Below are 61246 nucleotides of genomic sequence, written 5' to 3' on the forward strand. Positions count from 1 at the left end.
CAATATTCAACTGTGACATCACAATATTCAACTGTGACATTACAATAGTCAACTGTGACATTACAATATTCAACTGTGACATTACAATATTCAACTGTGACATTACAATATTCAACTGTGACATCACAATATTCAACTGTGACATTACAATATTCAACTTTGACATCACAATATTCAACTGTGACATTACACGATTAATCTGTGACATTAAATTATTCAACTGTGACATTACAATAGTCGACTGTGACATTACAATATTCAACTGTGACATAACAATATTCAAATGTGACATTATAATAGTCAACTGTGACATTACAATATTCAACTGTGACATTACAATATTCAACTGTGACATTACACGATTAATCTGTGACAATTAATTATTCAACTGTGACATTACAATATTAAACTGTGACATTAAACCATTTATCTGTGGCATTAAACTATTTAACTGTGACATTATAATATTCAACAGTGACATTATAATATTAAACTGTGACATTAAGTTATTCAACTGTAACATTACAATATTTAACTGTGACATTACAATATTCAACTGTGACATTACAATATTCAACTGTGACATTACAATATTTATCTGCCTCATTACAATATTTAACTGTGACATTACAATATTCAACTGTGACATTACAATATTCAACAGTGACATTACAATATTCAACTGTGACATTACACGATTATTCTGTGACATTACAATATTCAACTGTGACATTATAATAGTCAACTGTGACATTACAATATTCAACTGTGACATTACAATATTCAACTGTGACATTACAGGATTAATCTGTGACATTAAATTATTCAACTGTGACATTACAATATTAAACTGTGACATTAAACCATTTATCTGTGACATTACAATATTCAAATGTGTCATTACAATATTTATCTGCCTCATTACAATATTTTACTTTGACATCACAATATTCAACAGTGACATTACACGATTAATCTGTGACATTAAATTATTCAACAGTGACATTACAATATTAAACTGTGACATTACAATATTCAACTGTGACATTACAATATTAATCTGTGACATTACAATATTAAACTGTGACATTACAATATTCAACTGCGACATTACACGATTAATCTGTGACATTAATTATTCAACAGTGACATTACAATATTCAACTGTGACATTACAATATTCAACTGTGACATTACAATATTCAACTGTGACATTACAATATTAATCTGTGACATTAAATTATTCAACAGTGACATTACAATATTAAACTGTGACATTAAATTATTCAACTGTGACAATACAATATTTAACTTTGACATTAAAATATTTAACTGTGACATTACATTACATTTAACTGTGAGATTATACTATGTAACCATGAATTTTAATTTTTATAACATAATATAACACAGTGAGAGTGTTAACGTAGGCAGGGCTATTGCTTACAGTATCAGGACAATTTCGGAGTTTCATGTTGAACTGTATGTGTATTGTCTTGTCTGTAAAGTTATTTCAATGAACTGTATAGTAACAATATTGTAACTATGATGCGTGAAGTGGCGTCGACGGCACTGACTCAATAGATCTGTTATTACAAAACAGACAAACAATAAATAAATTGCCAACCTATTTATAATTTTAATAACCTAATTTATATTCACAAAAGATGACATTTTTTGTTTTAATGACGTGCACACAGTTTAATCGGTGTGTTTGCAAGGTCACACAACTGACAAGTAAATAACTCATTTAATATTATTCATTTTCACTATAACAATATTTAGAAATGAGCGTAACATGTATGTATGACAGCCAGATGTCGCCTTTATCCCACGTTCCGTTAACTATACTGCGAGTTTATGAGAAGAAAGAAAAACTTAAAATAGAAAGTAGTATAAAAAAAGTGAGTTTTATGTTACTAACCAATATATTGAATTATTTACACAATGCTGCTGTGAGCAACGATACAGTTCCGAAGCATGTGTTTGAGAAGCCCCCCCCCCCCATAGATCTACATTCTTACAACGTTGTCGTTGATTACGCAGTAGATAACGACTAAATGCATTTTATGCTACGCAGTAATCAACTAAGATTGCACAAGATAAATTTAATGGGAGAGTTTGTGGGAGCTCATAGTGGCAATAATCAATGAAATCTACCGACGCATTATAGAACATGAGACCATTGGGAGGGATTCGGATGTTGTATCGATGATCATGGGGACGGTTCTCAAGAAACCCTGCTTTGGGGTGCCTATCAAGGCCAACTTAATTCAACACTCACTGACGCATTGCTTTCGAGTTACTTTTCCCATTTACAGTTCGTTGTCGTTTGAATCACGTGCGTCCCCTGATTACCCAGGGTCATGCATTGTTTGTTCGACTCAATTGTGCACGTCGGTTAATGTACACCAATGTAATAATGATTTGATCATGCATGCGTTAACCCGTATGACATATTCACATTTGAATCCGTGAACGTAATTTAGTCACCTATACAAGTACGTGTTCTGTGTAAATGTCCTCCAATTTAGCAATTGATTGCGCTAAATACCCCCATGTATATTTGACAAAACGCACAGCTATAGCGAGTTGTATGAAGTTTGTTCTGATTGAAAATGTTTGGGCAATTGGCTATCTGTGTGATCATTGAATATGTTGCGTTTTTATCTACTATAACAGAATAATCAAAACAGTTCACAGACATTGTTACATAACTGCAGAGTATATTTCTAAATAAAATGTAGGATTCGGTGTATCTTTGAAGGTAAACCATACATACATTTGTAAACTGAATCAAATTTCACCAACAAAATATTGTAAACTGTTTTATTTTTTATTATTATATTTTATTTGTTAAGCCCCTTTTTTCAAAATCTCAATAAATAAACGAACGCAATAACGCATATTATTATATGCGTTATTTTACGTGGTATTTTCGTCCTACCATATTAGGAATTGCGAATTCCAAATATGGAATGATTACGCGCGTAAGCGACTCCTAATAATAAAAACAAACATGACTGCCACAAGGGTTTGACCGGACTCCACACAAAGAAAGTTCGCTGATGCTGTTTTAAACTTTTTGGATTTCGGCATTCCAATGATGTATCCTTGGAAGGAAAACATGTATATTAATAAGGTTTTTACGAGGATAGCTCAAAGTCGACACTCCCACTGCACTGTCTTCGTGCATACTTTGAGGTATCCTCGTAATAACCTCATACTATTGTATATTGTATTTTAATGGTACCCTGGATTTATATGCAAAGATTAAATGATATCTTCATAAAATATATCGCAATAATTCTTAGCAATTGGCGATATGTATCATATTATCATATTTATTATTATATCATTACCATGATTTTCCTGACAAGTAAATAAGCCTGGTACAAAGATCTACTGTATATATTTTAAGAAGCCGTAACCATGGTATCGCCGATGGACAGTGCTGTGTGTATTGATGTGCTTGTAAACTTACGTACAAGTATGAAACTGGCAATTTATGAAAATTTTTCGAATTTGAGTGGGATATGATGACGTGTTCAGCATCCTTGCTCGGTGTTCCGCACACTGTAATCTACACAGTCAAACTGTCAGCACAGTACCTAATATTATCCGTCCGTAGACTAAATATATATCCTAATTTTAAGTATATTCTGAATTGATGAAATCGCATTATTTTGTTGTCCCAGCTCAGCTTAGCAAAGACATGCGCCCGCTGTAGCTCGGGTGTGCTGATGTTCAACACAATGCACTAGTAATATTGTGTGGATTTTACAGCCTACAGTAAATGGTGAATGAATAATCGTATAAGTAGAAAATACACAACGTGCGAATGTGTTAATATATAATACCAATATTGATTACATAGTCACCAGTATTTGTGATTTAAAATTACATTTTGTAAATACTTCGAATAAATTGAGCATTTCGATTAACATGCTGAGAATGTGATAATAGTGATGTGAATAATGCAATCAATTAATTGTAAGTGAGTGGGAAAAGAATATATATGATGTGTACGGAAATGGAAATGTATGCAACTCCTAACATGTTAAACCAACGAATTTATATCAAACATTAAGAAAGACGATACATGGAATGTATTACCATGTACTACATTGGCATTTCCACTAATGGCAGTACTAGACTATATTTTTTTGAAGAAATGACTTTTATTTTTACTCATGATCAGTATAACTCACGAACTGCATCTGATAGTATTCCGTCTAAATGGTGCCAGTATGTAAAATAGAACAATTTCTTTGAATTGCAAGAAGAACAGGAAATTACATGATTACTCCGGACGCTCAGGGCTTCAGCGCTGAAGATTATAAAAATCCAATAAGAAAAACTCGGTAGGCGAGTCAAACTGAATAAAGCACATTGGTAACGCGAGAACTAGTCTATAGGATGGTTTGTTCGAATATATCGCGCATTCCCCGCGGTGATGTTCGTTCTGGGAGTCATCGTTCTTTAACATGGGCGATGTTAATTAAATTCATAACTAGCATCTATTCATTTTGTCTGTGTACATTACACGTTTATCATGCCCATTTCATACATGCATCGATGTGATCACACTGGGCAGCCTTTTACACAATGCCTCATTCGCTTTGGTGCGAATGCTGTTATATCACTACGGGAAATAATCTGCACCACTACCATAACCATGACAACGCAACAACGTAATGAATATGCACAGCCGTCGTCAAGAATAACCCACGACTAACTACAACAGTACTATTCAAACACTCTGATTATATGGTTATTTATTTATTATTTAGTATAAACTCGTTAAAATCCGGCAGCAAATTAACGGTAACGTTGAAATGAAATAAACTTCTCAAAATGAAGTTGTTCGGCTCTTTCTACAAAGTGAATATTTATTGCATTTTCGGCAACAATCATTTTGCCATATTCTAATTACACACATGATTGTTTACCCCACACGACATCTGTTCAATGTGACAGATCTAAACGAGGAGACTTTGCAAGTCGTTAATAATTGGCAGCATTCACACAGATGTTGTATTTCTATCATCCGTAATGAATATATATACAAACGTAGAGGGCGCATATTAACACCAAGAAACATTCACGTGCTGGTGTCCTATTCTATCATTGGCAGTATTAAAGAATTCAGGATTGGCATCGGCATTTAAAGAAGTTCACTGAGCTATTTTTTTTTTCTTTCCGGTCAACTAACTGCCCTATACAATTAACGTCTTGCATTCAGCTTCTAAAATGTTCGTATTCCGTGGTATCCACAGCAACGCGTAATACTATGCAATAAGGAGTATATCTTGGAGATCAGTACAAAACAGGAACGCAGTAGAAATACGAATATAAATTCAATTTAAATTCCCCTATATCAGTTGGAAGAAGTCCGAACGAACGTTGTCGGAACATCGAACAGTAGGGCATGAAGTCCCATAGTCGTGGTAATTTGAGAGTTCATCCGATACGTGAGCTATGGGAGCAATGCACTGCAAATGTATTTGGGTTCAACTCGCTATGTTTCCCTTTTCATCACAACAACCAGAGAGCCATACAGCTTGGCTTGTTAAACCTGCCGTTGATTTGGTATTGCAGCACGAGAATAACAACACCAAACTCTCACAGCGATATCACCTGCGAATAGCTAAGGTGGCACCAATGTTCGATATACGTATTATGTTGTGTGTTTGCATACACCGGTATTTAACATGTACTCTTACACATTCCGTGACATTTTTCAACAGTTAGCTATGCTGTCAAAAGATAAATCTGTTCGCACGGACCAATTAGATTTCCGTGATGTTTATTACATGGTATGGAGATATAGAAACTATTACACTGCTTTATTACACTGAACTGCCATGATATGAGATAGGAGTATTATCGGTGTGTGATAATAATAAATTGTGTATTTATTGATCTCTGTAAAAACAGTTTCAAAACCGATAAAACACCCATGATATACACTATGGAAAAGATAACACCCAGCAAACATTGATTGACGTAACTGCCAGATGTTCGTTATTGACAATACCGTGCAATAATGCTATCATCTTTATGTTTCCATACAATGCTTTTATTCAATATAGTATATACTGTTGAAACAATTGATGCTCAAACGCAAAGTACTCGGATAATTACCATACAAAAGAAGAATTACAACACCTAGATTTATAATATTTCTATGTTTCATCATTTATATTTCTATGTTTCATCAGTTGTATCTACGCGTGTAGTAAACTCAGTGTATCCGCCGGCGAATTTCGCAGCTCACGATTACTACAGAGAAGCTAGAATGCGTCATTTAAGATCAGTATCCCCATGGGCCATGTGAACAAATTCTGCGGTTGGCGCATGAACAATTGCTCGACGCTTTCTTGTGTAGATGTTGTCATACCAACGCATATAATTTGAAAAATACATTACATTTCTAGACAATTTATATAATCGCGCAATGTTTCTGGGAAGGTTTTTGTATATTAGTTGAGTTCTTTGGTTGCCAAGTCTAGACATTCTTATCTTATATCTCATATCAAATCTGTTAACATGAAGCTATTGAATTGTAATAGCGCCAGTAAATTTACAACTAATAGGTAAAGGTGTTATCGTATATTATGTTATGTAGCAGCGTTAACATCTCTCACGCGAGCAGTACTTCAATCACGAAAAATGGCTTCTCTATTTAATGTCAATCGTGACAAAATAGCGTGATTCATTCTGCAATTCAAGAAGACAAACCGTTAAGTTTACGTTTAAACGGGAATATTGAGTTCTTGCAATTTACATCGAACGACGTTAGAATGATAATGAACAAAGTCCCAGACTTTGTAACACGGAGATCAGGCATGGCTATGCTGTATAGACGCACGTCTAGACCACATCACGCGCGTCATTTAAAAACTAAAGTTGTTTAACAATTCTTTACTTCACAATATATATATATAATAACCCGAATGAACCGTCATCGCGGGGGAATGATTCCCCGCTACATGACACGATTGTCTCTCAGCTCAGCAACAACGTACACGAGTCTGTTGATTCGGAACCAAACGATTGTTTCAATAATCAATCAACAAACTTTTAATGTAAACGTTTAAATTCAAATTCCGCGGTCATTTTTGTATAAATAAACTTTAAGCGTATGCAACACAAAATTGTTTTGTCGGTGTTTTTTTCATTGATGACTGAATTTTTATCATTTTATCTTGGCATTGTGTTTAGATTTATGACAAATACAATAATTGTGTTGTTTTTCCATTGTCTGGTGAATTATGTAAATTGCATGAATGTTGCTTCGTGGATGTACAAGTGTGTGGATATTCTGTTTCCAAAATATGGCTTGTAATTCAATGTTTATATGTTTAGAAGTTTAGTTCACTCTCAATACCACATTCACGTGTATTTTGATTTAAAAAAACATACTTTTACACCTGTACATCTTTTTTTGCAAAGCGAAGAATCTTTCTCCACCGACATACATGCTAGTAAAAACATGTTTTTTACTGCTACATGCATTACCTGGTTGGTTTAATGTCTGCAGATTTCGTAAAAAATCCTTCTCCCTATGGGAGTGGTTTGAAATGCACGAGTAAAGTAAGCGAGCGAATAGTAGAGCTTACTATTTCGGAATAGGTGATATTGAAGATCTGTATTTAGACGTGGAATGGTAGTTTTCAAAATGTAATTATACGTGTAAATAAGGAATATTTGGAAGCCAACTATTTGTCAACTGACGTTTAAGTACACTTTCACTATATTTGTTGGTAATATACCATGTAATAACTCAACGCTGATAATCATTACATCAGCTACAGATACTAAGGATTCCCTCACTCATCTGCCAGTTCACTGCTCCTTGTAAAACAAACAGATGCTCTGAGTTGTCCGAAAGTAATTGCATTATCCGTACCAGTGTATATGCGATGTTGTTCAGACTTAGTCCCAGAATAATTTGGCTTCAATAAATTACTAATGTTACAATAGTATGTACAAGGAAGAACCCCATTATCTAAATTGTGGATTCATTTACTGCGTTCACAGTAACACTCTTGGGATTATAAAGACGAAAGAAACAAAAAAAAAATACTCACGACAACATAACACTTAGAATGAACGAATTGCTATTCCATGTCCGTACTAGGGCACACGTGAATTCATTTTCTGTGATGTAAGATACGTGAGCACCGACGGGGTTATAATTATGTGAAGAACTCTGAGAAGTCGGAGCATTTCATCAGCATTTTAGAAAAAAAAATGTATATAAATATGATTGATGATAAATTACTACATTGCCAATACACAAATGGATAGCTACACGGCAATGTTTGATATATGACGATGTATATCAAAACAATTTCACCTTTTCTATTTTCATTATTTTGTGACGCCTTGTACATCAAATAGCACGCGCTGTATTGATGCATTGGGCGTCGTATGAGTCATTCTGTCGAACAGACTTAGCGGAAGGTCGTTATACACGCGCATAGATTTAGAAGGATTATTCAGGTATGTGAGTGACTATACCACCCTTTACAATTATCACCTAATCAATCATTAAAAAAGAGTAAGTTCTGGAACCCTTAATCCATTGTCAATGAAAACGCTTTTTCCCGCCTTTAGATGAGATTCTTGTTGAAAACCTGCTCAATGTCTGAATCTGTCTGTATCGTTTCGACTCCACGGGTTAGTCAAACTACGTTATTAGTCACATATTATTCCTGTAGATTGCTTTAATGCGAAAATAAAATACATCAACGCTGGGTCCATACGCAAACAACATACGTTCGTTTGACACCAATCACCCTCGTTAAATGACGAGTTACTAAGATCAGAGATCACGTTTATTAACTCCACATAATGAACAATACCGATTCGAAAAAGAAACGCTTAGAATAATATAAGCACGTGCTTCTCAATGCAGGTCAATACGGCTTTTCTAGCATGCTATTACCAATTTAAAAGCTCTCTTATTTGCGGTGTATTACGTGTTTAAATAGTTGCGATGGGAGTGTTGCCAGTTCACCGGGTATTGTAGGGAATCTTGAATGGGATCTAATTGTTATTTATGATATAAATGAAAAGTAGATGTAAATTATTTTTTTTCAGCTACGTTTGAGATGCTTTTAACTAAAAACGAGTTTTCAAAATAGACTCATGTGTGTATTCTGCGTAGCCGCAGGGATTACCCCGGGTAATATGACTATATGAATACAAAGCATCTTTTTAACGCGTCAGAGATTGTAACTGCCTCATACCGTGATATGAAATGAACTGGCACGGTTATATTGTGGGTTCATCGATGATCACATTATTGCCACATCAACATTATGTCTACAGACAGACAGACAGACAGACAGACAGACAGACAGACAGACAGACAGACAGACAGACAGACAGACAGACAGACAGACAGACTGACAGACAGACGTAGCAACACGTCATAGTATGTGCTAATTCTCTAGTTGCAGACATGTTACATTTATTCCACACACAGAGACCACACATATGAAAACTAGACCGTGTGATATTGTGTATATATCTTCATTTATTTCAATAATAATTATCCCCCAAAAACCATCCCCGATTCTGTACATGGACACAATGCTTGTGTTTCTTTGTGCGTTATGTGACAATCCTCTCGTTTTGCTGTAAGTGGTATGGTGGACACATCGATATAGACAATTGGGCAACCTATAAAATCAACTTTTGAAATATAGTGCGATGTTTATGTTCATAACGAGAAACATAACATTGTTGATGGGTATAACATATTCGTTTTTCACGCGAAACATCTCATATCAGAAAGGAAACTCCTTCTACTAATTTAAAACAAATAGACGTTTTATTTAATTTGAATTACAAAATAGGTCATGTCCATTTCACGCTCCAAACGCGCATGCTTAGCATAAATATTCACCTCGCATCGTTTTTTTATGTAAACAGAACACTGTAATCCGATTATTTGAAACAAATGATGCCCTCACACAGAATCAAAATCACAAACGTCACCCGACAAAAATTGAATAATTGATGTACGTTAGTCCATGAACAAATAGTAAATGTAAAATTAGTTTTCCTGCAGCGACAATCAATAAACAATAACTCCATAACAAATGCGAAGCGCTATAACAATTCAATCATTTATAAAAAAAAGGGGGGGGTAATTTATAATGTTAACATAAAACCGCATGTAAATTAACTAAAGCAGGAGAGTCGTCATCTGCGCACGCGCAGGAATTGAGTCCCAAGCAATGATAACAACACACACTAAACACACAAAGGCTCATGGGTAGACGCTTGTTTGTAAACAATGACACGCTATGGCCATCTGACGCATGCGCAGGTGACGACTCCCCCGCTTTTATCTTGCATTTTGTTTTGGCCACACCATGCAGTTATGAATTTCAGTCTTGTAATGTCATAGTTAAGATACAAAATATTGTAGTCATGACAATTTAGTATTTTGTGTCAATTGGATATCTGGTCATGATACGACGTCACATACACTGAGATTTAATGAATAAAGTACATTTTAAAACTCAGCATAAAACATCAGCTGCATATATTATAAAAGTGAGTGATTTTAGTTTTAGAGGCATCCTATGCTGTACCCACTCAAGCGTGAAATACATGGCGGTTAAAGTGAGAAAGCATGTTGCTATTGATTAAATAAATGTATTGTAAGCCTATATATCGGCGGTGTACATACAGAGACGCAGTTTTTTTTTCATTTTGGGAAAGAATTCCTGATGTACTACGTCTGATAGCATGCGTTGTCTTGACGATGTATGAAGGACGAATAGAATGAATTTAACCAACATCTGAATCATTGTATTTGGGTCTCGATAAATGGCTTTAAAGTTTGTTTTTTTTTATCTCCAAGCATCCAGAGTGACATTGTATGCCATCAAATATCATACACGTGCATAACAGACTTGTATTTGTGTTGTCATGCGTCTTATTGTAATAAGTACAAAAATATAATGATGATCTTAAAACATGATGGTGTAAATAAAATATTGGATAATGTGAATAATAATGGTATTCTATAGTATAATGCAATAAATGCATTTATTTAAATGGATTTGTAAACGACTATTAGTGGATACGTTTGAGTATAAATACATGCAGTCAATAGGCGACGCGTTGACAGATAAAGGATTACATCTTGAGAGGTGGCAGTAGACATGTATGTGTATGTCACACCGGTATCAGCGAATCTACAGTACAAGTGTAGCGTTCTTAAAGAAAAACTGCTGACCAATAAAAGATTCCCCATTTATAACAGCGTAACATGGTTCTAAAATGTCTATAGGCTATCACCACAATAATAAAAGAATCATTGAAGTTTCGAAACATAATTTAATCATACGAGAAAGATATTTACAGACGCATGCTTCGAGCATGTTTGTATCTTGTTAATTGCCATCTCATTTGGCTTGGAAACTTACTAAATCAAACGAAATGCTAAAAATAGTCATGGTATATTGTATAATAGTAATTATTCACACATAGAAAATAACCGTATTGAACACACTAAAATGATGTTATTACGAGATACCTCAAAGTAACCACGCGTAAGTACAGCAGGAGTGTCGACCGACACACAGCGGAGGTCGATGCGACAGCGTACTGTCTGAGTGCATACTTATACATACTTATTATTATACATCTTTTCCTTCCAAGGATACATAATGGGAATCCGAAATCCAAAATTTTTAGAACAGAATCAGCGAACTTTCTTTGTGTGGAGTCCGGTCAAACCCTGGTGGCAGCCATGTTTGTTTTTAATATTAGAGGACGCTTACGCGTGTAATCATTCCATATTTGGAATTCGTATTTCCAAATATGGTAGGATGAAAATACCCCGTAAAATACCGCAAAATTCCGGCGCGCTGCAACTTATATGGCGTTTCGGTGACAGATGTATAATAATATATATTATATCCGACAAGTGTACTTAAAACTGTCTGCACGTGTATTAGTCTGATGTATTGGCGGGACATAGTTTGCGTTCACAATTAGTTCAATTCTTTTGGCTGGTTATGTATTTGAAAAGCTCGTCCTAAATAAATAAATTCTAGTCACATGTCATCAAGTAGCTAGATATTGAGAATGCGAATTTGATTACTTTTATTATCTTAATTAAAGCACATACTACTTGTGAAGGAAATAAAATAAAAAGCGTAATAATATACCTAATAAAGTAATGCAAGTATTACATTTATTATTCTCTTCCCCACTTACGTTAGCACAAACAATAGGGTTATAGAAATCAAAGTGTCTATACAATTGCTTATCGGGATTGTGTCAGTGCTAAATGATTTGGAAATTTGTAAAGATGTTATTGAAAAAATTATAGCTTCGCTTCTCAGCAATAGTTTATCGGATACTAAGTTAATGAGCCCTACAACACGATGCGGCAATGTTTTCCAGGCTGTCAACATAACTTATTGATGAGTCTAATAAGATAGTCGTGACAGCTCATCGTGCATCGTTTTTAAACGCAATCCATGCTGATTTTGTAAACTTCAGACAATTTATCTTTTCTTATACTTGAATCTGTATTAGAAATTTGTAATAAGATCCTGCTTTATGAAGTCATCTAATATCGCAGAGTTACTCACGGGATGTCATCTATGTGTTCGTTTGGCAGCTGTTGTTTGAGGCATACGTGTTGACGAGGGAGGGGGAATCTCGTATAAAATTTGTCATTGGGTCCACCAAAATTTCAGGCCGCATGGAAGTTTATGGTTTGACTTGAGCGCTACTTGACATAATGGGTTAATATGGCGGTTGGTGTGTATACTGTGAAAGCTCAAACACTGTTAATATACATGTAGCAGTGAAATGTGTTGTTGTTTCCGAGAGAACACCTCGTCTCGAGTGAAGCTGCAAAATGCAGGCCTCCAGAATGAGTCATGCTACTATACCCCAAATCCGCGGTCGAACCGAAGTTTAATGAAACATCAAACACAAATCTCAAATACTGCCTGTAATGAGCAAAACAAACAAAATAAAACTCCCAGCCATAGGCATATATTACAGATGTTCACACTGTAACTGTGCAATCCACATGCATTACCAGACCCTGCTTCGAAGTATTGATAAGCAAGTTTCGGGAGTGATGGACGTTCGCACCTTGCATTTGTGGCATGATAGTACACACAGTGTGCAACCGCTTGTGAAGCAAATGTCACTAAATCAAAACATTAAGGTGACATTCCTGGTGACACAGGTAATGGTATCTAAACGCAAAGACCCTGAGGCGCAGGTCAGGTGTGCCAAATAGTGGCTACCTCTAAAACCATTTCTTTAGGTGCAATTTCTGGTTATACAGTTAATGGAACTAACATGGATGGCTTGCCTCAGTGCCAGCGGGTTGAGGGTGATTCCTTAACCTCCATCCAAAATGCAATAATTATGTCTGCGCAAGTCCAAACCATGCAGTTCACATGAGGAATACAGGTGGCAATGCTGAGAGACAGGTGGCCGATATACGATTCTCACTGTTATTCAAACTGGTGCGAATAATCATCTTAGCAGGCTGGTAAGAGCTCAGGCTCAGGCCAAAAAGAAGCGTACGCAATCATTAACGGTACCAGAATTATGCAATCCGCTAACCCACGGCTATGCCTCTCAAAAGAGTATGACCGAGGTGGAAGCAAGAGCTCGCCATATCACCCACAAGTAAATTGCATATTGTGAACATTTTAATGGGAGCATCACATGGTCATGATATTGCGGGAGCTATGAAAGAAATGAATCACCAATCCTGAAATTAGTAGTACATTATGTATATGTCATTGACCTATAAAATGTTGATTAGATGACGCCTGCAACGTTCTTAGAATCAATTGAGCAAGTCCAGTTAACGGTGTCAGGCTCATTTTGACAAATGTACAAAGCCCCAATATTCAACCACGGATGAGATGGTACTGTTGTTGCCTCCCACACCCCATGGAACCAATATGTTGACGAAGTACGAGGTACATAACTGTATTGACAATAATGCAAATATAGACATATATTCTGACAGTTCATCTATGCCACTGGGCACATACATGTGAACATCTACTGGCTTGATTAAACTTCTTGTGGCGATACTGTCCGAGAAGAAGAGGTTTTTCAAATATTGAATATTATTGAATGTTTTGTGTTAAGATTTGACTTGGCCTCGTAACAATTGTGATAAAACTATAAAAACTGACCTAGAAATTATAAATGTGAATAGGTGACAGAGAACTGGAAAGTAGAAAGCATGTACAGATGGATTGTGACAAGATTTTATACTGACATTATGTAGGAATAACATGGACACACCTTAACTGTATGGCGCTCTACAGAGTTACATAGCAACAAATATTGCACCCCTGTCAACAAGTGGTAACCAAATGATATCGGGAATAGTAAGTATCATAACGTACGAGTAAATGTTTTATTGTGTATTTACAATAACATCACATCTTGTTTAAAAACAACAAAACTAAGCATTCTCCTCTTTCAATTGAACAGGAATTTGCAAGAGTACGAAAATTACGATCGCATATGGCACTGTTTTATCAGAATAGTATGTTTCTACTTATATGGGCGCGTGTGTTTTAACAACAATGACATATTCGTGTCTATTCTACAGTTTGTAGGTATGATCGTTGTATCATTTCATGAGCTTGGTAGTCAGTGTTAAATGAGACATAAACATAGAAACCGGTTCTTGAAAATCAGGTTAAATTACTTGCTACTGACAAATAATTTCCCACTTCTGTTGTCACTGACCTCTCACCGCCCGAACTGTCAAGAACAACGTTTTAACTACAGGGTTTGCTGCTTTGAAGTTCGCAGTCATGGATTGGCTATTCTGGATGTCAACCACGTAGACGGTGTGTCATTCTTGAAATGAGATGACATGTGGTCCATATTTAAATATGATATTTAGATATAAACAATGAAAATGTTGATTTTCGATGTGAATGGGACGTTCGTATTTACACCTTCCCATTGCTCTACAGCCAAAGATTAATCCCGTATTCGACGACTCGTCAAATAGAAAAAAAATGCATGATCGGAACTATTTATTGCCTATCATTACGTACGTTAACAAATGTTAGTCCATAACTTAGTGTCCCCATACACCAAGAAATTCTAATTATCGCACATATACACATACAGCCATCGACGTGTGGATATACATGTATACTCGTTATTACGGTGATATATCACTAACAGGAACTCACTGGGCGTTAGTCGTTATTAATAATATATACGTGAAAATTAGTCTGCAGCAGAAACGCACCACTGATATCGTAAAACCGTTCAAAATTAGCAGTAAAAATCATGATGCTATGCTAGATCATATAACTGAATCAAACAATGTGTTTGGTTTAAGTATGTTTGAGAAAAAAAATAGCGAATCATAAATTAATAGTCTTGTATATTGGACACTAAACACAGTATACATTATAAGCGTTTGCAGCCAAGGCATGGCACGATATACGGGGAGTGTCTGTTATCAATCAACTCTGGCACCATCGAACCTGAACAGACAGAACAGATCGTGTGTGTCCTGTCGTAATGAAAGGCAATACGTCAACATGTCTCACCAAGCTTACCACGACACTTATATTCAGTGTTGCAAATGGCACTGTTAATGAAAACTCCCGATGAGTGTAGTGACTTTCTCTTCTACTTTAATCTTCATATTTAAATACACAACTATTTTTTTCAGAAAATTCAGTAAAAAATTATGGTGCTAAGTATGCTGATGACATTTCCTGTTTCACCAAAACACGTGTTCTGTTTGCACGTTTTACCCATGAAATAATGCTCTCTGGAAATGCATACTATGTAACGCAAGATTAACTATGATTAAAATTATTGAGTATGTTTTTGTGTCGATTTATTGTAATATAAAAGATAATGAACAACGAAAATTCCATTATGAATAAAATGCATTACACAATATAATATATTATACCACAAAAACGCATCATAATTAGTATATATGTAAGCCTACGTTGTTAAAACTGCGTCGTGAGTTTAAAAATACATCAACAACATAGTGTAGTAATCCCTGACATAAAAATTACACATTATGACTGTCCTATTAAAAGGTTTTATTATCTTCTTTCATAAGGCGAACATATTAAAATAGAGAGTACCATGCATATAGGGATACTTATTATTTTCAAAGTGAAAATACATTGTAGGTGGGTGGGTGGGTGTGTGCCATTAAATCCAGATATGCCTCATGAATAAAAGCTCGCCCGGATGGATGTAACACAATTATTATAATATTATATACATAATTAATTTTAATTACCTATTGTAACACTTAGTGGTGTATAACGTGGAGTATTCTTCACTCTCTGTGTCATAATGTGCTGTTTGATCTATATAGGCGTTTTTCTGGTTGATTGTGTGGTATTTTGCGTATGGCTTCAAAATGGTGGAGCACACCTCGCAGTCATATATATAATGTCTAGACTATAAGTCTCTGGATGTTTATTCGGTATCTAACTGACTGTGTTACTGTTTTACATGTTTCCTAGGTGTTGATGGAACTCAGACTACGGAACTACATGTGATACGCTCTGTATGTTCTTATATATTGGATTGATAATATAAGGTTATTGCGAGAATACCTCAAAGTATGCACGAAGACAGTACAGCTGGAGTATCTGCGCGTCGGTCGATGCGCGGCGTACTGTATGAGTGCATACCCTGAGGTATCATTCGTAATAACATTATTATTATACATCTTTTTCTTCCAACAATACACCATGGGAATGCTGAAATTCAAAAACAGAATCAGCAAACTTCTTTGTGTGGAGTCCGGTCGAACTCTGGCGACAGCCATGCTTGTTTAGAGGACGCTTACTCGCGTAATCATTCCATATTTGAAATTCGCATTCCCTAATATGGCAGGATGAAAATACCCCATAAAATAGCGCAAAATTACGGCACGCTGTAACTTACGGCGTTACGATGACAGATGTTACAGTATAATAATACCATATAATGCTAGTACTTTTTAATTGTTCCAAGTCATGGCTAGTGAATTACTCAAGCGAATATCATATACAAATTCAAAATAAAATCACAACTAGTGTAGCATTGAACGACTCTTTCAATGCGCCAGCAAACTGGGAATTCTCTCACCGCGATGAATGCAAGCACTTCTATACGTGTTGTTGTCTATATTATTTTGCATCGTTTCGTAGCAGGTGATATTGTGCGTCATGTAGACTGGCAAAGTCGGGACTTCTTTTTTGTTTTACAAAAAAAAAATAATTAATTGTTGCTTTAGTCCTTTTAGCGTGAGCGCGAAAAAATAACCTGACCGCTAAAGAAATCCCGACTGCACGCATCTGCGGACATTTGACTGATATTAATTATTCATGATGCACTGTTTATTCATGAGTGGGTGTGTGAAAGTAAACGTGGCGTTTTAAAGATTGATTCGATTCGATCGCAGAGATGGATACTTTTTTAAGCGCAACGGCGATACTTTCATCCATGTTTACTGAAAACAAGTCGATTTAAATGTCCAATGTATATAAGTAGTCTTTCAAAATCGTCGGGACCTCAGAAGTGAAAGGTCACGTACATTAACATAGATAAGTGATGACGTATACAGCTGCACTTTGATTCATTGTCAATGCTAGTCAACGTATATTTATTAGCAAAATCACCGGAGTGATTTCGCTCCGGTTTTCACTCCAACGCAGGGGGTCGCCTTCAGATGCGCCCAGTCGGGATTTCTTTCGCAGTCGCGCTAGTTTTTGCGATCACGTTAAAAAGGCTAAATTGACAATTAATTATATTTTGTTGTAAAACAAAAAAGAAGTCCCGACTTTGCCAGTCTATGCGTCATGCAATAACACTAATTGTTCTCTGTGTGTGTTCGTGTCACTTCGTCTAACCGTCTTACAGATCCGTGCATTGATGTTAACGATTGGTTTCAACACAACATTTAGAGCAACGTGTGAGTTACACGGTATATTTACTAAACATTAAAATGAAAAAAGAATAAGTAGTTATTCACTGGCAATGCAACTACACCACTTTCATTCACTAATGAGCGGTCACGATGCGTTCCAGCATTTGAACTACCGACAAAGACACGCAACGTGCTCATACACAAGTTGGTAAGTCATTATAAAGCAAAGGAGATCCAACACAAGTTTTAAAAACATGCCTGCCCTAGCTAACAACTAGCTACACGAGATGGGATAGAACTGAATATATATGCAATTATTTAATGCGGACATGGTGTTATCTGAGTGGACTGGGTTGATTTGAATACGACACTCAGCATGTCTGGCCTAGAAAATATATATAATTATACAATTCCCACTGCCGAGACCGATTTACAGACGTCGGGTGAGAATTATTGACGTATTACCACCAGGTAACTCAGGACCACAAATTATTTGCATTAGTTGGCGTACTGTTACTGATGGATGTGTTGCTACTGGTAGCATGGGAAATAAAAGATCCGATGAAGAGGATGGAGATTGGCATCCCAGTGGAGGTAATTCCGCCTGCATTTTTTTTTATAACTGCACGGCTAACCCGACATGTTTGACGCACTGAGAGAACTCTCCGGTGATAGAATTTCTCTTGTGTATGAATAACACCATTTCCAATGATGCGTGCCGCAAATTAATTCCACATCCCAAAGGAACTGGATGGATTGTACCGATTATTTATTTTGTTATGAGATAATAGACGTTTTCATATCATGTATTCCCTGGCATGATGAAAAATCAACATTACTTTATGAGAAGCAGCGCCAATTACTGATGATATACACTGCAATCGGGCAAGTGTACAAATTGTATTAATTACGCGTCAAGCTAGTTTATAGTATTGAGTGTCGTAAATATAGGATAACGTATCACGAATTTCATATACTGTTGATTCGATATTTCCGTTTAAATGCTAAAATGTAACACTGTGTTCAACTTTTTAGAGCGCAAATTCAATAAAATGCTTGCTCATTTGAATAACAGTTTGCCGTTCTTAAAGATCGATTACTAGTAGTTTGTCCTATTGAAATTAGAATACAGATATAGTTGATTTTGGAGCCATATTAACATATTGCAATTCAAACTGTTGCCTTTACATAATCCGTAAAACTCACTACTCTACATGTAGGTGAAGAAGTTGCGTTTGAAACAATTTGAAGTGACCTCTCTATGTTATCTTATTACTATAATTACAATTATAGAAATAAAAAGGTAACGTCGCCTATATTTACACTATGATATGTATACAACATGATTCATGTCTATCGTACGTAAAATTTAGAGTGCACACAATCATGGCGTTTCTCGACAAACCAATACAAATAAACCATATTCCATGAGATAATATGCACGTATATTGCAAGTGCCTATTATTATTATTATTATTATTATTATTATTATTATTATTATTATTATTATTATTATAGCTCATTAACAGCCAATCAGATTCGTGCATTTGGCGGTTGATATATTTGCATATTGACTTCTCAGTGGTCCAAGTAATATTCGGCTTCTGCGCTTGCGCAGACGTTACGATCTATCTAAGAAATGCTAATTCATCATTGAGGTCTGTCGGCGTTTTCTCGGCGAATAATCTGTAGTTTATGAACAGGTCGAACAACTATAACATTTCCGGCTCAACAGGGTGTCTTGTATCACTCGGGCCGAGTTATGTTCTATGTGAATATTTGTAATCGGGAGATAATCATCGAACAATATTGTACGTCTGTCGGTCTGACCGTAGTCGCCACACTGATTACTGAAATTGCGCACGGAATTCTAGAATTTGTTGACGTTTAGTGCTTCTATTTATTTTATCAAGGTAATTTTATTACTTGCTGTGTATCGTACATACATGTGGGTAAAATTAAATTGTTCCTTTAACCGGAAATATGTTGTTATATTGCGTTTTATTTAGTTCTGATTGGCCCCAAGTGTGGTGTGCTGTTTTTTGTTTGTGTGCGTCGTGTATGAATATCGCGGCTTCTGAAATGTCAGATAGTCGTCCGTAGCTTGTTGATACTTACAAAAATCCTAAATGTGACAGTAATTTCGGAAGGGATTGTGGAATATACATACACACGAACCATTGAAAGTGTGATGCAACAGCTATTTGTGAATAGGGAAATTCTTGTTGTTCTCATTGAAAACTTAGACAGAAAAGATCTTGCAATACAGCTTTTTACAATATGTTTGTTATATTCGATATAATAAAACAAATATTGACCCCAGCCTCGGTCGATATACAGATTTTTCGACCCGAAGAGAGCATTAATGACCGAAGCCCGGGTCAATATTTCTATACTATCGTCCCGTGTATTATATATTATATCCACGCAAGTCCACGATTCAGTTCATTTGTACTGAAAATACGCATAGCTTACTCACTATTTGTACATCGAAATCCCCCTAGAGTATAGTGTTAAACCTGGGTTCAAAATGTGTAGAAATTATTAAAGCAACACATCCTCTATGGGATAAAATATCTGACTATATATTCCATGCTTTCCCGCCGGATACTGTTCTCATATATATTTATTACTTTATCTGTGATTGGTTAATTTACCCTAACTTTCTACTAATACACGAAAAAGTCGTAATTAGTGTCTTTGATTTGATGATAGATGTGCACGTGTAATTTGGCCAGTTCTAGCGTGGAATCTGGAGTTGGCATACGGACGTAACTACGATTTTAATATTTTATGGCATAAACCGACAGTCAAATCTTACAGTTCAGCACACATTATTAATATTAGATTGTATCTGATGAAGGCAAATATTCACTTTGTAAATTAAGATGGATATTGTCGTGTCTATCAAGTATTTCTCGATTATTGCTTGAAAGTGACATTCTGATAATATTTGCAAGTCAGCGGCATAATATCTAGTCATGTGAGGAAGTGTGTGGAAGATTATCACAGATAAATATTGATGTTCAACTAATCTGAAATCCACTTCGGGAAATATATAATAAATAGAGCCAGTTCGAGAGTATTGCACGTTTAAATGTAAGTATTTTACAACAATGCCTCTGTGTGTCTGTTGTGTAGAACGTTGAACTGACCACAGGACGAAATCCGAAAGAAAACAAACGTTAAAATTAAAAGCATAATAAGCAGTTCAAATATAGTGTGTTGCTCGTGTTTCTTTGATATAGAGTAATACGCATGCGTATATTTAATGATGTAAGAATGGCGTACCGTACGTACTATTCGTGATTACACGTATTAAACAATGCTAATGATATATACATATATATCTTAACAACAACAGTCAACTTTCCGCGGGTTCATAATGGATTCGTAATTGATTCCACGCAAGATAGTGTGCGAGCCACAGGCATCCAATCTGTCGATCATGCCTGTTCATTACTGTTATTTCAAATAACTGCCGAAACGATTATATTGTGAGCCCTCGGTGCGTGTATACATAATGGTATTTGTTTTTAATTTCAGAAAGCCAATGAGATCGCTGGTCCGTTGATTAATCTTGACATGAAACTATCGTATCAATACGAACCCTCGCATATTAATGCGTTTGGAATGGAAACTAATGGAAGAACAAGATTTTCTGGCCATCTCATTCTGTAATCCCGATTACTACCAAACGACCAACCATAGCAGCCAAACTAGATTCCACTGTTTCGGAGAACATAACCATGACTGACACTAAACTGAGTGTTTTAGTATATGTTTTACACCCACTAACCCATAACAACGAATAAATTAAAACCATGTATATCTGTACGTCACTCTATCTTGAACTTGAAATTAGATTTGTTTTGTTGAATCCTTAACAATATAGCTCAGCAGCTGATTGCCTGACTGCAGATCGTTCTGAAAGCATATCATTCTGTTTTTCGTGGACCTTTATCGTCGTTGTCTTATGGTTACTTTCCCTGGCCGCTATATTAGTTAAGGTACAGAGTACATTGAACTACTCAGAACTATAAATACACAGTATACACAACCGGCACGCCGTCATATGTTTTAAACACGTTACGTAATATTGAAAAGACTTGGTAAACGTATTTTCCATATGTACTTTTCCTAATATTTTACAAATATACATTTATAATGGGTGTTGATTGTTATAGCCACTTATAAACGTAGTATAAAGTCAGTCGCGGCGGCACGGGGGCGAAAAAATGTTTTGGGGCGTCGCCCTTCAAGCTGAAACCCTTTGTGACAGCAAAATTTGCCCCTCAAAATGCAGGAAATGGCGTTTCAGAGTGTCTAGATTTTACATTTATTAAGAGGGAGCATGCCCCCGGATCCCCTACTAAGGTTGGGCCTTCGGCGCAAGGTTTGTAAGCAGACCGCATGCACAATTTCGTGTCGCCTGCACTGTAAGTGCATTTATACACGTATAAACAATAAGTCAAATTCAAACTTTCGAATACAAATGTATATTTAATTGCAAGGTAGAACGTTTAAGGTGCTGTATTAAATCTGTATACCGTTTGTTGGTATTTTGAAATACTTTCCACGTCTTAAATTTATATTAAAATTGATGTTGGTATATTATGAAAAAATAAACGATCGGAACAGTCAGGTATTTTTCGATATTGCATAATTCATCAGCGTAGGCGAGTGTATATACGTCTCCAGTGTATACTATTTTTTGTACCCTGGAGGTATTGCTTTGCTTAATTAACTCCTGAACCATACAAATACAAAACTTTCGCTATCTACATACTAGTAAATAGGCAAGGGTGGATCACATTACCCACAGATTCATGGGTATGTCATGATCCGTCATGACGATTCCTTTTCTAATGTTATTTCGTATTATAGTAACGATATACTGCTTGAGATTTGTACTCAATATAACAAGTTGTTAATATTAATCTGCTGTAAATGTAACGTCAAATCACGCAAGTTATTTGTGATTGTTTATTTTTCCAATAGCAAATTACATTCATAATAGCCGATTCTACTCAAAGCCAGTTTTTAACGTGTTCCCCCAGTATTTTGAGCCGGCAAGTAGAAATCTGGTGATTTTGCTGATGATGGCTTAGAAATAATTTACTTTCGCTGATCTGGTATGGTGAGGTATATACGTTGGGTATTGTTATCTTGGTTACATTGAAAAGTGAAGTGTCTAATGTATACATGCTGGTTAACACACCTCATCAATTAATGAAACTCAAATGATTAGTCGATAGACAGTAATTGATGATATAGATTTTTCGGTATTGTCAAAGTGTGCAAACTTTTAACAGCTGCATATCTACAAGATATGTAATACGGTCAAATACCATGGTTTCTAATACCAGCACGGATCATGCACAAGTTGCCTGCCACATCATTCTCTGATTTAAAATAAGCTACCCATCAGAGAATGATGTGACAGGCATTCAGATGTATTATTAGGTGCACAAAAGGAAGGTTTTCAACAAATTCAGGGCGTTACTTATGGTTTGTTGTTAAACGAAGATAATGAAGATCATCATCATGACCAGCAGAAAGATGAGCAAGAGGTTGAGACATTTGACAAAGATGAACATTTGAAATTCACGTCGTATTCCACGATTTTCTTATAAGCACTCGAGGAAAATTATATTGCCCGATACAGATGAACTCAGCTATAAACTTCCTTTGGGCATGTGATCCTATATTGATCATGCACGACCACTAATATTCAATGCATTATTCCGTTTAGTTTATATTACCATTACCATTTACAGTAACCGCTTTCCTTGACCTGAACATTAAAGACTGTCGCTGGAAATCGAAAGCACAACTGATGATTTTTGCAAAGAGCGTCATTATACATTTTCTGGGAAAAAATACTAACAGATCATATTGTTGTATTATACACTGAGAATTATGATTATTTCAAATGAAACAATTCATCTCCTTCAAACAAATTGCCCAGTTGATTTTATCATTGGTCATGCCGCCGTCTTCCATCTATACATATACCCCTGTGATACGTGTAACTATATATTGAAACTTATCAAATACCTCGGGATAGTATTTTTTCCGAGGTAAATCGACATACAATGGAAATTTATTGATCTAATAAAAAAATTAATATCGTAATTGTAGTCAATTTACTGTCAGCCGAAAAAGATTTCTCCTGAAATGGAAATTAAATTTAATTTACGATCGTGATTTTTCCCGTTTAGTTTTTTTTTCAATATCATACTATAATTGGATTTCATGTCACTGTGTGTAAGTGGATATTAAAATGCTGGTTTCACTTGATCACGAAGACAGACGCGTGCAAATATGAATCTCTATGGCAATATACTATATGTTATAGTAATATCGGTTATAAAGAGTACATTTCCGACTTTCCATGTCAATTACTTGTTATAACCATCATCTTTATAATAATATGTTTACTGCCTTGCCATTTCTCTTTCCCTTTTTTTTTGTTATCATGGCTTGGTTTTATAATAGACCATTGATACGTATTAGAAGTTCATGCTTATATGCGATGGCTTGTTGGCATCAAAATAAGAATATGACCTTTTGGAAAATGTAAACTGTTTTTGGACACATTTCGTTAGGATTCTTAAGTTTTTAGCTCCTCAGTACAAAATGGAACCCAAAATACCCGAGGGTTGCACTTTTCTTCATTACGCACTACTCCATAGCGCAAAATACAAATTTCCCTGATGATTTAACCCCTCTGTGTGATATTCACGTTTGAGACAGACTTGTTAACACAGACAACCCTGGTATATCGTTTATTTTAACAGCGATACATGATTAAAACATGTCTTCGGTCAATCAGAACAACGAATTCGAGCAATTGACACGTACCCAAATATAATGACATCGGTTGTATAATTCACGCTGATTTAACCATGAATTCTGTTTTGTTTAGTAAATTAGTTATAAGGTTAATTTCCTTATCTAAGACTCCTGATGTGTCAAGGTAAACGTTACAACAGTAGCTCCGTGCACTTAACACATAAACAGTTGATAATGACAAGGATGGCTTTTTAAATCTTACCGAATTGTTGCCAAATATAACGCGCTTATCCTCGACTCAATAATTATCTTCACTCATAGTGTGACGTCACATACTGCCGACATTTTATTTATTGTACGAGCTTAAAGAAAGTTGCTTGTACTTTTCATTGCTATATACAGTCCGACAACTACGCATTATGATTAGTATGGCCTTTGTTGTAGTGCTGCATTTAAAAAATCGTTTGAAATTGAACAAGTCACGAACGGCCAGAATCGGCACACAGCTACGCGTGAAATAGAAAACCATCGCGTCAACGTAGTTAGCATACGAGGCGCGCTCAATGATTATTTAAGCAGTAGTTATTTAACCACTACACCGATTCACAGTGGAAATATGCATGTTATTATTACATAACCCCAAGACATTTTCCTAAGTTTGACGTAAACAGACACTTTATTACCGACAGAGTCGCATCAAATCTTGCCTACAGCTCCGATCACGACTAAACTTCAGCGGTAATCACTCATGTCTGACGTCAACCTAAGATCGTGGGGATTATACTGCGGAAACCACTAAACTGAGTAATTCAGTCGTTCAGTCGTACCCACTGCGCAACTGTTAGTCCTGATAAATCGATTGTGTTTTACGCAATTAATAACTAGCTTTCATCAAACGTTTGAAACGCATAGACGTCTCATAAAAAGTTTCAGCCAAAGTTTTCATGAGAAATCATCTCGAGTTGTGGAGTATCGTTGATGTTAAACTCCCAAAGTATGTGTTTGAACTGAAGACGGTCAGGCATACAAGTGTTTGGGCACTACTTGTAACGCAAAATACACTAAATTCGCCTTGACGATAATTTGAAATTTTTTATAGTGAAGTCATATTTGCCTTACCATAATCCATTGATGGCTAATCGTACGTGGTGCCCTCAGTTCGTAAAATAGCGCACTCATGTGCCTATAAAATCGTCGGGTCCAGCGCTTCCTAACTCAAGTTCGCTACAGAGAAATGTTGTAGATTGTTGTAAGTGAGTATTACTAAGGACACTTTTAAATTATCTTTTTGTCTATTTGTGTCAGTCATGCTTTCCTTACAATAATCCAATGTTGAGCATTGAATTAAACTCAGACCATACCCATGTGGTGGGTGATCTGTCATAGTTTTTGCAAACAGTGGCCTCCTAAATTAGGCAATAGGAGTACATTCAATCTGTGAATGGGATGTAATGGGTTCGGAAAATATATATCAAAATGTTTTTACTAAAAACTAGAAACTGATATTTGACACTTTAACTAAAAGTAACACTGATAACCCCAAAAGACCTAATAGAAATCCTAAAAGAGCCAGTTTGTAAAATAAAAGGAACAAGATTCTCAACTGCGAAAATTTCGAATGGAAACTCTAATTCTTGAAAAAATAAAACGAAATCCGCGCCTGCGAGGTAGTCATCCAACTACATAGTTGCTTTCTCTCTCTCTCACACTTGCACTATGTTTTACCCACATGGATCAACTAAAGAATCATGGCCAGCGACTAGCAGTCTGTTCAAACCCTGATAAATAATGGCTAATGAAGACATTCGGCATCTACCACAATCCGGGGGCTAGATCATGATCAATCAACACTGCAGACTGGATTACCAGGAAGTTAGAAAATCCCCTGATGTAACGTGTTCGGGAATACTAACTGTACAGGGTTATGTCTTCACAGAGCAGAAACTCATTCTGATCATTGCTATGCACAATCTGTGGGAGCAATGATTGGAGTTGCATCACGTCTTACTCTTTGATTCTCCAAGAAATCGAGCTCAGATTAGATTAGATTAGATTAATGCTTCAATCTGGCAGCATCCCCTGTATGTTTATTAAAGTTTCACTTAGTGTCGTGCCCACTCCCCTCACCTTTCTGGTTCATGAAGTTGTTTTGTGTCATAGTCGGAGTTGATGAGTTCTATGCTCCCCACATTAGTTTGGTCAAGTCCGGCCATCACCTGAGGGATGCGCCAGGTCTATGCTATCAGTTTCTTCAATGGCAACCCACACTACCAGGCTTATAGTCATAACAAGAGAGCTGTTCGAGGTACTGGGCCTTGGGTGACATCATTCCCATAAAACTCATTGTTCTGCATTGTGTGATTGTATTGTTGAAAACCTGATTTAGTATGAAACCTAATTCAGAATCTTGATTGTCAACCAGTCACCACAACGTGACTGCCACTGGGCGTGGATCAATGGCTGCAAGGGTAAATTGACACACGCAGATAAGCGTTCTCGAGGTCTATGATTGAGGGCATCTCCATCAAGTCTCTTACGTCCTGCAGTATTTGGTCTACCCATACCACATATTTTGACAGAGTCGTTAACACTGGTGAAGATGGCAATAGAGCCTTGATCGGTTGGAGTGTTTTACTACTGAACATTCTCAGTTGCCATAGAAAGCAGTGAGGTTTGTTACCAAAGGAAGTTAGAGATTGGGAACCACCCATATTTATGATACCACCCATCCCCCAAAAAATCACATCTACCGACACTTCAAATGTGCTGAAATGGTGTTTGTGTTTGGGATCAGAATTCAACCACATCCTCCTAAATGTTGTTGTCACTAGTCATGCCCACATACCTTTGATGGCAGCCTGATCTAGTGCTGCGATTGCCGCTCCACAAGACTGTTTTGATTTACCATACTGAGTGTTTGACTACTGAATATTCTCAGTTGCCATAGAAAGCAGTGACTTCTGGTGGCAATCTGCTTCGGCAATTATCACATTTCTATGCTGTTTGTGACGTGGAATACATGGACCACCTTATATAACTCTCTTGTATCTTTCAGTATCTAAAGTGCTCGAGCTCGTTTTCTTAGACCTATTGAACGAAGATTTGTGCTTTTAAATACTAACAATAACCGCTCAAAATTGAGATTCCAGCCAAATGTACCATACCCTCTAGGCAATCATTTCAAGGCAAAAGAGAAATACGTTTCTGCCCTGGACAGGCGGGAAACTTTCTAGTCTCCGTCTAAATTCGGCATCTTTACTACTTTTGAACTTCAAAATGTTTGTTCATCCTTTTTGTGGTCGTAATACTTTCCACCAGGTACTCATCGAACTGGGCCCCTTAGCCGAACGATTTTATGTTTGTTAACAGATTTATCTTCTTCAGTATCGTGTGTGTTTTTGATACTAGTAACATTAAGATTCTGAGAGTGTTTTTCTAACAAATAATATTCTTCGGAAACGAGCATGAGTTAGAATGTTTGGTAAAGAGAACTCTTTAACTTTGTCATGGTAGTACACTATGGTGAAAAATCACAAATACTGTCATCGTTAGTTATCCGAGACAACGCCCGAGCTCTTGCATACCATCTATCCTTAGATAATTTTGATGTGAGTTCAACATCAAACTACTACAACTCATGTTGATTTGACATACGCCTTACTATCTGATTGATTGGGTTTCCTACTTTTCGTTTCAGGACAGCTAAAGTTTATAGTTACGTGACATCCATCCGATAAATCAAGCCTCATGCGACTGAACGGCTGAAAACTCAATTCATTGGTTTCTATAGTGTATAAAATAAAACAACTATTAGTTTGATTTCAGCTAATTACAAAAGTGTGTATTATAGGCGTAGTTTAGATTTTGCCATGGATACCATATAATGCAATTTGAAGTTTGAGTGTGTTGGTAAACATACTGTGGATTCGAGCATCAAGTCAACACATATAAGGCTTATACCCATCCAAGACTGAAGTAGGTGACATAATTTCCCGAGCCAATAGAACAGCAATAGACGTCGCTGGTTTGTGAATGTATGTATGTGAATATATATGAATGCGTGATGTCGCGTATGGTTCAAAGCTTGGAACGTACTTATAGTACGCCACTCAAACGTGATCTCCAATGAGTGTATATCCGTTTAAAGACAAAGCTGGTATCAGTTATGAGTTATGGTTAAATCTCCTGTCATATGTCGTATATTCGTTATGTCGCTATAAATATATACAATGACTTAATTTAACTAAATATATTTAGTCGTTATATGCAGTGTTAAACATTCCAATAACATACGACGACAGTATTCCCAAAAGAGCAAATGTTCATACATCATTGCAACTTCAATGGAATCTTTGTTGTATGTATATAGGGCTGTGTTTGACTAAATTGCGCCCTCTAATTTAAAGGTCAAAATTGGGTATCGTAAAAAAGAATTAGGGCAAAAGGCATTACAACACATACACGCCGTCAAATGTGATTTCTGCAATTATAGTATGATATATACTATAATTGTTGTGCACAACAATATAGTTATGATACTCACATGATAGTCAAACACATAGATAATTATCCTATATTATCTATTTTATGTACTATTCATTATATTGTCTCTCGAAATATTCATAATGGTCGAATCCGGTTGAATACATTATTTCTGTCAAGCAAAATGCATTTTAATAAGCCGCGGAAAATTGACAGTATGCCAAAGTGGAATCCCCCTACAATCTTCACAGGAGTAATGTGCGGCGTACAGCACCAATAACACCTTACAAAGGCTGTGTTTTTAATAAGAACCAGCGTGTTATGTAGCAGGTAACACACGTAGAGATGAATATGTTCATTCATGAAGTTCATCATTTTTTATCTCACTGATCTGAAGATGTCTTGTATTTCATTGTTGCGTCATTTGACGATCAATTATCTGTATGTCACTTATCTCTACATTTTTTTCACGTCATATTCTCAAACTGCAATTTTAATTTTGTTTGAATGAACAGTTGGGCATGTCATGGAGCATATAGTATTACATTGTTGGAGATGAGTTCTTAATAAATATTATGAATAGAAATCATCAGATTGGGACTACTTTGATGACAATTTTATGAAAACTGTAATAATATTGTCATCTTCTAGAAACGTGAGCAATGCAATAACAAAGTAACATATTAAATATTCAGTATCTCATAGCAACTGACTCGTAGCGATACTAATACGGGCACGAACCGTTGCGTCGTACTGTCTGACTAATACGTAGAAGACGTTTTGAAGATGGAGAATTGACTTACATATATTAAGAAATAATATCATAAATATTGTATGGGAATATTTTATAATTTACCTGATGTCTTATATCATTAATACAAATGTACAGTCAACTGGACTTACAATATATATCAAGGCCAAACTATGGGGGTTATAGTGGCAACTGAATAATTGATATGAGATATTCAGTCGAATTGATGAAGCCGGTGGAACAAAAAAATATTTTGAGCATGAACAAACTGGTTGTGTTATTTATACATATTTTATTATTGCACTTAACGCAAATATTGTCTCATGTTTCTCTTTTTGAATTTCAAATATAATACACGATTTCACTGTAAAATCTCATTTAATATAATCATTTAGTATCTATTGGGTAAATCCTGGATTGGTAACCATCATTGTTGTTCCATTTCTTAACGATGGATATAAGTCATGTACAACGTCATCCGATATATATAATTCTGGAAATATAATAAATTGGGTTTTAGAAATATTTTAGTTGTTAACAGTATGTTGGTTAACCTTGTTTTTTGTGACTCTGTGTTGTAAATAGGTAGGGTATTTAGAGAGAATTAATCTTACCAAAACTAACTAGTAACCATATGAATACGTCAATACGGTGACTCCAAATTAGAAGTAACTAAAAATAAAATTAAAAATACAAATGCAAGTGAAACTAGTGAGAACTCGTGGGTTTATAATGAAAATACTGTGACAAATGTAGTTATGATGTAAACAAACACAAAGAAAATCTAGTTGGCATGACACGAGTTTATGGATGAGAAGTAACAAAACAAGATAAAGTAGTAAGGAGTTGTAAAACAACTTTTACCTGGAATGTCATCATAGCTTTCATTGTCGGAATCAGATAGTATTGCTGTTTCTTTGAGGGAATCAAATAAACCCGCCGGCTCAATTGGAAATTCAAATTCATTATTATCATAAGGATCTACATCACCACTTAGTAATCTACTTGTTGCGTCTTCTACTTCTTCACAACATGTAGTTCGAATGTGTGGCACAGTCTGTGAATATTTCCGACGACCTTTGTCTGGTTGCTCTTCCATTGCAGCTGATGCATCAAGACAAATGTCATTATTCACACCCTCACCTTCTTTATCCAGGTCGCTGCTGTTATTGGACGACGCGATCGTTGGCAATACTTTTTCACGATATTTTCTATTTTAGATGAAGCATAAATGATTATATTCATATCAATCATCGAATAAGACATTTTACGAAGATTCCAGCCTTAAAAACTAACACTTAAAACATATGCAGCTTTCATTGAATTTCAGAGCAAAAACTTACAGGGCCCATAGGAAATAAGCACTTTTCATAATTCGATAATAATATTACATTTATTATTATTTAGTGTTTTGCAAAATGTCTTTATGTGAACAAAAGAAGACTTGTTTGTTATGTCACTATTCCACCCCTTACCTACTAGTCAGCTCGTAGTAATCTTTATTCGATGAAGCATTCCTTGAATTGGAGGTTGGGCGAGAGTATACAGAGCTGGTGTTCCGGGAATCACAATTAAAAGAAACACTTCCTGGCGAACGAAGAATAGAAAACACATAAACGCGACGCAGCATTAAATCTGGAGTAATCGATATCTCTTCAAATTAGGTAAATATTTTTAATGTGTCACTACGTACGTTAAAAACTCGACCACGTTGTTTTTCAGTGCTGTTCATTTAACTATTTATGACTACCGATCGACAACTGTATATATCTTGTGTACCTAATTTTCTACCAATGTTCCCCAAAGTCGACTGGATAATCAAACATAAGGCATTTTGCGTAGGTGGGAAATTAAACGTTGTAACCCTATTAACCCAGACATTCCACTGATCGTACAGATGCGTGTATATCCAGTTAAATTATTTACGATTATTTGTTGTTGATATTAAATCACTTTTAGAGATTTTTGTATTCAGTCATAATTAATAACATTCCCAGCAACCATGACGTCGTACAAACGGGAATTGACGCGACATCACGCGGATTGTCGGGTATTGTTCTCTAAGTATTGGCATTATATGTATTTTTACCACAAATATTGGATGGCAAGTCTTTTTCCTCTCCATAAATAGACGTGACGCTAGTTTCCATCGCCATTGCATTCGTCTGTGAAGGTTCATAGCGATAGGCGGGTTCCATACCAAGTTTAACCAATAAGCCGTTAATCTCTTTATCTTTCTGCAACAAACAGGTCACCGAGAAATGTTTGAATTTTAAAATTGTGACAGTTATTAATTAGTTATAATGTACAGTGAATAATATTTTGCCTGCAGGTAACATACCTCAGATAGCAGTTTTCTCAGTTTTGTATGTTCTGTTCTAAGACATCGTGTTTTCAATGGAACGTTTGCGCCGTCAAAACTCGACGCCATTTTGAAACTTCCTCTGCCACTGAGGCATCGAATCTTCCTCCCTTCGCCTCTTGGGTCTCTTTTCAATTCAACAAGCTAGGAATAGATTAGGAGGTTACATGACATTTGACTCATAACACATCATCTGACATGACTATATTGCTGTGGGATGAAATTAAAATCCCGTGATATAATCAGATTAAAAAACTGCTACTTTATCTAATTATAAATCATAGGCACATGAACTGGAACATAAATATCACATATACTGAGATGGAGAATTGCAAGAAAGAGCAATAGAGCTCTGAGTTTTGTAAAATCAATATGCCCGTCAGCCATGTTAAGAATGGTTTGAAATATTAATTTAAAACATCAGACAACATGGGTTGACGAGAAAGTTTTGCCCATTGGCGACAGACTTGCCTATCTGATTACTACTCTAAAATTCACCATATATGTCAAGTCAAGTAAGTTTCATTAGTGCTTTGACATTCGTTTCTGCATCGTGTTTACTGGTGTTAATACTACTTATATGAAATTTGAATATCCGGGGACGACACATTTTATATAACGCGATAAAAATAAAAAGCACGGATAAATAAACATATATAACAATAATAAACGCAATATATATTTGAGATCAAGGGCGTTATATAATCGGTACACAGGTGTAGTACATATGATGTGAACTGTAGCACAATTACGTAACAATTTCTAGTTGTGGGCTTACCTTTGGCAGGAAGACTAGACAGAGTGTCACTGTTGTACAAAATAGTATAAAAAGTGATATGATTCCGAACGTTGCGTTGGGATTATTGGTTATAAGAAAAGACAATGCCACTCCAATTACGCACATCACAACAACGTTATAGACGCACATACCGATGTATTTACTATCGTTTAATGCAGGTATACTAACGTGGCGAGTCTCCCATGCTAGAAAACACCCAAACACCTAGAAAAAAGTTTCACAGTGTTAATTCATTCATTGTGTAAACATTACTCTCGTAACATTTAAATCAGTAAGCAAGCAAATCGGCGCCAGCGATTGTGTCATTAGAAAAGAGTCATTACATATATCTTATTAATAACTATGAATACATACATACGATCGGCGTAAACTAATGAGTGTTATTGCAATTAACAAGATTAAAGTAGATTTAATTTCCTGTCTCATTATGTTATTATGTCGATTACAACATACACTTTCGATGACATTATTAAAAATGCCTGGCTGATTGAAACAACTAATTGCGAATGAATAATACAGTGTAACACGAACCTAATATTGGTAAAGCAAAGGTATTCCTAAATTATAGATAATGCACTATATTAATGTATACTAACCATTAGTACTCCTTTATAGACGTATATGACAGCCAGCCATATTGACATATGAACACTTTCACAGTGTTGCATAACAGGTACAAAGAAGACATCTCTCCCTTCAGGGTCGGGCTGTTGAAAATATCAACAATTTGAACTATGTAAATTATAAAAATGTACTCAAATATATCACTATTAATCTTTAAATAATATTGAAATCTGGTAATAAATATATATTTTCAAATAAAAAGTACTGTATATATCTTACAACATTCTTACAACTCTTTCAATCGATTTATTGTTTGATCTATAATTAGGTATGTCGAAGGGCAACAGTGTGTAGTTTAACTATGATATATAATCTAAAGATAACGTTAATGTTTACAATGAATAAACGAACCACAGTGCATCTATACGATTAATGAATTACCTCCTCTTGGCCCTCAATTTCCATCCTCTTCATCGGATCTTTTACTTCCCATGTTACCAATAGCAACACATCGATAAGTAACAGCACGCCCACTATTGCGAATAATTTGTTATCTCGAATTACCTGAAATTGTTTTAAACGTTACGGCAAAACAGGACTTCAGGAAAATAGTATTTGACGGCTCGGTAATCGCGGGTGTCTACTGACATTAAAGAGCAAATGCAGTGAAACTATATAATGTAATCTTTGATACACGACATTGAGTTGAATTCCGCCTTAAATATCTTGAAAACATGTACAAGACTGTCGGGTCATCGAGATGAAACATGCCCAATCCCATTGTTGCCTCGATGATATACACGTGGCGGTAATTGTATTTGATATAGTACGATTAGAAAACAATTTTGTCACTGCAATCACGTAATGCGTTTCCTATTGAATGTATTGTTGCGTCTATACAATGCTTAGCTATGGATTCTGACAGACACGATAAATATATAATGATTCACTGATGATGTGACTTATCGTATCTCTCAGATTACAGTTTTTTTTTACTATTGCGCGAGAACAAGCAAAACCACGTGAATGTTGAAGAACTGAACATACTATTACTTATGGTTGACATATAATATTAGTCAGGTATTAGTTACTCAATATCTATATTATTCAGCGTCGTGTGTGCAAAGAGGATCATGTGTTCTGACCGACAGGTATATATTTGTGTGACAGATTACCACAGCTTTCGAGCGGGTTTGGCGACGTAAATGTGAGATCACTGTTGGGCTTTCGAGTGTGGTAAACAGAATCCTGTCGGTGTTTAAGGCCAATCTCCGATGTCACACGTTTAACATTCCGTAGAAAATCAACACTTGAATTACTACTTGACCACTATCTATTTCACAAACACTGCCTCGTCAAAAAAAAGTCACGAGGATATATACTAAAACTCCACTTACTCGCTTTTTCATTTTAATGTTTGTAAATATACTGTGTACTCTCCAAGTTTTGCTGAACATTGCTCCGAACGCCCCGGTGAAACCAATCGCCAGCATCCAGGCACGGATCTGAGTGCAATATAAAATGACAGATGAGCCTCGGAAACTTAATTATAGCCATCTGTTTCATTATCTAGTGAATTTGATTGATTATCACGGTGCTATGTGGTGTTGTATACATGCAATGTTCGAGAGAAACTATTCCGAATAGTGAGTAGTCTAAATTCCACAATCGACACGTGGTTAATAATTAACTTCAGACGTAAGAGATGATTGCGCTTTGTTATTATAATCTATTCGGCAGAACGAACTCTGTAGTGCCAGCAGCCTTTCCATAACCCCGGTATATTAATAGAGCGGCCCGAGGTGGAGAACGCGCACATGTAATCATACATCAAATCAAATAATGGAGTAGTCAATATGAAATGACCAAGACTGAATTAGGATTCGTTGTAATTACAGTGCAGCTCAATCTCTCCAGCAGTAACTTACCGAGCATAGAACGTGTACGCCTGTGAGGTGGTTTCCATCCAATCCAAGAAATAATATAAAACAGTAACACAGTATGCCACCGAATATAATGAGGTTATTCAGATAAGGACTGGACATCTTTATGAACCTTATTTGTTGTAGAATTAACAAAACATAGAATATTATAATATGAGATTATGCACATTATGACTAATTGATCTGTATCAAATGGCACTATCTTCGATTACGTCAGCCGCTGGCTTATTTTACTTGTTTTACACATATTGTTCATGTACGTGTACATACAAAAATGACTCGCCTTCATGAACTTATATTATAAACGTAACCACAATAATAGATTCTGAAAGTTATAAGCGCATGGTCAGTGAATCTTCTCATTATTGTGAATGGTGACAATAGAGGATAAGTTCGATTCTAAAAACTGTACAGCTCACCTGTGCTTTCTGAACCGCATATTGAAGAAGAGAAAAAGTAAAGCCAGCAAAATACCAATATACGTTAAACAGCACATGATGACGTAAAGAACAAAGGATACACCACGTTGAATGCGAATAACAATAGGTTGATCTAAAGGCGGGGACCCGTCTGGAAAATATATAACAGTTCGAACATTATGCAATACTGAACGATTCATTACAAAATTGATGAAAGATGTTATTATCGATTATTATAATATAACATGGTAGAAGGCAATCGCAGTTCTTGGTTTTTAAACAGACGTTACAATGAAGCAGGGTCATTGCCTGATTATATTAAATAATAAACAAAAACAAATATTACATGTACCTACCTAATACCAAATTCTGAAACAAATTATGGGTTGTTAAATGTTCAGTGCAGTGAACCATTTATATATTTAAATATATGTTGAGTAGTGATGTAACGCACTTAATGTATTGCATATATCAGAATCTATACCATATGAAAAATACATTTTGTAAGCAACATATAGTGAATCAAATATAGTGAATGTGGACCTGCACAAAGACGGTGACACAGGTGGTGATATAATTAATGTTCCATGTCGACAACTTCTATGTATGAACTTTATCTCACCTGCCCAGTGTATCAAGTCATTGTTAATAAAGTAGTCGTCACTATGTGCATGGTACTCTCCTATATTTGCGTATCTACCATCTGAAAACAGAATCACATTACTTAAGTGTACAGTTTGTAGGGGTGAACACAATTCTTTGCCGAGCTTCAAATTCGTCTCATATTACCATATATGGCAATATGAGGCACGTACCCCGTTTAGGCTAATTGGTGCCAGTGATACAGTGAGTTTTCTGTTTACCAAGTCAATGCAGATGGAGAAACATTGTTGCGGGCAGGTTAGTTTAACTTCGTACGTACACTACTAGTACGAATTGCAACCAACATTGTCCTAATTTAAATCAGAAAATGCTACGATGTTGTGAAAACGAGATATACATCGTCAGATAATACTAATCACCGAGGAGGCCGCGACGTCACATGAAGCAATTATTTTGAGCTCAAAACCAAAGAGTATTCCTACCTACAAACTGCTTATATAAAATAGTTCCCAATCTATCTCCATTCCTGAAACGTACACGGCCCTGGAATTAAACGAAAACAAACACTTCAATTACATACATACATTCAACCTTTCTTAAGGTTGTAATATCGGGAACATTGTGTTGAAAGCTCTTTTATTTTTAGTAACCTCACACATTTCGATCAGATGCAGTACCAACAAGAATTAAAATATAAGATACAGTGATGATTCTGAACAAAATGAATCTAAATGAGGTCGTAATTCAATCCTGCGTGCGATTCAGATATGTGATTATTTTATTATGAACACACAATGACGATCTACGGAATTGCTTGATAATATTCGTCTACGTAGGCAAGTTCCTTTCAGTCCGGATATCATGGGCATACCGAAACTTGACTCATTCTTTCGTATCTGTTCCGATAATGACTCACCGTGACGCCAACGAAATCAGTCTCGTTCATAGCCTCCATAATCATCTGAAACACATCTTCATTTGCATACGTGTAATTTACAAGGGATGTGACGTTGCTGCCCAGTTGTCGTATCACAGCATCCAGTGCAAGTGCTATAGTCCAAACACCGTCATATGCATAGCCATGAAATACGGTATAGTTGTCGCCATTGTTGGTGTTGTATTGATCTTCGTACGCAGAAGCCGTCTGAAAAGGTGACGTTATATTAGATGAGATGAGAACACGTGGATGTCGTAGAGTATACGTTTAAAACGCCATATTTTCGCGATCGAATTCAGTGTAACTGGACAGGTCGAAAAAGCACATTATATAGGTCGGCGCCACATATTACCAATTTATATTTGATTATGCTCGCTATCGGAAAGCTTTTCTGGGCTTCTGTGTTTCTATAGAGAATATTGCAAACATATTGACAAGATCATTTGTTTATTTTTCACATGTAGTTTTCAATCTTTCAAGAACAATGCTTGACATTTGGAACGATCAAAAACGAGCAGACTCGCAAAAGAAAAAGTTCGCGCACACTACTGGCTTACATTGTACTTATATTTAATGTGTTATCAACATACGCATGTATTAAATAGATAGTCCAACAATGTTTTAGTTACTAATTACAGTAACAGTCATCTTTCAGACGTAATCACTGTGGGTGCCAATGGCACGGAAATATTTTCTTTTCACTTTTGGTGATAAACCGTTGGAAGTCATTTAGCTTGGATAGAATATCGTCACTTACTAATCCCGCTATCATCTCCGCGCCAGTTGTTGCTAGGGGCAAAACATCGGTTGCTATGTAACCCTGGATTGCATCATATAATTCATCATCTTTGCATCCTGCAAATTCACTCGTGCTGTTCCACCAATTGTCGGTAAACCACCCGGGAAGAATCCATACGTACTTATTGCCTACCAATTGATTCTTTCTCGCCTATAATTATAATTAAATATACAATAAATATATAAATAAATATATAAATAAATATACTAATAAATAATAAATAGTCTGTTGAGGAATGCACAGCGGAGAACTGGACATAGAAAACGTTCATTGTAAGATGTTGCTCTTTGCTCATTAATAATGCATTGAATACCACGCGACATTAAAATATCCGAGAGCACCCATCGGAATCAGTAATAGCGCCACATAGTTGTTGAAGTTGAGAGTTAGACCAAACCTTATATCACACGTTTTCATTAGCTACAGATGTTGTACCTCGACTAAGACGACACTGTCATGGCCGAGGCACAAGGTTCAATTTACTATACCAGTTCACAAGTTGAGCTCAGCTATGACAATATTGATTTACAAGTTGTGTGCAAGTTATCTGTAGTGATTAAATTCTGCATACAACTGAATACAACTGTAGCCTTTACACATGTGCGGATTTATAGAATTATACAACTGTTGGTCACGTGATTCATTGTTGTGGCCTTTAATTTATTTTAATTTGGAAACGTTTGTTTCATACAGATGTTAAACAGGCCGCCCTTGTATTTTTAATATAGTGTGATTTCTACAGTTGTATTTATATGGCAAGTGTAATCGCCACATATAACGAATTGTTAAAAGACGGCCACCAGGACGACTACCAGATCATATCCGGAAAACGGCCCGCTAATTAACAATTGCAGTCTCATAATAGTACTGTAACTAACCCTCACATATCTTCTTTACAATGTAAACCAACCATACTTGTATTGATACGAAGACTGTTGTGATAGCATTGAATGAGCTGTCAGTATGTAATTTCATATGCGAGTGGGTGGTTAAAATATTTGTACGACTCGAAACAAACATTTAACAAAGGTTAATTCGACTGAGTGTCAATGTGTACGCGCTTTATATGCGTACATCCGTAAAAATCAGGACATGCTGTGATATGTGTCTTAGCAGTCTATTATAGTTATTACAACGCTCAAAGTGATTTGAAATATACGAGGACACTTTTTTATTAGGACGATATTTCCATGTTCTGGAATGTAAGTTATGCGCAAATAAACGACCAAACGACTACCACATATGCTCATTTGAAAACGTCGCGACTTTGAACAATCCTGTACTGTTTACATTTACATTAGAAACACATTGTCTGACTATTTAATTTATATCAAGTTCAGTTACACATTTACTTGGATCGTAAACTATCCCAGAAGTTTAATAACATAGCTTGCCAACGTTCTAAATCAATGCGGATTAATTATTGTTAATTGCTGACAGGAATTCACTCTTTGTGGGGGGGGGGGGACTTTTATGCCCGACAGCAGACTATAACCTTGCAAAATGATGTTGGCAATAAACCTGAGAAGGAATTCCTTCGAATAATTGATTGAACTGTCTAATATACTTACGCTACAGAAAACCTGCTTAGCCATGACCTCATCGAAGTATCCGAGTATTATCCTCGCGCCGGATTCCTAAAAAATAGTTTAAAGAGAATTGGTTTAAAGCCTATGATACCTCGTTCTTTAATATACATTATAATAGTAGTGGCAGACATAAAAAATATACATATTGCATCATAGACTTATAAACCGATTCCCTTGCTTCCTCTATGCTGTTGCGTGGTATACATATAATGGGCAATTAGGTGATCAGACTGTTATATATACATACAGTGTTTTTGAAATCGTCAATAATAATTTTAAATCTCGTCAAAATGCACTTCCCATGTGTCCGGATACGTGATAAATGTTAACAAAGCGATAACACCAATAAAGATAATCTCGTTTTACCTTTATGCTTTTTACAGCGCTATATGGGTTATTAGCGAAATTTGCAACCTTGATTAGTTTTATGCCGGATTTCTCCAAAATGCTAGACATTTTATTGTGTGCCTGTGGAAAGAAACATAAAAATCAATATACAGTAACCAAAGTGGAAACAATGCCCGAGAGAACGCTACATATTAAGTATTTACGATTCTGGAGCCAGTAAGATAATATTGATACCGACAACTCGGCGATTTTGATTAGGAAATGGATAAATATTACATTATAATGAATTAGTGCAACGTGCAGTCATAACAGCAGTAGTGATATGCATGCCTCAAATGAAGAACGCGGAGAGTCATACGCAATTTCCTTCTGTACTCCTGTGTCATGTTTAGTTTCACTCAACTTGCTGCCCCCACTTTCTCAAAGAAAACACCAAGATAACTCACTATTGAGAACCGTGGTGTGTCTTGGTGTATTGTCGCCACGTGGGTCCAATTAAAATACTCCAGTAACTTTAATTTGGCAGGGTTGAAGTCAGCTTCAGAAGGAACGGTGCGGAAAAACGTAGGGTACTTCTCACGTTCTGATAAAAACGGTTCTGTGTTTGCGTAGGAGAGCTGTTAGAATAAATAAATAAATAAATAAATAAATAAATAAATAAATAAATAAATAAATAAATAAATAAATAAATAAATAAATAAATAAATAAATAAATAAATAAATAAATAAATAAATAAATAAATAAATAGCTATCGTGTACTAATATGTGGTATTTGGTGATTCACGTTTTTCTATGGGAACATATATCGGGAATTAAACAATGACTATTTACAATATCAACAGTAATACTGCTCCAAAAAGCTCAGTACAATATGGTACGAATCGATATCTTTATTTTAGCCAAAAGAAATACTCAACAAATGTCTCTACATTACGTCTACAACGTCACAATACCTGTATTAAATTCCACCATATTGCAGCCTCGGCTATGGGCGCTGTCACGTTTGAACAAATACCACCAAAAACCATTAACTTTGGAGGACCTGTAGCCATCGCTTCGAAGAAAGCTTTGGTACCTTCCGCCATATCACACTGTTGGAAAATATGAAAAATAAAATAACATTTCAATGTGTCCACAGGCCTGCATGAGGTTTTGTTGTCACCGTTTTTCAATGAATATATATAGGTTATACATATAAAGACCAGTGGTATTTTTTTGACGTTTATAATACATTATTATTCATCTGTCACCGTAACGCCATAAGTTACAGCGTGCCGTAATTTTACGGTATTTTACGGGGTCTTTTCATCCTACCATAATATGAAATTCAACGCGCGCAAGTGTTCTCTAATAATAAAAACAAACATGGCTGCTACCAGGGTTTGACCGAATTCCGCAGAATAAAGAATTTGATTTGATTCTGTTCTAAACTTTTTGGATTTCGGCATTCCCATGATGTATTCTTAGAAGTAAAAGATGTATAATAATAAGGTTATTACGAGGATACCTCAATGTATGCACTCGGACAGTACGCTGTCGCAGCGGAGGTCGATACACCCGCTGTACTGTCTTCGTGCATACTTTGAGGTATCCTCGTAATAACCTCATATTATTTTTGAATCAATCGCTGGTTACTCATAATTTACATTTGGATGGCATCTGTTAGCTGTGTTTGTTTAGGGGCAGTGGGAGAATACCTTTATTGTACCAGTAGAGTTAATCCATTTGCTCCAGCATGACCACCACAAGCTAAAAAAATACGCATTTTGCAAATATATAATGTATATGGTCAACGGTACGTTAATAACATATAATTAGATATGCAACAAATGCCAAAACATTGTAAAGTTTTTAAGATATTAAGTTCAGATCTGCCACAAAAACCCCATAAATAGAAAAAAATCAGCCAATGTCTCTGAATGATCACATCGGAGAGTGCTACGTTCCATATAACAGACTCACTAACATCAGATTGCGGCTCTGCAATTGTAGCTTTTATCATGGTGTTATAATAACGTATCACACTTATATCAGCGTAACGCTAACACGGATTAATAGAGATTCGAAACCTTAAGTGATAGAAATTGAAGATTCATTGATACAGCATTTGGATTACGTTATCGCAGATGTCAGTTCGCAAAGCGATTAGATCAACATATACAGGAACCTTAGTAACACAGCATGGATTTAAATTAAATAAAGTATTCACTAAGTATAGTAACATATTTCATTTATCTACTTTTCTAAAGCGAATGTTTAGAAAATGACCACGATGAATTGCATATATCTAAATGTAATGCGACGATATAGCGAGTATGTGTCCATCTCCACTAAGTATAACAATGAGTTGAATCACAGCGACTTCGTCGTGCAAATGTGGGAGTGAGAAACGAACTCGCCTTACAGGCATTTCCGATGAAGTTGGTGCGTTCTTTCATTACTGATGGACAATAATCACTGTTGCAAAAACATCATCTTTGTCACTCTTCGATCACGGAAAATGCACTTTAACCGAACACGTTCACGCCTTGCAGCCATATATGCGTTGTACAAATACAGTATGTATTGTTATGAATAAAAATTACAGTCGAAGCATTAAATGCGATGAATTTAGGTTCTGGAAATTACACTTTTATAGAAATCGTAGAAAAATTAATCATGTCGCAGCTGAAATTCTGTGCAAATAACGCGGACTCGTCATAGGAATATGCATTGTACATTTCATCTGGGTGCTATGTGGGTCATTATAACTTCGCATGGAAAATGCATCACGTCTCTTTCCCGCCTATTCAAAATATTTTCTTAACGGAAATCAATTCACCACGGCCGTTAACCACACATGTTGAGGTGCAACGAAACTCCTTATGGCAATCAAAAACTATTGCCAATACATTCATTGAGTCACTATGACAGCTGTGGGCCACAATCTCTCGAAGAATACATTGGCACAAAATGCACGGCCACATGAAGCATTGGCAGCACTAGACAGCTGCCAAATGAGTATAGAGTCACAGTAGAAATCGGAATGAGCTCAATTATACGATATCGTACCTGGCAATGTGTATTTATACTGATACGCATTCAAAGTGACCAATGACGCCATACTATGTACAGGGAGTTTCATACATGCACAGTTTTGAGTTCATTTCCCGATAAAGAATGGACTGTGTGCATTTAGAGGATTCGCTCAAAAAGTGATGGACAATTACATACTTATACATTGTATTTATACTATATTTGTGTTTTTTGGGAACTAATAATCAAAGATGATTTCCAGCAGATAGATAATTGGCGAGGACAAATGTAAGTTGGTAAAACATGAATTGTATATCTTCTTCAAATAAAATATCCTGACCCTGACCCGTGGCCTAAATTGTGCTCATAAAATGAGACATAGGTTGTAATAATTTGGTGTAAACGTTATAGTCCCCGTCAAATAGTGCCTCGTGGGTGGGCCAACATTAATAGTCTCGATTTTAGGAGACATAGTAAAAAAATACTAAACAGTAATAACGATACACCATTGTTTTTACACACACTATATTCATGTTCATTCATGAACAACACGAGTATTGGTACCCCATGTTTTTCATTTCGAATTCTGTTTCATGTTAAGTATATAATCTCGTGCTTATAATGAGTGTATGCATTTGTGTATATGGCGGCAAACGTCGAGTTTGCATACACAGATAATTGATGCCTTGCCGACAGCAAGGAATGTCGGCGATAAACCACTGAAAAGGTCAATATTATAACATAGATTAGCGGATGATCTGAGATGCATGCGTTTACTGGTGGAAATCAGTATTTTATCCCCGAGATGATTATATCCCAACAGATGGGGTGGATACGTTGGTTAGCCTATTTGCACCTGGAAGACTGTGGACAATTCACGTAGCCTACTGATCACTCACTAATTTAAAATAGAATGTTCACTCCAGTTCACTGACCTTATAACAAGTGTCCTTCCATCGATTACCCGCCCCCCCCCCTACATGTCAGTTTGAAACAAAGTAGCTAGAATACTGCTATACGTTGACCAGATATGTGTAACTGTCGTATGATTATATACAAAACAACTCAATATAGCAGTAGTGAGGTTTATACACATGTACTGAAGATTTAATAATATTCAGTGTAATTTGACATGCGATATCGCAGTGGTGTCAGACAAACTGAAGCAAACAACTGGAAACACATCATTTGACAAGTTGAATGACAGATGAAAAATGACGTACTCCCTTGGGTCAACGTCCTCGTATACAAAGCAAATATAATACAACATACTTGACATGAACTGACTTAATTGTCAGTATAACACAAGGTAACATCCAGTGCAGACGTAGTCTTTGTTATCGATATGGTTTTGCATCACATTAAATCATTTTATTTTCTGTCACAGGATACCTGCTAACTGAGTTTTATCAAATAATGTTTTATCTATGGATGTCAGAATATATATCGTACACAAGAGTGAATGCACACATCGGAGAATCGTGTTACTCCCAGTGTATGCTTACTCCATACCAACAGAAGTCATGCTTATCATACCGTCCTGCGTCAACAGCTGTCGTATGACCTGTAAGTCTGGCTATTAGGTGCGGGAGACTGAAGAATGAAGTGATATTTTGATCCATACATTCTGACGTGTCTATCTGCTACTCATGAATCATCTGAGATAACCGTGTACAAATATTGTCATCCCAGCGTTATTCTTACGCAACAGCGCGCGCACCCGTCGCTCATATGGCCCCAGGTCCGACGTAATTCATTACAATTACGCACCTCTGCTTTCAGGTGTCGCTATGGAAAAAGTATATATGTGGAGAACATGACGTTCCTTGTCATCTTCGATTGATGTTTGTGAAATAATGAAAGCGTTGAATCAATTTCAAACAAAAGCCACTTCATTTGGCGGTTCACTGCTAAACAGATTAATGAATCGAACCATCCATCGCTGGAGTGTGTTATTTACTCTTTCACGCCATGCAGACATTTAAAGTCCTTGTTGTATATAATAAAGATGTATTTCAAGTTATGGTTCAGTGAATTCAACGTCTATACACGGCGGCCATTCATCGAGGTAATTCCCACAAATGGAAAGCCACAGTCAATTAAAAAAACATTGACCACGTACAACACGATCGAGTCGAGCGCTGCAATGATTAATTTAAACAAGAGTCGTACTAAGTGTTTAAACTAAGGTAGTTAGAAAGTTCAAACTACGGTCGACTCAACTAATCTCACGAGAGTGAGTAATGAAGCATGCAATTTGCGATGATTACGTATTATGCAAAATAAGGTCAGCGAGGTCGTTCATCATACACGTATAGAAGAAGCAAGTAATAAACACCAAATAAATATAAAAAATATAGTTAAACGTTGGGTACCTTGTCCTTTGTCCGTACTCCTAGAAATTATGATAAATTGTCCATATTTTTTTTCATCATGGGCAAACCCAAATTCTCGTAATATATAAACAATATACAATGTGAGCAATGAATGGTACTAATATGCATAATAACTTTCAATAATTGTTTGAATAAGAAAATGAAAAGTTCTGATAATGAACAGGAGCCGAAAATGAAATAACATTTTATTTCAGCGTAATTTCTCCCACCCACCGACTTGTAAGTGCAAAAAATTGCTAAAAAAAACTTATTTTTAGCATCTTTTTTTTTCCGCCCGCCGCATAACAAACCCAAGTTGTAATTTCGTGGGAATATCATGATCAAAGTACCGAAGTCTCGCGTAGATAAGAAACAAGGTTATACATGGAATAAAATTGTATTTCATTTCTTCTCTCCGATTAATGATCTCACTTACAATTCTTTGAGAATCACACAAATCTAATGGGAAAAAAAAGAATTAATTTTATTTTTTCCGCCCTCCTCAAAATAATTGCAACAATGAATAAAAAAGTCTGGCCTAAAATATTTTTTTTGTCAAAAAGGCAGTTACTAATATACGACCTGTCCTGACTTAAAAAGATCCCCATCATCTACTAATAACAAACAATGCACAAAAACAAAATTACAGTTCACCCATAAGAAATTAGTTAGGTACTGGTCATTAAGAACAATGAATCACTACAATTGTTCATATCTACTTTTAGTACAGTCATGCGCTTACATCTCATAAATCATGCATCAAAGCAATGACTAGTAAGTTTAAAGAAGTTGAAAATATTTTCAAATATGATAAAAAAATTCCTAAACCAAAAATTGTTATGATTTCGTTATAAAATAAACCAAAATATCTAATACAGTCCAAAGTATGCAATATACACCAGCATTGAAATGTGTACGCTGTTTAATTCTTCTGTTTTGTAATTTGTTTTGATAAATATTTACTAACTTGACAACAGCTCTTGATCAACATTGTATGTTGTTTTGTGAAAAAAGACAAAATTGGCATTTTAGCACTCAAAAGCAAAGACAATGAATACATGTGTCGTTGATTAAATTACATCTGTTTCTGTTTAAGATGTGTACCATTATGTTGACGTTGGAGTCCAGTGTTCCCAGGTGTTTTGATGATTTATTACACAGCCAGAAATTGATATTCACTAAAACCAGTGAAGCATTTAAAGACAAATACTGTATGATTGTAAGAGGTCAAGCCAGCTCAATTTGAATATTTAGAAATTTAAAGCACAATTTTGTCAATATCTCATGGTATGTGCACACTAGACATAGAAAAATCGAAATTGGGCAAGATTGTATATAAATACACTATATAACCAAGTTCGGCAATAACAATTTGATCAAGTTATTCTTAACACAATATAATATCAAAAACAACACTTACATCATTCACCCAATATATTATGTATTTTGTATCAATATTACGTGCAATCCGATCATTACTACCACACCTCGTTCACAATCTACTAGTGCAGAAATTACAAACAGCGTATATATAATATTGGAAATTAAGATAATGATTACACTAATTTTTCGTGTATTATTTTTATCTCAGGCACGAATGTTTATCATTTTATAAGTTATTGGATGATTAGTAAGTTAAATTAACAATCGTTAATTTAAATAGGTCATATAATTCATTAATTAATTAATTAATTAATTAAAATACATATGTACTCTCACAGTATTGATACGAATCCCATTCAAATAATTTATAATCTGCCAGTCATAGTCGATCACTATAATGAATAATGTCATGACGTGATTTGTCAAAAACATATGAAATACGGTATGCTTAATTAATATTGGTTGTATGTACATAATAAACACTGATTAATATGCATGAAATGAGTTTTAATGTACAAGGAAAATAACAACTTTATTTGGTACAAAAACTGTGATTGTTATGTGTTGTATCGCAGCTATAGCTGTATATGATGTGTACAGATAACTTGAAGACAACTTTTTATTTTGGAATTGTTTAATAAGTCTTCTAAGTGACGATGATTAGATTGATCAGTCATAGTTGTTTTTTTCAATTTGTAAACTGACAGGTGGTAGAACTTCTGCATTGAAAATGTTTCTTAGTTTTGACGCAAATCTATTTGAAAATGCTTTTTAAAAAGACATGACGTCCTTCCAAGAGTTGAACTACAAGCCATTTGGGTGAATTAAAGTACAGAGTAGAGTGGATAATTAAAGTTGCGTGCATTGTTGACAGCTTTTAAGACTGTTGAATACTGCAATAGGATTATTTGACATTAAGATTATAGACTGAAGGGTAGAAATCAATCTATGCTCGCCCAATTTAGTATTTGGAGTATGATGAAACGGTAATAATTATCTTTTCAGCCATGTTTGAAGTATTATGTTTCATTTTTTAGTTGCAATAATAACACAAACATGCATATATATATATATATATATATATATATATATATATATATATATATATATATATATATATATTCACACGCCACTGAACGCCCTCGCTGTCTGCGAGACTCTTTGCGCACGCGCAGGTAGCAATGACACATATGTTTACTACTATATTGCCAATGGCTATACATCGTGTTGTCTGGGAAATATTTTCTAATATGTTGACCACTGGTGTTATGGTTCGGCAACTATTACATGTAATTGTCATCTTCTCTTCACGCCCAGTACGAACCATTATCTGAATTGTTTTATTGAAAATTGATTCTCGTGATCCAGCAACTATATATATATATATATATATTCACACGCCACTGAACGCCCTCGCTGTCTGCGAGACTCTTTGCGCACGCGCAGGTAGCAATGACACATATGTTTACTACTATATTGCCAATGGCTATACATCGTGTTGTCTGGGAAATATTTTCTAATATGTTGACCACTGGTGTTATGGTTCGGCAACTATTACATGTAATTGTCATCTTCTCTTCACGCCCAGTACGAACCATTATCTGAATTGTTTTATTGAAAATTGATTCTCGTGATCCAGCAACTATATATATATATATATATATATATATATATATATATATATATATATATATATATATATATATATATATATATATATATATATATATATATATATATATATATATGTTTAGTTATTTTGGTACAGACCAGGCATCACATTTTTATACATTATAACATATAACTGATTTGCTTTTAGGGGCACAGATTTAAAAAAAAATAACAGCATTTCAACAATAATACTAAGTAGTTTTTCGAGTATGACTGAAAATACGCCCTAGACCTCTCGACACCCATTTTTATATAATAATTACATAACATAATATAACACTACATAACACGAAGCTTAGAATATGCTTTTCTCTCTATTGTCAAACTATTTAAATCTTTATTTTACCAATGTCCTTATGAAATGACTGGGACAATATTCACCAGAAAGAATGCAGTATACAAGTAGGATATACGCACAGTGTGTGTCGCCTGAGTTTGTACTAACGGCTTCAATAAACAATAACATTTACTCAAGAAGTAAACATTAACAACCTTTTAAGTTTAAAGGAAAACACGAGTGAAATTATGTTTTATTTATATTATTTATCGCCGTCGGCATAATATTGTGTGTAACTGTAACTGGCAAATTTTAGCAAAATAGTTTAGCATATCGTACGTTGACCGTATGTTACTTATACTGAACAGTTCTTCGAGCGGCGAGCGTTATCAACACTTCATTACACAGGCTATAGTGTACTCTATCCCCAGCCAGCTTTGTACGACGTGGCAGATAAGCGAGAAGCTGTCTTACCCTCTCTAGAGGAGTTAGCGTGTGAAATCGTATATTCAATGAATACAGTCACCCGCGTGTATTCATGCATCTGCCAGGACCACTTAGAATGCATTCGGCTTCCTTGTAAGACTCGTTGACAAGACGACGGCGACTCTGTGATGTACTCATGGAGAAGGCGTGTATTGGAAATCGTTTACAGAACTAGAGTTACATCTCCACGCACTCCCATTATATTGCCAATAAAAATCTACAATTGACTTTACTTCAGTGCTAACACGCATCGTCACTCTGGTAACATGTATCGTCGATTTCACGCTTGAATACATTTTACATTTTTAACTCAACTTTACGAAGATAATATCACGAACGATTATTTGACGTCCTTTGTCTATCTAACTTCATTACTAAGTGTACTGTATTTAATGGCAATGACCATGGACAAACAATATAAATCATTTACTACTAAACCTTTGATCAGTACACTACCCCCAAATCAACTGACTTTACACTAAATAACTCTCACAATGTACGTACACGTACAGACATAGTCATATGTTCATGGATACGTCACAGCAGAAAGTAGCGAGTCTGGTTGTCGGTTGGTCGGAGGTTGAGCGTCTCTCTGATTGTCCTTGAGTTGAGCGCAAACATAAACAGAATAACCATTGCATTAGTTGCAGAAACTTAAAATTTAGTCTTCCGTACATCTAAACTATAATACTTTCCATTGAATAATTGATCAATCTGAAAACTGTATGCATTTAATTGGAAAATACGTTGGATGTTCTGCTTCATTTTAGATTTTGCTATTTACTCTATTGTGAACACTACATGGTAAACAACGTTTTCATTATAGCTAGTGTGTAGCTAGCTGAATTTGCAGCGAATGGCTTGGATTGTTTGTTTGTTTGTTCAGAGGTATTTAATTTGTTCGCAATTTATTGAAATTGATGTCAAAATCGGTTTTGTTTTTTTCGTTATGCGGTAGTTATGCAAATAACTCATATAAATTATCATGCTTGCCTTGCCTTTATATTTACAAATACAGTGGTGATCTATTAAATGACCTTGGACCTTAATCAAGCGTTGCTAATATTACCTCATTAAACAAAACGATATATATATATCAAAAGTTAGTCTATTGCCTCGAAGTTAATTTCTTTTCACGAACGCCACAATTAGCCAAAGGACAATCAAATTCGATTTATAAGTGATTAAATGAAAAAAAAACTGTACAAATTCTGTTTTACATTGACACATTATAATAAGTGGTTGCGTGTAACCCCATCTAATGGTTCTTTCTTAAATCATGGCATTTTTATGGAGACCATAAATAGTCTTTTAATTTCATCGCGTCCTCGCTGTTGATAGCGTGATGCAGTTTACGATCAGTTCACAATCCTCTTCTTGAAGAAATAATTAAACAAATGAAGCGTAACGGTATGTTTGTGTATAATTGTCACATTCACTGTATCCCTGGAAACTATTCTGCCATTCAATCGACGGACAATTGTGAACGTCGTAAGAATTGCATTAGCCGAGGGGTTGTTGGGTCAACTTTTTTGGCAAGTGCGTTCTATTTTTCCTTAAATCTGGCTATAAAACAACGTTATCAATAGCGCAAGTCACCGTTGCAAATACCGTTATTATTATCGTTTTTTTCTGAATGCCTGATCCATAGTTATTTTTTTCTTTAAAATGTTCATTCCAAACTGAAAGTAATTGCTTGTAGACATTTCCCTTTTTACCAACGCAAGAGTGCAATTTTGCAAAAACAGAGTGTTTATGTGTTTATACCATGATAAAAATGAAAGTGTACAAGTTGTTGCAGAACTGATGTTTCAATTTCTACTCTGTCATCTGCAAATGCCATTATTTCCAATTTGTCATCTCATTAAATGTTATATTGTAAGGACGATACGTGCTACGAATAGTTAAGTTAGTTAGAATAGTTAAGGATGTAAACAGGAAGTTGACGTCGACCAGTTTCTACTCATAGTCAGGGGCTGCATATGTAACTAGGATTTGCAACGCGGAAGACGAAGACATGTGTATGTCGACATATCAAATGTACGCAGAACAATTATGATCAATTCTGAAAAAGTTTCAGTTTCTAGGATTCGACGATCCTGGTGCAATATCGTAACTCAAATGTCGATACGACATATCGTTTCACCTCACGGGTTGCTGCATTCAGCTACATGTACAGTGCCCCCCCCCCCCGAAAAAATGCGCGACCACTTATGGTGCGCTAGGTGTGCAAAGGGTGCTGAGCAGATCTCATGCAAAAGTTCGTGCCGCCGCCTCTGATGTATGTCTATTTGGAGCTCGATAAATCCGTGATATATTAGTATTTCAGACCGTCTTACATAAAGTTAGAGAATCCCCCATTCAATCATCATCGTGCATTTCTAGGTGTGACACACTGCTATAATATTAGTATAATAATTCGGTATATACTGTACAAAGCATATTTTTCTCTGCTATCTTGATGTGGTCGAATCTTTCTTCTCCGTATTTACATGTCCCATCTATTGTTAAATGTCTGCAATGTCGTTTGATCTATTGTTAGCAATGTCTAAAGTTTATTGTTACAGTAGGTCATCACAGTTGTTGTAAATAGTTGCATGCCAAGGTGTGTCTAGATATAAAAGGGATTGAGGTCATCGCAGTATAGAATTCATTTTCAAGGGGACATGGCACTAAAATTATAACACTTGGGCTTCGTTATTAAAGAAAAGAACTGCTGCTATTTATTGTTAAATTGTGACTGATTGTGGCCCGGGATGCTTGTTTTGTTGTATGTGTAGCTGTTTTTGTTACAGTCCATTGTGAGTTGGTATCGCGTGGGTGTGTGAAAAGTAATGAGGTCATCGAGATTATGATTTCTATTTTCAGGTGGTAGCATGACTGTTCATATTCGTATTTTTTTCAGCAATTGAATTGTGCTTTTAGGATATCCTTCTTCAACCGGTAGGTTCGTTTGTGGTTCAATGTGAGACACACAACGGGGATTTCTTGGTGGTTACTGGCCTTGAGCTTAGAAGATGTCATCTGTGATTCTGCCGACGTACGTAAACCACACTGCCGTAAACCATATTTGTGCGCTGTTAAATGTTTATCGTAAATTTAGACGAAGATTATTTTATAGATGTTGTTGGCATTGCTCATAGATAGTGTATGTTGTAGATATGGAGAAAACATACATCGCTCTTATGCGGGTATAATTGCACACCAAAATAACACCATGCTCACGATTCCGCATCTGCATAGGCAACTCCTACAATGGTATACAAATATGCAAACAAAAACGTGAACAAAATTTGTGGTAGAAAGAGTCGGAAGAGTCTAAAATATAATACAGGAAAGTGCAGATTAGTGTCAGGTCGATACCCATATATATATATATATATATATATAAAACACGCAGCATGCGTGCGACACATAGCGTGTGGTGTATACAACTAACCCTGGACTATTGTCTGGTAACAATGTCGTAGATATGCCTCATATGAAACGTTTTGAATAAATATGATCATTATCTTCTTATTACTTTCGCTAAAGTGTGTATTTTGAGCAAATGTCCATGGCTATATTAAATAAAAGATATCTTAATATTCATCGGAACAATTTCACTTATATCTTACTCTCATGCACTATCTCTGTTAGAAAGATACAATAATAATCAAAAGACGATATTGAAAAAAAAGGATAAAATTATCAAGATTATTGGTAAATATTCATTATTATTATTATGCATCTGACACTGTAACGCCATAAGCTACAGCGCGCCGTAATTTTACGGTTGTTTACGGTGTATTTTCATCCTACCATATAAGGAAATGAGAATTCCAAATAAGGGATGATTACGCGCGTAAGCGTCCTCTAATAATATAAACAAACATGGCTGCCACCAGGGTTTGACCGGACTCCACACAAAGAAGTTCACTGATTCTGCTCTAAACTTTTTGGGTTTCGGCATTCCCATGATGTATCCTTGGAAGAAAAAGATGTATAATAATGTGGTCATTACTATGATACCTCTAAGTATGCACGGAGACAGTACGTCGTTGCATAGACCTCATACTGCCGCTGTACTGTACGTCTTCGTGCATACTTTAAGGTATCCTCTTAATAACCTCATATTATACATCTACACAGAAAACAGTAGAATTTGCCATTCCGTAACGGATCGTATCAACACTCGTTCTAAAACGTATCGGTACTCATTTGAATATTTCTTTGTAATGAACATTGACGCACTCCAGGTTCAGAGGCGCGGCACGAAATTTTGCATGAGGGGCGCGACCTTACCAGAGGGTTCGGGGCATGCTACACCTAAAAAATGTTGAAATATAGACCCTCTGAAACGCTATTTCCTGCATTTTTGAGTGGCAAATTGTGTGACACAAAAGGTTTCAGCTTGATTTTGGAGGGGCGACGCTTCTCAACATTTTATTCGCGGGGGTAACCGCCCCTCTGCCCCCTGTACCGCCGCCACGGAGGTTAATGACTTCACATTTCAAATGCCTTGCTTTGTTTACATTGGATGCAGAAGTGCTATAGCGCGTGTTAGAAATAGAGCCCCGTCACGCAAGCAAACGTTCCCACAGCGCAACACGTGTTTCGTTGTCATTACGGCCGATAATTTCTCAATAAATAATTGCTACAAGCAGAAACAAAGATGTATACGATCACCGTATTGCCTTGGTGCATAACTTTCTTGGTAACTTCATAATATGATCAGAATCAGAAGTTTCAGACAGTGTCAGTAGTATCTGAATATACACTAATTGTAATAATAACACAGTCTAATGACACACCAAAAATAGAATGTGTATCAAAGCGCGTATCAGGTAGATCAAAGCGCGTGTCAGGTAGATCAAAGCGCGTATCAGGTAAATCAAAGCGCGTGTCAGGTAGATCAAAGCGCGAGTCAGGTAGATGAAAGCGCAGGTCAGGTAGATCAAAGTGCGAGTCGGTAGATCAAAGCGCGGGTCAGGTAGATCAAAGCGCGTGTCGGGTAGATCAAAGCGCGTGTCAGGTAGATCGAAGAGCGTGTCAAGTAGATCAAAGCGCGTGTCAGGTAGATCAAAGCGCGTGTCAGGTAGATCAAAGCGCGAGTCAGGTAGATCAAAGCGCGGGTCAGGTAGATCAAATCGCGGGTCAGGTAGATCAAAGCGCGTGTCATGTAGATCCAAACGCGTGTCAGGTAGATCAAAGCGCGTGTCAGGTAGATCAAAGCGCGTGTCAGGTAGATCAAAGCGCGTGTCAGGTAGATCAAAGCGCGTGTCGGGTAGATCAAAGCGCGGGTCAGGTAGTACGAATGTAATCCTCTCTATTTTGAAAACTTGTTTGCATATTATATTATACCAGGACAAGCTTATGTTTGTAAATAGCAGGTTTCGGAATGGCCGATTAAACACACTTAGAGTAAGCAGCCACCTTAGTAATTTTACCAATACCAGTGCAGTTTACTTTTGACTTAAAAAATAAGACAAATCACAATTTTTAATTGTTAAACATGTTAGGTACTTGACTCATTGTAATTATGTATAAATAAAAAAAAAACTTCTTTTTAAGTGTGTCGTCTAGGGAGAGTTTACTCGTTTATACGTATCTAGGACACATGTCTTAATGGTGATTGACCATATAATACAGCTTATGTGTTAACCTATGGAAATTACTAATTACTAGCGTTGCTATATTGTCTGATAATATATATCAAGAGCTTAATTTAGCTAATGTGAAACAAGTGCATATGTACGAATGAAGAAGTCAATATATGAATACTTGCAATTAGCAGCAAAATTTGATGTGTGTTTCAACTGAAAAAATGCTTTCAAGCGTGTTCATGCCATTTGCGATCGAGCGGAAATTCTGAAGATGTCAAGTTATGATATTAATATAACGGAAAACTGGTATGAAAACGTATATGAATAGGTCCACAAGAAGGAAAACGACTAGGAAGCACTTAAAACTCGAGACTAGAGATGAAACGGACATATTCATATTACTATAACATACAATGCATTGACGCGTGTCTTTCGAACATAATCCAACAGCGCAACAACTGTCAAATTCAATACACATGTATTATGTAATACATTACCCGGTACTGTTACCGCTAGTCTCACATGCCGTGCTATTACGATGCAGTTGGCATTGTATAATTATCGAGCATGTTAAGAATTCAGGTATACAGTGTGTAATGTATAAAATTATTATCACTCTGCTCTTTTGATGTGATAGAAACTTACAAAGTCTTACGAAGACGTAAGAGTGAATATAATCACGTGGTCAGGAGCTGTGCGATGTAGAGATTCGTTCACATAAGCGATAATTGGACAATGCAAAGAACTCCTTCCGTCAGTCCCTCAAGCAACATCATTAGTGGAACATGGGTTCTTTATCGTCCTCCAATAAGCGGAGTATTTGACGGTACGTGTACGTGCATTCCGGATGCAATTATCGCTTGTCACGAGTATTCTCTTCTAATTATACATAATTCTGATCAAAGATAACAAAACGAGGACTGTGGATGAAAGACAGTAAGTGTGCGTTGGTTGTGTTCAAACATTAACATTCGTATAGCCTATGTCAAAAATGTTAACCAGTCATAGCGATGTAGGACGCATACTGCACGGTTTATATATATGTACAAACATATCGCCCATGATGACACATGTATTATTACATAAAAGAATGGGTCGAACTTGCATTCACCCATTAACAATATAATTAATGTATGGGGTATAACATTACTTCAGTATGCATTCCAATACATGGAGTCGAATATTCGAGCTTGAAATTAACTGTCAATTGTATTATCATACCAAAGGTCCGTGTACCTACTCTGCTATGATATAACATTGACGGGTACTCGTATTCTTGTCACGGTTGTTTGAAATAAAATATATGCTAACTAAGTTGGGAATGTTGAAACCGGCATGTACTACATAGCATAAGATGGATGTTTAGAATTTCAGACATTTACTCTCGATTTCGCCTCGCAATTCACTACAATACATATTATATTTATGAATATCGTGTGTTACGCTATGTTCTGGTCATAAAGTTATGTTCTGCATAAAGTCAGTTATTTACCCGCAAGACATACGTCTATGTGTACATAAAACCGTAGTGTCAGATTTCACAACCGCGATTCCTGCTAACAGTAAGGAAATCGACACTTTCAATCCAGGCGATCAAATTGAAGGACATGCCAGAGATTGTTATAGCATCGTACGTGTATAACAGTATAATATACAGGAGCGTCCTGAATAATGTGCTATTCAAACTAAGCCATATAAAATATTAACGATTGTTCCTGACGTCTACACCCGCTCGTTTCTGCCAGCGATTGTTATCAATCGCATTGTCAGAGATGTGATATGCACATCAGTATAACAGTATATAAAACTCGTAGAAGTATGTACAAAAGAATGTGCATAGAAATCTAATTATTTGAAGTTGACCACGATATAATGCTATTTAACGTTTAGCACAACTGTGTTGTAGTTAATGTGTTACAGAACTGACTGATTTGTTTAACTTTGTACGTAAAGATCATGTTTCCAAGGTGAAATGAACGGAACATCATGTTTAATCATTGTTCTAATAGTGTAAAATACAACTTTTTTTCACGATTACTGTACGAGTTACCTCTTAGACATGCATCTAATGGGTGTTTAATATGTATCTACTTGTTTGACAGCAATTTGTTGGGTTTTTTTACCACTGGATCTAAATCTCTGGATATTGAGTTATGTATGAAAAATAGCTCGGTTAGTAAATACGCAGAGTCATCTGCTGTGTCGTTTTATACCGTCTAAATGGTGAGACGATCTGCAATGCGTTCCAGTATTAAGCGAAGAGTGTTTGTGTGACTGATTACTATATTTAAAACAAGTAAAACCACCCCCAGAAAAAAACGTGGTTGCATAACATCTAAGTAGTCCCCGGTGAGTTAAATATATGCCATTTAGAGCGAAAAAAAGAAAATAAGTAAACGTACTGTGTCTCAATAACGGATAACAGAGATACGGAAAGGTCAGTGGTTTCCTTCTTAATGCATTTCCTATAGAACTCCATTACGCCGCGATTAGCTACGTCGACCTTTTTGTCTTTGTGTACAAGTCTATATAATGAAGAATCCTTTTATGTTGACTATGAAACAAATATGTCAGCATATTGAAGGATGCGTGTCGTTAGTTTTTTTGTACAGTGAATATGTTATTATAGAAACCAGGGCGTTTAGAAATAATATGTAACTTGGCATTTACGAATTTGCCATATATTACGGACACCCTCATGCACTCATATTCATAGTCGCATACTTTGGTCACGTTTCTGCAGATGAAAATTATGTGCCATGCTCTAGCCCATACATGTACAGATATTCGTAAGCATCGTGTATTACTTAGTTGAATTTGTAATATTTGTAAGTGTCTGCATGAGGTCATGTCTCAGCTAACATGGTGCACCGTAGGTCGCGCAATAAAACTAATTAAGACAACGTGTTACGAAATCGTACAGTTGGGTTTATCTGAACGCTCAAATTACAGCCTTTCACGTTCCCGAAATAAAAGCTCTTATAGAATAGGGAGAACTCATATTATTTGAAACAAATTGTGTGTAGCAGTGCGTGTGTGATCGTCCCGAGTCACACCAGAACCAATAGGTATATCCTTCAAAGAAGTTCGCACAGTGGTAAACCTACACATGAAGTGATTATACAAGCACATAGGGTATGTATCCCATGTGCATCTCTACCTTAAGGCAACTGTTTTTACCGGACGGTCTCAATGCGGATACACTACGTGAGCATTTCAAAGATGACTGCCGCATTGAGGAGGTGTTGTAGCCATCGCACTTCCGAATAATTATTGGATATTATATTTATATGAATTTATGTCACTTTGCTATTCATATTTCTACTGCATCAATAATAATTGACATTATGAACCAAACAGGCAACAAGTACCTACCTTAGTGTCGTATGGTGTTATTCGCAGGTGATATCCCTGTAAAATGTTGGTGTTGTTATTCACGTGTTGTAATGCCAAATCAACGGCAGGTTTGACAGCCCAAGCCGTACGGCTCTCTGGGTGCTCTGACGTGAAGGGAAACAAAGCAGCGAAGTTGAGATCAAACGTATTGTTGTCAACAATGGGTAATCGCCTCTTTGTGTCACCAAAACAAACATCCACAACAAAAAGAGGCACGGCGAATGACAGCCAAACTTTTACACAATGCATGGTTCCACACTCAGGGCGCGTAATCAATAACGGTCACTTTGGGTGCACTTGATAGACGCAGGAAACACTGTGGGTCGCCTCACATCGCACACATTACCTCAAAAATAACCATACCGATTTGTGTTCGTTACTACGTCCGAGTCATACTGCCATAAGAGGCGTCTTCTTATGCGTCAATTTAAATATTAAAACGTGACTGGCAATAAAGGCAAACCGCTAAATAGTTGTAGTATATTCTGTTATCTTGGTGATAATCGGCGTGTAGAGTTCGGCGTGATGGCCAAGTTGAATCTATCGAGCAGTTCCCTGCAACACGAACAACGATGGATGGCAAACGTGAGTGCAAAAGCATCAAACAACATGTTTGATGTAGTACTCGAATTCGGAGAGCGGTGTCTAGCGATATGTTCTCCTCGTACTGCAATAGGAGTATAACACCCTCGCGTTAACAACGCACGCTTTCACGTCAATGTGACCTTCACAAATGAATGTACGCCCTCAATATACCGTTAGGCTGCGTTTAATAGTAGGACTAAGAAAGATAATGGTGGGAAATTTTCTCTTCAGGCTTTTATGACGCTGTATTTCGCAATTGAAAGAAAACATAACAAAGTGATAATTCAGTTGGTATCGTAAAGTGTCGTCCATTTATGAGGCCAGAGATGCCAGCGTTTCTAAAATACATGGTGTTTCTCGCCTACGATTCTATTGTTAGAAATTATTAAGCTTGATGAGAACATATTATGTGTTTATGTTAACAACGAACATCAGCGGCTTATCATTTCCAGAATAGCAACATTTTAGTGTACTATCTGTGTTGTTGTTGTACTATGAAACTACTATGAATTAAGAGAATAACATTAAATTTTCATTATTTTGTTGGTGTTCCTTATCTCCCGGATATGACAGTCAACGCCAGTAAATCAATGATTATTGGGTGGTGAAGAATAAATATTAATGAAGTAATTCGAAAGGAACACTTCATGAATTAATATTTTACAATAGCAAATGACTAATACTTTCGCGATTATTGAAATCAAATACGTAATTTTAATAGTACACATCGCAGTGTGCGATTTTACGTGCTAGCTCGTTTCACATTTCCAGTCGGTACATGTTTCATGGCATATTGTATTATACAATTATTTGAAAACTCCAGAGGGCGCACAAGCTGAAACGCAACGACATGATACGCAGAGTCGTATTGTCAGAATATTGCCCGGACGAGGCAATCGATTTCGAGCATGGACACCCTTTCTCAATCATGTACAAAAACAACAAAAGCTAACCCTATTTGGAGGGGAATCCCTGGATTTCTGATTCAGCCGGGAGATGAAGTGCTTCTCCAGGAGAAATTACCACACACGACGCCGGACACGAGGACCTAACATACGATAACGAAAGATCAAAGGGCCACACGACGCCCGGACACGAGGATCTAACATACGATAACGAAAGATCAAAAGGCGGATGATTTCTTAACTTTCCCAATAATATATATTCGTTAGTGTCAGTAACAATCACTCAGTTTCTAAATAACTATAAGTTCTAACCAATCTGCTATTGTAATAACAAAATAATATGAGGTCATTGGGAGATGCCACAAATTATACATTTGTAATATCGACCAGCGCGTACTGTCCTCGTAATAACTCGTAATTATAATAATTATTATCATTATACATCTTCCTGGCCAAATCTCTCGGTACAGGTTGCCGACTTTCTCGCTATGAACTTCATTTTGAAAAAATACTCCCGCCATCTGGAAAATCGTTCAATATTTGGAATTCGCATTTCCTGAATATGCTAAGATGCAGATACCCCATGCAACACTAAGCATTGCAGCACGCAGTAACTTGTGACGACACGGAAACAGGTGTATAATAGTAAATAAATAAATCAAGAAAACTAAACGAGAATGACTACACGGTTTTCTACTAATATGACGTAAAGTAATGGTTAGGCATTTGCAAAATTTGAAGAAAAAAAAATATTTTTTGTTTATAAATTAAAATGGGACTTGGAGCCTTCATCCCTTGTCTATTTTTGTACGCCCCCCCAAAAAAAACAGGGAACAGTGATGTACAGTTTTATATAGCTCCTTGGCTTCCTGCGCCTATGTTCGACGATTCGTCAAGTACAACAAATATTTTTTTTTTCTTTTACTGTGCAGCCTATTTATCCGTTATCACTACGCGCGTTAAAAACTCGGCTACGGTGTACTTTAGTGTTGTTCTTACAAATGACCACCGATCGATGTGTATATTTGGTGTACATATTTTAACCGTCCTTCCGTGATCACCTGAGAACGAGTTATCAAACAGAAAACACCATGACTGCAGTTTGCGGAGGTTGAAAATTGAACAGCGCGAATTAAACTGCTACATAATATTTGAAAATGTATGTTATAACTGTTTATCTAAACTCATCCAAACATTTTTATGTTATTTTTGTTTCAGTCGTCACTAAT

The 61246-nt window shown here is 36.1% G+C and overlaps 1 protein-coding gene across 1 annotated transcript; it reads right to left on the minus strand.

Moving 5' to 3' along the window:
* Positions 1-30247: 30247 nt before the first annotated feature.
* LOC100375893 (gamma-aminobutyric acid type B receptor subunit 2-like) lies at positions 30248-58776 on the minus strand. Its single transcript, XM_006824673.3, has 21 exons — positions 58507-58776; positions 41293-41430; positions 40785-40955; positions 40357-40458; positions 39973-40038; positions 38360-38551; positions 37582-37809; positions 37148-37208; positions 36685-36765; positions 36063-36213; positions 35629-35755; positions 35098-35205; positions 34142-34264; positions 33733-33843; positions 33116-33340; positions 32317-32481; positions 32065-32212; positions 31451-31562; positions 30840-31186; positions 30590-30647; positions 30248-30468 (listed from the first exon to the last, which is right to left on the minus strand). The coding sequence occupies exons 1-20, from the start codon at positions 58774-58776 to the stop codon at positions 30619-30621; spliced, it is 2955 nt and encodes a 984-aa protein (XP_006824736.3). The 3' UTR covers positions 30248-30468; positions 30590-30618.
* Between the last annotated feature and the right edge of the window lie 2470 nt (positions 58777-61246).

This window comes from Saccoglossus kowalevskii, chromosome 7 (assembly GCF_978046115.1).
Source record: "Saccoglossus kowalevskii chromosome 7, keSacKowa6.1, whole genome shotgun sequence".
Classification (NCBI taxonomy): domain Eukaryota; kingdom Metazoa; phylum Hemichordata; class Enteropneusta; family Harrimaniidae; genus Saccoglossus; species Saccoglossus kowalevskii.

Excerpts from the sequence above, each read along its gene's own strand:
- LOC100375893 (XM_006824673.3), bottom strand. The coding sequence starts at position 58,776 with ATGCATTGTGTAAAAGTTTGGCTGTCATTCGCCGTGCCTCTTTTTGTT. Across the intron at positions 37,810-38,359 it reads CGGAGATGATAGCGGGATTA|ACGGCTTCTGCGTACGAAGA; the intron begins GTAAGTGACGAT and ends TCACCTTTTCAG. Across the intron at positions 35,206-35,628 it reads GCGTACACGTTCTATGCTCG|ATCCGTGCCTGGATGCTGGC; the intron begins GTAAGTTACTGC and ends TATTGCACTCAG.